Below are 60,948 nucleotides of genomic sequence, written 5' to 3'. Positions count from 1 at the left end.
CATCACTGTGAAAGTTTTTGCCTACCTTATAACACATATATGCATGATTTCATCACTATTAAAGTTTTTTTACTATATTAGAACACATATAAGCATGATTCCATCACTATGAAAATTTTTTCACTACCTTAGAACACATATATGCATGTTTGAATCACTATGAGAGTTTTTTGACAATTTTAGAACACATATTTGCATGATTGAATCATTATGAATTTTTTTCTATCAGCCTTAGAACACATCTGAATTTTGTTAATATCCTTCACTTTATTGCTAGCTAGACTATGTGTACATGTTACTTTGATTGCCTTAGCTTAGGTGCATTGCATATAATTTATTTTATTATATATGTTATTTATCAATACTAACATTTCTTTTCTCTTGTAGGATGCTGGAGATAATCAGCGTAGATGAGCTGAAGGGGCAGATTGAGACAATGAATAAGATAACGCACAAAATCTTGGCGATGATTAGATTCATGTGTTGAACTTGTTGTACCTTCTTGTTGTTTCAAAAGAAACTCTTTATAAATGTTCACTTGTAAATAATTAGAACTTGACGAGGATTATAGTAGATCGATAAATTGTTTGTAGTTGATTTGTATATGTATTTTTTATGTGTACTTTGCTTTTTATTCACAGGATATATAAATTGTATCACGAGATTTTTTTTCTCGATATTTATATTTTAAACAATTTTTTTTTTATTTTTTTTGCGACGGATTAACGATGAATTTTATTCGTTGCTAATTGGTATCAACCTCTAATTTAGTGACGGATCAGGGACGAATATTTAACCATCGCAAAACTGACTCGACTGATGTTGTGCGACGCATTTTAATCCATCGCAATTCTGTCGCTACAATAGCGATAGAATTAACGACGAATTCATATCTGTCGTAAACCCAAATCTCTGCAGATTAACGATGGCCTTGCGACGAATCATAGCATTCACTACTTCATCGTAATTTAGCGACAGAAGTAGCAATAGATATGTTCCATCGTTAATTAGCGACTAGAAATTTACGTTGAAAGTTAGACGTCGCTAATCTGTCACTAAACTCTACAGTGAGGGATTGGTGACGGATTGCGGCCGTCGCTAATCCACAGATTTCTTGTAGTGATCATCTTGTACCTGAAAGAAGATCAGGTAACACTTTGTCTTGAATTCTCTTTGTTTGAGATGTGGTGTTTAGTATGCATATTGCCATGTGATGTCATAGTCAGCTTCTTGTTTAAGCTGGAGTATTTTAAGTCTTTGAATTGAATGAAAGTGTGTGTGATGGCAAGGGTTCTTATTTTTGTAACTTTTGATTCTTATATGCATCACACTGTTTGAGATATAAATGACATATCTTCAAAAAGAGATTTATTCGATGAATTGAGCATTTTGTTGTAGACGTGGCAAATTTGCTTATACCCATTGTTGATGATCTCACGTGTTGAGTCTTGGCCATGACTGCAACTCGAATATTTGGAGGAAAGGAAACTTAAGCACCTTGTGAAGAAGCACTTTGAGTTCATCAGCTACCCTATCTACCTACGGACTGAGAAGACCACATAGAAAGAAGTCTGTGATGACGAGGAGAAGGACAAGAAAGAGGAAGATGGAGATGTAGAGGAAGTTGATGACAAGAATAAGACAAAGAAGAAGGTTAAGGAGGTCTCCCATGAATGGTCCCTTACCAACAAGGGAAAGCCCATCTGGATGAGGAAGCTGAAAGAGATCACCAAGGAAGAGCACTCTTCATTCTACAAGAACTTGACAAACGATTGGTAAGACTACCTTGCAGTCAAGCACTTCATTCTACCAATATAGTGCTAACTCACTATATTGACTATGCAAGAAAGTATGTAATTCTCCAAAAAATTAGATTCGAAAAACAATATTCCAGATCAACGCATTCAAATATATAACACCCTAAAGCCCTAAATCCGTAGGGTAACTAATACTCTTTTATGCTAATAGTGAGCATAACCAACTAAGCAAAAAGCCTACAAATGCAAACTGATGCACACAAAAACCTTACATATGCAAACAAATACACTCTTAGGTTACGGTCTCATGAAAAAAAAAACGTTTTAACATACCTATATATAGAGATGGTCCGGCGGTGGATCAGCAGTGGTCCATTGGGGAGGAGGAAGGAGGATTGGAGGAGGCCGGTGAGATAGCAAAAAGTAGTCTTATGAGAGAGAGAGAGAGAGAGGTCCGGCGTGGAGGAGGATTGGAGGTGGCCTGCGAGATCGCAAAGAGAGAGAGAGGTCCGGCGGTGGTTCGGCGATATATATATATATATATATATATATATATATATATATATATATATATATATATATATATATATATATATATATATATATATATATATATATATATAAGGATCATTAGGCGCTTTTTAAATACAACTCTATAATGATGACATAACTGTCATAGTTATAGAGTAAAACCTTATAAAGGCGAGATTCATATCTCGCTGTTATTGATATATAACAACGAGATTCTGTAGCCATTAAATATTGCCGTTAAAGTGTTTTAACGATAATATTTAACGGCTATATGTTATAAACATATCTTTAACTGACATCCAGGTGTCGTCGTTATAGATGTGCCTTTAACGGCGAGAGTTATATCAAGGGCAAGGCATTCACGACCCGGTCTAGCTCGCCGTTATTGCTTAATCAACACAATACTTACAACCTTGCTTTCCACCATTAATCGATCTAGTTTTCAAAGATCCTCCTTTCCCAGCATAGACCATCTCTTCATCATCTTGAAAGGAGATGATGGACCAGAGCCATTAACCCCCAGGTCTCCTAGATCTCATTTCTGGGTCCTGCCACCAGAGGACGAAGAACATGCATCCCACCGTCACTCATCCTCCCCGTCTCAGATTTCCACATAGGAAAAAACAAGTAGTATAACATCAGAAAAGCCTTTTATATCTCAAATGTTTTGCCATGATGCCACTTACACATCTTTTTTGTAGGCAAGCTGGGGTTAGGCAGACCCCCTACCAGATATCTCTTAAGCCCCATGTGTCAGGGATTCGAACCTGGGCCTTCAGCTAGAGGACCCCGCTTACCACATGGGAGACCACCTCGGTGGTCACTTACACATATTTTGCAATAATGAATATGGGTAAATTAAGAACATAAAACCATAATGGTCTTCTTCAAGGTAAAACGGTCTTGCTCACTTAGCTCATTGGCACAAACCCAAGTCCCCTTTGCCAATAAGGGTGATGGCGTGTTTAATGCACAAATTTTTGTGCAATCATATTGCACCTGATCAGGATTCTTGTACAACTGATAGGGGTCTGCCTAACCTCACCTTTCTCTGTCGAAAAAACTTTTGAAAACTTCATTGTACTGGACCATTCTATCCCACGCATAACCCTTCTCGTTTACCTAAATTTGACTCATTATTCTCCTCTTTTTGGGTTGGAAATTGATGAATAGCAACCAAATTAAATTTTCATTTTTTCTTGCAAGGCCAAGAGAGGACCCTACACCCCAAATCATAGACCTCATGTTGGTAGTCCTCTTATTGGTAAGACGCTTGAGGTCCCCTCCAAGGTGATGGGACATTGCAAGTTCGAAACCCACGGAGGGCATTCTTTGTCACAAGGTCTAAGCTGGGTGTACTCCCCAGTAGGCAGAGGCTCCCTCAGTGGGTTTCGAACTCACAATGTCTCACCTTGGTGATGTTCACAAGTAGGGGGTGTCAAGGGGCAGGTTTGGTTTGGACTCAGGTGGAACCAGACCCAGACCTTGTTTGAGATTATGATACTGGGTCCGAACTCGGGTCTAATCAGGCCCACCATAAGAGAAAGCATACCCAGTTCCTATAAGGATTATATGAACCAAACCATGACCATACACGGTAAAATAATATTTTTTGTCTTTTTTACATTGAAAAATTATGAAACTTAGTCAGAATTTGGGTTGGGCCCAGTCTGGTATAAAATTTCACAAACCATACCCAGCTCCATATATTAATTGAACTCTTCAGGACCGACCCAGATTCGAATAGAACTTCTTATTTTATCACCAAACTTTGCCTCTATAGAGTTTGGTACGGGTCAGATCTGAGTCAAACCAGACCCATTAACACCCTATTCACAAGTGATGAGAGGAATCCCTTGTGGGCTCCTTTTCATAATTTCTTGCCAACCATTGCTAGAAAATGGGTGGGAAACTAATTTTCTCATTTTTTTATCATGATTGTTTTGCAATAAATGATTCCAGAGCACCATACAAATGGTGGGAAAATGATCAGAAAAAGACGCTTCTTAGAAAATCACTAAAGTACGAGAGAAGCTTCGTTTTTCTAGCGGCTATCCAAACATGATTGCCTCGCAGCTTTGGCCAAGAGTGCAATTGTTTAACTTAAAAATTGCAAAAACATATTTGTCATCTAAGCACCATTAAAATATAATTAATAATAAGTAAATTAATTTTCAAAATAAATTAATCAAAATAAAATGTTTAAAAATGCCATCTGGTTAGTTAAACTTGTATTTCACGTCCAAGTTTCTATGTTTCCACAAAATCTCATCTGGTAGTTTTGCTTGACATGTACATATAAATGGACATAATGTGAAGCATTCTACGCATTAAAAAACAAGCATGACCTTCGAAGAATGAGCATGTTTCGAACAGATGTGTTCGGCACAAAATCCATTAAAGGACAGCGCAATGAGATTATTAATGCATGAAAGTTGTCAACATGCGACTCTTATGCTTTTTTAGACTCATGTGGATGGGTTTCACCAAAAATCTACCTTTGTGTTAGGTTGGAGCTTTAAATAGACATTCTACAAATAAGAAAAAGACACAAAAAAAAACTTGTATTCACTTAATCGCAACCTAGGACAACCGAGAATGTGTAAATTCAGTTCTTAATCAGCGACAATCTGCAAAATTATATGATCCCAGAAAAAGAAACAGTCTCATCTTGAAGATACCAAAGCTTTTGTTCTTTACTTCTTTTTTCGTTTATTGGGATCCAAAGATGTGTTAAATTGCCTTAAAACAACTGCATTCTTTGATGGTTCACACATTGACAGGAAGATACACCCCTTTAAAGCTGAATTTCTGTTGATAAATGCAATTTTTATGCAAGCTAAAAAGTATCTCTATAATCCCTTTTTCCTTGGTTCTGATAATAGTACCAAAATACCACCTGACATTGTAGAGTTGACAGATCTATTGGTGGTGTGAAATTCTATTGGGGTTGCTGTTTCACAACTGCAAGTGTTTTAACTCAAATACATTTAACCAAATAGTTCAAATAGGTTCAGAACAATCACTCTTTAACATCAGGACATGGTTCATAATTCAATTGGGGTTGCTGTTTCACAACCGAGTGCTTTAACTCGAATACATTTAATCAAATAGTTCAAATAGGTTCAGAACAATCTCTCTTTAACATCAGGACATGGTTCATAATTCACAAACCAATACACTCCTTCCATCATTAACATAGACTTTGCTAATGTACATAGCAAGTAATAGCAGATTTTACACTTCCTTTTTCAACTACTATTTATTTATCAGCTAGATTCCATGCTGCTATTTTGTTAACTTCCAGTGGAAATGATCAAAACAAAGAATAAAGAAGAATTAGATGCCAACCCAGTGATGCTGTCATACCAGGTCCATTTAGTCTACTCTACTGAGGGCATCAATAATTGCTTTTCTAAATTCATCATTGTGAAGGAGGAAAGACGAAACGTGCCCACCAGTGACCCACCTAACTTCTGAACCTGGCCAAGCTTTTTGAAGTTCCAATACCGAGTGTTTTGGAATGTAACCATCGTCCTGAAAATGAAAGTTTATCACCAAACAAAATAATGTTCCTTTGATGTTTCATAAATGACTCTAATGAGTGTTTCTTCAATAATGATGTTTACACACAAATAATTCAGGTTTCCCAGAGGGCACTAGGCCTGCTTGCCTTCAACTTTAATCATACAATATCATAAAATCCCATTTGCTCTTGAAGCTGATAACTTGCTTACAGAAACCATGACAGTATATGATATTGAATCATGCATATTCAAACATCACATTTTTTTTTGGTTGCAAAAAAGGAAATATTTTTTTTTATCTTGTGTTAACTTAATTGGTACTTTTATCATCATATTACAAGAAATTACATGAATTCTTTATTCCAATGAGAAAATTGATTGCAATCCCTCTCACAAACTAAACTTGCCAACAGAAACTCAGCAAGTTATAATTGTAACTTTGAATGTGAATGTATCTAGAGAGCCTCATGGATATTGAAGAAAAGCCTTATACTCTTAAACAAGTCACCCAATAGTTTTGCCTGTACCCAAAAATTTGAAATACAACAGCAAATTCTACAAAATATGCAGAAAGTTTTAACATCTATTTAGCTAGTTACTTCATATGAAACCAATGACCAAGTTACTAGGCATATAAATTTATTGAGTCACTCAACTTAGTTGAGAACTCTGTATCACATGAAAAGTGTAGATAGTTGTTAAAATGTAAACTGTAATATATATATATATATATATTATTTAATATTATTATATTTTCTTTTATTATTTTCTTTTATTATTTTTCTTTATTTTCTTTTTTTAGCATCTAGTTCAATAGAAACTAGATATTTGATCCAGTCAAGTTCCTGTTGGAACTTGTGCAAATAGCTGTTGGACTGTAGTCCAACAGCTATAATAAATGCTGTTGGACTATAGTCCAACAGCTATAATAATAAATGCTGTTGGACTATAGTCCAACAGCTATATTAAGAGACGTTGGAATCCAACGTCTCTTTTGGAGAGCTCAAAATGAGCTCTCCTCTCTCCCACTTTTTTGTATATATAGGGGTGAACCCCTTCAATGTAAAGAACCATGCTTCTTAAGCATTTTGTACATGAATAAAGTATTATTTATTTTTCAAGTGTTCTTCCTTTTATACCCTTTCAAGGGTCATGCTTGTAGTGTCTCCAATAGACACTTGTTTGTGAGTTATTTGTGCATTTGTTGAAGACCACCGTTTCATTACATGGTATCAAAGCTACGAAATCCTTAGATCTTGAAGTGCTTCCGCCTCGATTTCCGTGCCACATTTACAAAAGGTGTTTCATCACCTTGTTCTTGGCTCAAGAAGATTTGTTTGAAGAAAGGCGAACTTGTGCTACAAAAAATTTTGGTTTTGTATCCTCTCTTATTCCTTTGTCTACTCTTTTTCTTTTCTTTTTATTTTTCTCTCTCTCTCCTCCTATTTATTCTTCTCTTACCCTTGTAAAAGATGAATGACAATGATAAGATCACCATCATTCCTATGAAGCTAAATGATACTAACTATGTAATGTGGGCTTCGATTATGAAGCACTGCATTTGGGGAAAAGGTTTATAGGGTATAGTGGATGGTTCCGATTTGGAACCTAAACTATCTCTTACCAAGAAAGAGGGTGATAAACTATCTCTTATGGGCCATCCTCATATGTCTAAAATTCAATATTTTCCAAGTTTGAAAAAATTTTGTAATTCTGAAAATTTTTCTTGTAAAGACTGCATTCTTGGCAAAATGAAAAGGTTACCATTTCTTAGTAGAACTTTTGTTTCCTCACGACCACTTGAGTTAATACATTCGGATGTTTGGGGCCCCGCACCAGTTATTTCCAAAGGTGGTTATACATATTATGTCATTTTTGTTGATGACTTTTCTAGACATACTTGGATTTATTTTCTTAAACATAAATCTGATGTCTTTGCTAACTTCCAAATATTTCATAAAATGGTTAAAAATAAGTTTCAAAATGATATTTCTGTTTTTCGCACTGATTCAGGGGGAGAATTTCTGTCCAACGAATTCAAAGACTATCTCAATTTACATGGTATTACACATCAAAGATCATGTCCACACACTCCACAACAGAATGGCCTAGCCGAACGCAAACATCGGCACATTATGGAAACTACTAGGACATTGCTAATTGCAAATCAAGTTCCAAAAAGTTTTTGGGCTGAAGCGGTCCTAACTGCCACCTACCTCATTAATAGGATGCCATCTTCCTCATTAAAGAATACAACTCCAATAGAAAAGCTTGTTAATTTAACTCCAGATTATTCTAGATTAAGAGTCTTTGGATGCAAATGTTTTGTTTTCACCAACAGAAATGACAAACTCTCTCCTCGTGCAATCCCATGTGCCTTTTTAGGATATGCTGATAATCAAAAAGGCTACAGGTGTTTCGATTTTCAAAATGACAAATTATGTGTCAAGAAATGTATCTTTTTTGGAAAAAGAAAGCTTCTTTGAATTTGAAAAATCCAAGGATGTCACTGAATACTCGTTTTTAATTGATCCAACTTCAAAATCCAATGAATGTGATGTTGGATGTGACCTTGACAATGATCAAAGTCCTATTGTTGTTGAAAATGATGATAATGAAGAGCAAATCCATAGGGATGTTAGTCTACAATATTCAAGACGTAGAGAGCAAAATCTTCCATGTGCATTACAAAAATACTCTGAAGTCTCACCTAGAAGAACGTCTAGAATCTCTAAACCTCCAGAAAAATTTGTCTTATGAATCTTTTTCACCCACGTATAGGGCCGCCATTACATTAATACAATCATATATTGAACCATCATCCTATTCTCAAGCAAAAAATCATATAGAATGGATAGAAGCCATGAAAATAGAATTGGATGCACTAGAAAAGGCCAATACTTGGACGATACAAGATATTCCTCTGGGTAAGAAACCTATAGGTTGTAGGTGGATATACAAAGTCAAAACCAAAAGTGATGGGACCCTGGAAAGATATAAGGCCCGTTTAGTAGCAAAAGGATATGCTCAAGAGTATGGCATTGATTATGAAGAAACATTTGCTCCTGTGGCCCGTATGACCACTGTTAGAACTTTAATAGCCTTGGCCCCCATTAGAACATGGTCTATCTTTCAATTAGATGTCAAAAATGCTTTCCTGAATGGGAATCTCGTTGAAGAAGTATACATGGAAGCCCCACCTGGTATTAGTATCCCTAAGGGTAAAGCTCTTCGTCTAGAAAAAGCTCTTTATGGTCTTAAACAGGCTCCAAAAGCCTGGTATGACCGATTTAGTCATGTTATGCTTGATATTGGTTTTCAACCTTGTTTAACTGACACTGCTTTGTTTGTTAAGAAATCTGATGCAGGCATCATTATTCTTCTTCTCTATGTGGACGATATGATCATCACCGGAGGCGACAAACAGGGAGTTGCAAATATCAAATCTCTTCTTAAAACTCACTTTGAAATGACTGACTTAGGTTTATTAAGATATTTTTTAGGCATTGAAGTTGCTTATTCCCCTCGGGGGTATTTGATATCTCAATCTAAATTTGCTCTTGATATCGTTTCCAGGTCTGGAATTACAGATGATAAGAAAGTAAACACTCCAGAAGTTGTCAATGTTAAAATGAAAATTGATGATGAAGAACTTATTGATGATCCTACTCCTTATAGACAGCTTGTTGGAGCTCTTTTTTATCTTTCTATTACTAGGCCAGATATAACTCATGCGGTTCATACAGTCAGTCAGTTTCAGCATGCTCCCACCTCCGTGCACATGGGAGCGATTTTGCGTATTATTAGATACTTAAAATTCTCTCTTTCACGAGGACTCTTCTTGTCTGCTTCATCTTCATTAAATTTAATTGCATATACTGATGCTGACTGGGGAGGTGATCCCAATAATAGACACTCAACTACTGGTTTTTGTGTGTTACTAGGTGAAACCTTAATTTCGTGGAGGTGCAAGAAGCAGCAGAAAGTCTCTTTTTCCTCCACCGAAGCTGAATACAGAGCCATGGCAACCACCACTATGGAGGTTGTTTGGCTCAGACGATTGCTAGCGGATATGGGAGCTAAAGCAACGCAAGCTTCAAAGATGTGCTGTGACAACAAAAGTGCGATCTACATTGCAAGCAACCGGACATTCCATGAGCGCACTAAACACATTGAGATGGATTGTCACTATGTCAGAGAGGAATACTTACATGGAACCATTGATCTGCCATATGTTACATCAGAATATCAATTAGCAGACTTCTTCACCAAGCCTCTCGCTGCTCCCAGATTTCACTTCCTCTTAGATAAACTTTCGCTCATTGTACCGTAAGTTTGAGGGGGAGTGTTAAAATGTAAACTGTAATATATATATATATATTATTTAATATTATTATATTTTCTTTTTTTATTATTTTTTTATTTTTCTTTATTTTCTTTTTTTAGCATCTAGTTCAATAGAAACTAGATATTTGATCCTGTTGGAACTTGACTGTGCAAATAGCTGTTGGACTGTAGTCCAACAGCTATAATAAATGTTGTTGGACTATAGTCCAACAACTATAACAATAAATGTTGTTGGACTGTAGTCCAATAGCTATATTAAGAGACGTTGGAATCCAACGTCTCTTTTGGAGAGCTCAAAATGAACTCTCCTCTCTCCCACTTTTTTGTATATATAGGGGTGAACCCCTTCAATGTAAAGAACCATGCTTCTTAAGCATTTTGTACATGAATAAAGTATTATTTATTTTTCAAGTGTTCTTCCTTTTATACCCTTTCAAGGGTCATGCTTGTAGTGTCTCCAATAGACACTTGTTTGTGAGTTATTTGTGCATTTATTGAAGACCACCATTTCATTACAATAGTGTTATATTGTATATATGCATATATATGTAGATAAGTATGTGCCTATGAGACTAGTCAAATAGAGACGTTGGGGCTGGTCCACTGCTCCAATGTCTCTATGAGACTCCCATGTTGTATATAAATAGGGGTGAACCCCCTCTCTCAATGTATGCTTTTTGCATGTGTTTGACATTAATAAAACATTATTTTTTATATATTTTGTGAGCCTCTTGTGTGTACCCCTTTTGTGGGTTTATGAGTAAGCCAATTTGTGGCTCTTTATGTGTACCCTTTGATGATTTAGTGAACCTTGTTGTGGCTCTTTTGTGTGTCCACTTTGGTGATTTGGTGGACTTTGTTGGAAGCTCTCATTTCCTTACACGGTATCAGAGTGAGGTAGTTCCAAGCCTTCGTGTTGAAGTTCGTGGGATCGTGGTTGCACACTTGAAGATTCAAATCTAAGTGTTCGTGTGATAGTTTGGTGGTGCTAAATCGGTGTTGCCTCTACTTCAATTTTGCGTGTGGAGTGAACGTGGTTGCTTCTTTGTTCCTCTCTCACCCTTGTTCCTTTGTAAAATGGATGACAAATAAAGTATCAACATTATGCCCATAAAACTTAATGACTCTAACTATGTAACATGGTCTTCAACAATGAAACGCCATATTTGAGAAAAATGGTTTTGAACACTAGTGGATGGATATGATCCGGAGCCTAAATTAGTCCTCACTAAGGTAGAAAAAGAGAAAAAAGTACCTATGAGAAAAAATAAAAAAATGGAGTATGGGCTATCAATTTGTAAATGGTCTAAGACCGAAATTTGAGTCAACAAAGTTGACTCTCCTTCGTAGAGGGAAACTCCCTTCTTTTGAAGACACAATTGAGGAGTTAAGCATAGAAGAAAATAGGCTTAAAAAGCGGACTACTAAAAGTGATGATGACTCGGTAGTAACCGTATCTAGGCCGAAAAACTATGTTCGTACCTACAAATGGCCACACTATAAAAAGCAAAACAATGAGTATTATGAAAGACAAGGCAATGATTATGAGAAGAAAAAAATTATTTGTTATTACTGTCATGAATTGAGACACGTCAAAACCCATTGTCTTAAGTTAAAAAGGCCATATAAAAAGAAAATTGCCTCGGTTGGTACTCCACAATAGTCAAATGATGTCAAAATCACACAAGACTCATCTATTGGGAACATATCCTTGACACAACTAGTGAAGGCTCTTCAACCTCTCTTCGAAGGAGCATCTTCATGCCATTGTTTCATTGGCTTCTCTGATCCCGGTAAATTTCTTTGGCTTCTTGACTCAGGTGCCTTATTTTAAATGAAACCAAATGGTGATATTTTATCCGAATGTCGTAACTTAAGCGAGTTAATTGTGTTTATTGCTGATGGGACATCTCTTGAGATAAAAGAAATAAAGAATTTTAAAAATATTTCTCGAAGTTAAAAAAAAATTATTCAAAAAATTAAATATATTTCTTAATTGAATTTAAATCTTTCGTCTGTTTCTCAATTATCTAACCATGGATGTAATATTTTCTTCTCCTCTAATGGTTGTTGGGTGCAGGATCGTCAGTTAGAGAAACTGATTGGGGAAAGCCTTAAAGAAGGAGGCTTATACTACATAGACTTTTTGAAAATACCTAAGAATACTTTTTGTTGTAATGTTTAAAAATTAGATTGGGATTTATGGCATAAAAGGGCACGACCATCCTAATGTATCCAAAATTCAGTTTTTTTCAAAAATGAAAAAATTGTGTAATTATGAAATTTTTTTATGTGAATATTGTATTCTTGGTAAAATGAAGAGATTACCATTTCAAGAAAGAACCTTTGTTTCTTCTAGAACGCCTGAGTTAATACATTCAAATGTTTGGGGCCTAGTGCTTGTTATATTTAAAGGTGGATTTGCGTACTATGTAAAAAATTTTGATGATTTTTCTAGACATACTTGGACCCATTTCCTTAAACATAAATCTAAAGTTTTATTGCATTTTCAAATATCTCACAAATTGGTCAAAAATAAATTTAAAAATGATATTTCTATGTTTCACACTGATTCAGGAAGAGAATTTTTATCAAAAGAATTTAAATGACATCACAAATAAAAAAATTTGTCCTTACACTCCACAACAAAATGGTTTGGCTGAAAGAAAGCATAGGCACATCATACAAATAACAAAGACCTTGCTTATCACAAACCGAATACCAAAAGATTTTTGGGTTGAAGTCACATTGAGTGTTGTTTATCTCATCAACAGAATGTCATCCTCTTCTTTACAAAATGTGTCACCAATTGAAAAACTTTCCAACTAATTTCTGATTATTCTAGATTGAGTCTTTGGGTGTTGATGTTTTGTTTTTACTAACAAGAATGATAAACTTTCTCCTTGTGCTATTCTTTGTCTTTTTGGGATATGAAAAGAACAAAAAAGGTTATAAATGCTTTGATTTTAGAAATAAAAAACTATATTTTTAAAGAAATGTCATTCTTAAAAAAATAAAGTTTTTTTTTCAATTTGAAAAATCTAAAAAAAAATATGACTATTAGTTTTTGTTGGATTTAATTTCAAAATCTGATGAGTATAATTTTGATCTTGATAAAGATCATGAGCTTAGAAACGATGTAGTGAGTGAAGAACAATCGTGTGATAATGAGATCAGAGAAGAGCAATTCTATATTTAGGCGTAGTGGTTCTAAACATCCACGTGCACTTGAAAGATATTCTGATAGTGAGAACCAAATAGAAAAATAAACTAGGTCATCTAGAGTCTCAAAACCCCCTGGGAAATTCATGTATTATAACTCTTTTTTACCTAAATACTAAGCCTACATTGCATTAATACATTCTTATATAGAACCCTCGACCTATGCTCAAGCAAAAAAACACTATGAATGGGTAGAATCCATGAGGGTAAAGCTAGAAGCTTTAGAAAGAGCCAATACTTGGACTATTCAAGACATTCTTCAAGGAAAGAAACCTACAGGTTGTATATGGGTATACAAGGTAAAAACTAAGAGTGATGAAACTCTTAAAATATACAAAGTCAGATTAATTGCCAAAGGATATTCTCAAGAATATGACATAGATTATGAAGAAACTTTTGCCCCAATTGCTAAGATGACCACAGTTAGGACCTTAATAACCCTAGCCTCTGTGAAAAGATGACCTATATATCAGATGGACGTTAAGAATGAATTCCTTAACGAGAACTAGGTTGAAGAAGTTTATATGGAAGCGCAACCTAGTATAACTATTTTTAGAGGAAAATCTTTTCGTTTGAATAAAACTCTTTATAGTCTTAAACAAGTACCGAAGGCTTGGTACGATAGGTTTAGTCAAATTATTCTTGATATTATATTTCAATCCTGTCTCACTGACACAATTTTGTTTGTTAAGATTTCTGATACAAATATTATTATTATTCTCCTCTATGTGGATGACATGATAATCACAAGAAGAGACAAATTGGGAATTAAAAACATTAAGAAACTTCTCAAGCAACATTTTAAAATAACTAATTTGGGTTTTTAAAAATATTTTCTTGGAATTGAAGTTGTTTATTCTTCTACAGGTTATCTATTGACTCAATCTAAATTTGCTTTAGATATTATTGTCAGGTCTATAATCTCAAATGATAAGAATCTCAAAGTTGTCAATGCTAAGATGAGACTTAATAATGAAGAACCACTTGAAAATCCGATGACATATAGACAACTTATCGAGGCACTTTCTTATCTTTCAATTACGATACCTGATATAACACATATAGTTTATACAATCAGCCAATTTCATCATGCTCCCACTTCTTTTCACATAGTAGCAGTTTTGCGTATTATTAAATATATTAAGACTTCTATTTATCAAGGTCGTTTCTTATTTGCTTATTCCACATTAAATTTACCTACTTATACTGATGCCGATTGGAGAAATGATCCCAATGGCCACCACTCAATCATATTTTTTTGTGTTTTCTTAGGTGAATCGTTGATCTCATGACAGTGTAAGAAGCAACAAAAGGTCTCTCTCTTTGACTGAAGCAAAATATTGTGCCATGGTTAGAACCACTATGAAAGTGGTCTAACTCAAAAGATTGATAGTTGATATGATAGTTCAAGTTAAATGAGCATCAAGAATGTGTTGTAACAACAAAAGTTCTATCTATATTGCCAGCAACCAGACCTTTCATGAGCATACTAGACATACTGAGATGGACTATCACTATGTATGAGAGGAGTAGACTATCACTATGTATGAGAGGAGTATCTACTTTGTACTATCGATCTGCCTTATGTTACCTCAGAATATCAGTTGGCGAATTTCTCTTAGATTTCACTATTTCTTAGGCATAACCGAAAGTTTGAGGGGGAGTGTTAAATTGTATATAATATATGTATTCTCTCTCTCTATATATATACATACATATATATATATATATATTAATGTAACTATAGGCTAGTTTTTAGTTACATTCTTTTTCTTTTTTTTTGTTATATTTGAACTAGTCAACTTACTGTTGACTAGTCAAATAGAGATGTTGGGGCTGCTCCAACGGCTCTTTGAGACTCCCATGTTATATATAAATAGGGGTGAACGCCTCTCTCAATGTATGCTTCTTGCATGACATTATTTTTTATATATTTTGTGTGCCTCTTTGTGGATTTTGTGAGTGAACCTATTTGTCGCTCTTTGTGTGTTCACTTTGATGATTTGGTGAACATTGTTGTGGCTTTTTTGTGTGTCCAATTTGGTGATTTGGTAGACTTTGTTGAAGGCTCTCATTTCCTTACCGATAGTTTCTGCCCACATCCAAATGCTAGCATTGTATTTCCAACATCATACACCTATGTGTCTATGCACTTGCTTGTGCATTGGACAAAAGGCAATTTCATAAAAGATAAATACGGTCAACTCCGAAAATCTAGAAATCATTTGGTTCTCATTAATGTTTTGACAAGTCATCATTGCCCAAGTCTACTAGAAATATTCAATTTATTTGAAATGTACATGCAAAAAGTAATCACAAATAAATATAACATGTTTCTAATTTTGTTTTATTATTTGAAACTTAATCAACAGCTTTTTTTTGTTCACATTGCACAAAAGGAGTATATCTTAGAAACTTGGCATAAAAATTGGCGAGGTGGACTAAATTGTATAAGTACTTAGCATATGGCACATTCCACACTAAATCAAATGCAATCAGAAGAAACAGAAGATAAGATTATACGCTATTGCTACAATTGGGGACCTCCTCATCCACAAGAGCAAATAAGAAAACTAGAACTGTTGTCAATTATTGCTTATTAAACTTATCAGTCACACTATATAGTTATGAGAGATAACAATAGAGCAATAACTAAGAAAAATTCTACATATGTATCTGAATCTTATTATAAAGAATAGATGAATCAAGTTCATTAGTCGTATGCAAGAAATGCATTTAAATATACTACAGCAATTATCTAATGCCAAGTTGGGATTAATAAGACTACATGTGAGAAGAGAATGTAAATGGGATAAAAAGATCTGCTTGTGTTTCAAACGGGCCTAAAATTTGGGACATTTGTTGTGGCTAATTTCCTTTGCCATCTTATGTTAAGAAATATCTATGAGGTGCTTAACAGAGTTGGTTTGAGAAATCAATGGGCATATTTCCTACTATCTAGCTGTAACAATATTAAGGTTCATTTTTTTGACTAAAGGTAGACAAGGGATACCATTTGGTAATGGCACAATGACACCATTTGCCTCTAAAAATCATAGGTGCAGGTTGTTTTGAACCAATCAGATCTCATAGATGTGTTCAGCATATTCCAAATTCTAGGGATCGGCTCCTTAATCATTTTTTTGACAAAAAAATACATTTTTATGAGCCAAGAAAATACTGTTAGAAAGTGACTTGGAATACATTGGGTTCAATAATGAACCCATACTTATGCACGTGGAGTGCAAATATACCCATTAAAGGGAAACAACATAAGCACATAATGTGCTAACACATAAAACCCATAAAAAGGAAAAAATATGACATAAAGTCATAAGTTGCATATCATTGAAGAATAATGGAGAAGGGGTAAAAACCCCATTACAATGGAGCATAAGCTCCCTCAAGAATACAAAATACAAAGGGGAAATCCCCTATTTATAAGCATGAAAAGGAACCACCTTGGGGGCCCCCAAAGGGGACGTTGGAGAGCCCCCAACGGTCACATTTGTGACCGTTGGGGGCTCCCAACGTCACTTTTGGGAGGCCCCCAATGTGGTACGAAACCCAAAAATATAAAAAACAAAAAATAAAAATAAAACAAAAATTACAATGCATATTCCAATTGGAATATGCGTAAAATGCTAATTTATAAGAATACCCTTGAGGGTATTTTAGGAAGATAAAATATATATATTTATATATATATATATAAATAGAGATATATACATATATATATGTATACGTATCTTTATATATATATATATAAATATATATATGTACATTTAAGGATCAACATATTTTAACACCCCCCCTCAATCTTTGCGGGGAAACGAAAAGATTGAACAAAGGGCAAGACTCCAAGAGGCTCCGGCAAGGATGCAATGGAACTTGAAAAGGCCTTCCTCCTATTGTCTTCAAATTTCCCGAACTATCCAGGGTACTTCTCTTTGTCCTATCTCTAAGATCCTGTGAAATAACAACAAAGAAACAAGTAAAACAAATCTTTGTACTTTTATTCAAATGGAACATTTCTAACTAGCACAGGTTAGAAGAGATGCAAATTATGCAAAAATGACCCTAAAGTTTCAAAATCATATATCATGTTTAAAACAAAATGAGCGGAAGCAAATTATGCAGAAATAAATTGCAAGAATGCATAATGCATTCATAAGGTCCAACGTTGGACAAAAATAACCCCATAATGGGGAATAACAAAATGGTCCACTAAGGGACACCACAATAAGCCTACAAAGAGGCATGATATACATAAACATTATTGAATGAGGGCCCAAAAAGGCCATAAAGAGCATATGCATATACTTATCATGAAATGAATTAATACTCAAAGAACTCATTAATGAACATGCTTCAAACATGTAATGAAGTGCCAAACAAGAGAAACAAAGTCTCCAAGCATACTTTAGGCAAAATAAACCCAAGAGTTCACAAGGTTTTAAAAACATTTATGAAAGACATACTTAATACACATTTTGCATATAAGGGTGGCAAAAACCATAAGCACTTAATATATAGATTAAATGCTAAGAAATCAACTTGATATGCATATCAAAAATATGATTTGCTTGAAAAACACAAGTCATGAATGAAATTTTGCAAATTTCAACAATAGTTTATCCATTACAAACATCTTTTTCATTAGTCCTCCAAAACCCATAAATCAAGTGTATAAGCTACTAGATCAAGAATATAAAGCCATTAAAGGCCAAAGACACACACAAAGGTGTATAAAAAAAAACCTCTTGTCTACATATAATAATACTTGAAATAAGTGCATCTACGACAAGAACAAGAGAATACATGCCAACATGGACTAAAAAGTATCTCTTGTCTTCGTAAAAAATACACTTAAAACCAAGTATGTTCAGCTACTAGAACAAGAGTAATAAGCCAACCATGGGCTAAAACATAATACATCTCTTGTCTACATATGATAGCACTTGAAATGAGTGAAATAAGCCAACCATGGGCATACGTCTTAAGCGACTAGAACAAGGACACAAACGCCAACATAGGCTAAAAATCACACACCATGGTATGAATCAACGTGCCTTGTCTACATATAAAAACACTCAAGACAAGTGTGTTCAGTTACTAGACCAAGAGAGCAAAAGCCAACAAAGGGCTAAAAACACACGAAGGTGTAATAAAATTCTTGTCTACATATGATGACACTTAGATAATGGGCATAAAAGGAAAAGACTTTTGAGGCAATAAACTTGTAATGAAAATAAACCTCGAATAAAACAATACTCCTTTTAAAATGAATTCTCATAACAATAACATGTATGTAAAAAATATCTTCAACAAGATACTATAATCGATAAAATAAAATCCTTGAGAACAAATGTGTGAACATACACACACCAAGAACACTTAGAATACTTGTGCAAAATCACAAGAACACAAAATCATAAATGTGCAAATGCACTCATAAGATTCATAAACAAGAAAAGGTTGGGCAATAATCCCAAAACCCTTGATTTTTAATATACCTTAAAACATTTAAGGTTTTAAAACACCATATGTCTATCACATTTACATAGAAGCATTCATAATATCAATGGCCACAAGAGAAAAAATGAGTGACACACTCATAATTAGAGATCATACAACAAAACATTTTAGAGTCCCAAGGTGCCCATAACTCACCTCAACAACCATCTATAATATGGAAGGTGGACAAACTAAAATGATATAACACGAGGTGCCCATAACTCACCTCAACAAACATCTCTAATATAACAATAATAAGGCCAAATAAAAGATGCATTAAATAACATGTGATGGACAAATATAAATGCCACAAAAAGGCAATAAACACTTAAGGAATCATTTTTCAAAGAAAAGAGGACCGATTAAAAAATTGAATCAAAAGGTCCAATAATCAATAATGTGCTTTATAACAACAATTTTGCATAAACATAAATTATGCTTAATCTTCAAACAAGTCATACCAAAAAGGACTTATTAAGCAATAAACACAACAACTTAAAGAATTCATCAAGACAATCAAGCTTTTAATCAAAGAAATCATAAGAACCGTAATGGTTCACAAAGAAGGCTTTAACACAATACTCAAGGAATGAATATTTAAAACACTTGAAAATTTATAAATTTGGGATTAAATCCCATACAACAATTTTAAAAAAAAACTTTGATTGTGATGAGATATGCGGAAACATTCAAAGTGCTAAAAGCACTTACAATGATTTAAAAAGGACTCAATATCTAAATTCATTATATTTTTCACAAAAATAAATGTGCATAAAGGCTCCATAATGCAAAAATGTCTACGAAGAGACAATACACATGTGAGCACAAAAGGCTTTATAAAAGATGTGCACGAAGGCACTCATACAATACTTGAACAAATACACACTAAGGTGTAAACAAACATGCACTAAGGCATGTATTTCATAAAAAAGGGGGAATGCATACAAGCGCAAATATTTGAGAAACAAATGTGCACAAAACACAAAAATACACAAAAGTGAGCAAGTATGCACTTTATAAAAAGAGCAATGTTTGAAATTCTCAAACTTTAACAATTGCAATTGAGGACAAAGAAAACCATATTATGGCCAATGTAGGCATTTTTTTTTAAAGATATTATTAAGAGGTTTCGAAACCTTATGAAAAATACAAACCAACAAGTTTATAAAGATAAAAAATGAAATCATTTATACCAAAAGGATGCAAAAGATGAACTATGCACTTTATGTAGTGTGAGAAATTCCTTTTTTAAAAAAATCTTTCCTAATGGTTTATCATAAACAATTTTTCAAAAAAGAAACATTGAAAAACTTTTAGGAGTTCTTATAAGTTATCATTAACAAGAACTACTTTAGGATTCAACAAAGATTTTTTAGATGTGAGAGATTTTCATATAAGGATTATATTAAATTTTTCAAAAAATGCACTAAAATTCATAATCAAAAGAGGAACTCAAATCAAATTAGGGTTCATATGAGAGTTAAGAAATCTTAAGAAAAGATCATTACTTTAGCAAGAAATCATATATATAATTTTAAAAATTAACTTATAGGTCAATCATGAGATAGTTATGTAAGAATTATAAATCTCACATAATTGAAGGTAATAAAAAAACATAAATTGCTATTATATGCGATGAGTAGTTCGATAAACACAAATTATATATTTGAACAACAAACGAGTTCACCAAATTTGAGGGAGATAATTTTAAAATATACGAGCACACGAAATGTGAAAAGACATAATTCAACTATCATAACCATTAAACGAACAAACTATATGCAAGAAACATATTTTCAAATGCATAATACTTTAAGAAAAGGGATACATACCGAATAACTTCAAAGCAAAAAGGAAGAGCAATGAATACTTCACCATTTCTTGAGCGACACGCTTTCCGTTGCACCAAAGGACAACCCCATCGTGACCTCGCTCTGATACCATGTTAGAAAGTGACTTGGAATACATTGGGTTCAATAATGAACTCATACTTATGCACGTGGAGTGCAAATATACCCATTAAAGGGAAACAACATAAGCACATAATGTGCTAACACATAAAACCCATAAAAAGGGAAAAATATGACATAAAGTCATAAGTTGCATATCATTGAAGAATAATGGAGAAGGGGTAAAAACCCCATTACAATGGAGCATAAGCTCCCTCAAGAATACAAAATACAAAGGGGAAATCCCCTATTTATAAGCATGAAAAGGAACCACCTTGGGGGCTCCCAAAGGGGACGTTGGAGAGCCCCCAACGGTCACATTTGTGACCGTTGGGGGCTCCCAACGTCACTTTTGGGAGGCCCCCAATGTGGTACGAAACCAAAAAATATAAAAAACAAAAAATAAAAATAAAACAAAAATTACAATGCATATTCCAATTGGAATATGCGTAAAATGCTAATTTACAAGAATACCCTTGAGGGTATTTTAGGAAGATAAAATATATATATTTATATATATATAAATAGAGATATGTATACATATATATATGTATACGTATCTTTATATATATATATAAATATATATATGTACATTTAAGGATCAACATATTTTAACAAATACTACACATTGTAGGCTGTTGATTTTTGAAGCCATATAAAAAGTTGACTGTGTGTCATGATCGGACGATCCAAATGCTGGTTCCCACTAAGCAAAACATGTAGATCACATCTTTAAGGATAGTTTAAAAAAAATAATAATAATAAAAGAGAAGAGGTGCTTGTACATCATGTTGCCATGACAAATGTATTCTTCAAACAAGTACTTATCATTGTAAGAAATCAGTATGGCCTTGCATGCCATTTTGATAATAAGATTTGTCATTATCAATAACAAACTTGTAGCATCTATTTTTCTCAAGTATGATTATGTTAATTTGCATGCAATGATAACTGAAGCCTATGCTTGTTTATACTGATTATAGAATCACACAAGTCACCGTACTGCAAATTGCTAACAAGTAACATGACTTTTGTGAGGCACACTAAGTAATACTCAAGAACTCAAACTATGGATAACTGTAAAACAAAGAGGTGCTAAAGATAGTGCAATGAGAATCACATACAGAATGTAACTTACTGGGCAGGAAGAAGAGATTATGGTTGGGGGAAGACCTTACAATATCCTTATGCAACAAGTATTTATAGCTAGGGTCTCTCATGCACAAGATAATAGCCTTGATGAGGACTTCATAAGTAGGATGCATCTTGGGCGAATAAAATGAAAATGAAACAATTGTTTGTTATGTGATAAAATTGGTATATCTCCATCCTAATATGGGAGATTGCAATAAGATTTTCACAAATTGCAGCAAGAAGACAGTAAACATAGCATGATATAAATGTGGATGTGTAAAATAACAAGGAAACAGGAATGAGCTTGTCTGAGGGCATTAAAGTGTAGCATGTATTAAAAGAAATCAAGTAATGTGATAAAAAATGCATCAACATATTATACAGAAACCCAAGGACAACATAAAAAATGCACAAGGGATACATGTCAAAAGAACTTCAAAAAAGGGGAGATAATTAAAAAGGAGAGATAGTAAGTATCAACATGAAACAATGTAAAGTTGACTTATATTTTAACTTTGGACAGGAATAACCAAAAGAGGTCTGTCAAGATATACGTAGAATTTCCCTATGTTGTTATATTTGTCTTGTATATACCAAAAGTATACTTAGGTGTACTTTAGGTATTTTCTTTCTTTCTTTTGATGTGTATTCTTGTACATTTAATTCGATTTGTATTCATGGTATATTTTAAGTATGCCCTTTATGTATTTTAGGATAAGTATACTCTAGGTATACTTATTAATTAGTAAGTATATTTATGGTATACTTTAGGTTAGATTAGGTTTTTTGGACATTATTAAAATGACTAAATATTTTATTTTTGTTTTTAGTTTTTTGGTCATTTTTTGAATGACCAACTAGCCGTTGGGATTTGTAATGGCTAGTTAGTTTGACTAGTCAAACTAGCCATTAGGATTTGCTTTAATCGCTAGTTTGAATAGTCAAACTAGCTGTCGGGATTTGCTTTAACATAGCCATTAGGACTAACTCTAACAGTTAGTTTGACTAGTCAAACTAGCCGTTATGTCTTCCTCTACATATTGTTCATCCTTTTGTTGTACAGGTGAGAGAGGATATATGTATATATATATAGTGTGTGTGTGTGTGTGTGAGTGTTGTAGTGAAGTTGACTTGTATATTTCTGTGAATATTTCTCATTAATAAAATTTTAATTTTTATGTCTTGTTTTTCCTCATGGCTATGCATGGTTTATTGTATCTAACCAAATGCATTAAGAGAATGCATTTGGATTTCATTTATGTTTGATAAAATTGTTGCTATTCTTTTGTGCGTCTTGTGTCTCGGATTCCGTGCCATTTTATGACAAGGTCTTCCAACCCAAGTAGATAGGAAAAGGACCAATAACGACTGTTGTAGTCGGCGGCAAGGGTTTTCAAGTAAACGAGAGAGAGAGAGAGAGAGAGAATAATAGAAATAGTGTTTTCATATTAGGGTTAATCTCTTCTTAAATAGAGAGTAACCATGAGTCTGAATTACAAAAAGACCCATACCAAATAGACATTAATACGAAAGACCACACGACCTTTATAAACACGTCTCAACACTCCCCCTCAAACTGGAGCATAGATATCATTCATGCTCAGCTTGTCACAACAATGAGAGAAACTAGGCCTCACGAGAGCCTTGGTGAAGACATCAGCAACTTGATCTTCGGAAGATACATGATCTGTGCAAATATAACCAGTCTGAACCAAGTCACGTATGTAGTGGCAGCCAACTTCAATATGTTTAGTCCTTTCATGAAAAACTGGGTTGTTGGCAATATATGTAGCAGCTCTATTGTCACACACCATCAACATAGGTAGGGATACTTTCACTTGAAGGTCGGTCAAAACTGATTTTACCCACATAATCTCAGTTGTGGTCTGAGCCATAGCTCGGTATTCCGATTCAGCACTCGACCTAGCTACAACAGTTTGTTTCTTACTCCTCCAGGCAACGAGATTTCCTCCCATAAAAACACAGAATCCATTTGTTGACTTTTTATCTTCAATAAACCCCACATAATCTGCGTCAGTGTAAGTAACAACGTTCAAGGAAGAATTTTGTTTAAACAACAGTCCTTTACCAGGAGATAAATTTAAGTACCTGAGAACCATCATAGTTGCATCCCAGTGAACTTTGGTAGGTTTATCCATGAACTGACTGATTTTACTCACGGTTAATGAAATATCAGGTCTAGTAATGATCACATAAAACAACTTACCCACCAAGGATCTAAAACTTGCACTATCCACATATTCAGACTTCTCATCGAACATATGAGTTTTGGGATCCATCGAAATGTTGGTTGGCTTCACTCCTAGCATTCCAGTCTCTTTTAATAAATCCAACACATACTTTCTTTGTGACAAAACTAAGCCCTCTTTATTTATTGCAACCTCGATACCCAGAAAATATCGGAGAGAACCAAGATCTTTAGTAACAAAATGTTTCTGAAGATGATCCTTTGTTGCAGAAATATCTTGGGCACTGCTCTCTGTCAATATGATGTCATCGACATATACCACCAATAACAACAATTCCAGCACTAGTTTTCTTGATAAACAAGGAGTGGTCGGAGGTTGACCTGACAAAGCCAAAAACTGACATTACCTCAAATAATTTATGAAACCATGCCCGAGGGCTCTGCTTCAGGCCATAAATAGCCTTCTTCAACCTGCACACCTTCTGACACTCCCCCTGAATCTCAAAGCCTGGGGGTTGTTGCATGTAGTCTGTTTCGTGCAAATCCCCGTACAAAAAGGCATTCTTGACATCCAACTGAAATAAGGGTCATCCATAGTGCACAACGACAGAAAGAACGAGACGAATAGTGCCAAGTCGAGCAACTGAGAAAAAAGTTTCAAAGAAGTCACCACCATAAGTTTGAGTATACCCTTTTGCAACCAACCGAGCTTTGTATCGTTCAATTGACCCATCCGAGTTATATTTAATAGTATATACCCATTTGCAGTCAACAATATCTACATCAGTAGGAGGATCAACCAAGTCCCAAGTACCCCGAGAGCATAAGGCATCCATCTCATCCTGCATAGCCTGCATCCATTTGGGGACGAATAGAGCTTGACTGTGATGAAGCGGAACAGAGGAGGCAGACAGAGACGAAATAAAATTCTTCATAGATGCCCCAAGATTAACTTCTGAAACAAACTGAGAAATAGGATGAAGAGTGCACTGTCTTTTTCCTTTGGGCAGAGCAATGGGAAGATCATCATCAAGAGCAGAAACTTTAGGATGCTCAGAGATGCTTACCTCAAGAGAAGGAGATAATGGGAGCATGAAGCTAGGTGGTAACCTGTGAGTGTATACTATAGGAGGGTTTCGGTAGCGAGACTCACCAAAGGATGGAGCCACAGACTATGGAGAAAACGACTCTAACGGAAAAGGAGGAATCGACAGAGGAAGGACATCGCCATGGCTCTCCTATAACCTTGGAGTAGTACTTGAAAAATATGGAATAGACTCAAAGAAGGTAACGTCCGCACTGACATACTCTTTATGGGATATAGGATCATAGCAACGATATCATTTTTTATTCTTAGGATACCCAAGGAAAACACATTTAATAGACTGTGAAGCGAGTTTATCGCGACCAGGACCCAGCTTATGCACAAAACACGCACATCCAAAAACTTTAGGGGGGATAGGAAAGAGAGGAACCTCTGGATGGAGAATTTGAATTGGGATCTGGTCTTCTACAGAACTTGAAGGCATGCAATTTATAAGAAAACCGACAGTCAAAACTGCATTGCCCCAATATGACGCAGGCATATTGGATTGAATCATTAGGCACAGAGCGACATTAAGGATTTGTCTGTGTTTCCGCTCAGCCACACCATTTTGCTGGGATGTATGGGGACATATAAACTGAGGTTGAATCCCTTTAGCAGAATAGAATTGAAGCAAGTCTTTGGATTTGAACTCAAGAGCATTATCAGTGCGAACAATTTTAACACACATGTCAAATTGAGTCTTTATTTCAGCAATTAAAGATTTAAGAATGACAAGGCCTTGAGATCGTTCTTTTAACATGAACACCCACGATAACCTTGAGAAGTCATCAACAATAACCAAATAATAACGACACTGAGTCCTACTAGGAATCCTACTCGGACCCCATTGTGAACACCCCAAATTTTCCCAAAACCCAAAAATTCCTTCTTTACCCCTGACCTCCGTCTTCTAAGTAATCGGGTCAATTTTTAACCAAAAACTCCATTCATTCCTTGAATTCGTTAGAATTCGGACTCAAAATCTTATCTATGACCCAGTTTTGATCCGAATCGGATCTAAACCCCTTCTTGAGGAAAATTTCAAAAATAAAAACCCGAATTCTCAGAGAACGCTTCCTTTCGTAAATATTTCTCAAAAAGTTCAAAAATCTCTCATTTTCCTTAGTTCTAGAGTTTTATACAAAAAATAAAAAAAAAATTCAAGAAAAGAGCAAAAAAAAATCAAAATCTCAAGAGGATAGGAAAAAAAAAAAAAGAAAGTACAAAAGTTCTTAAAAACCACCTTTTTTTTAAAATCCGTTTTGAAAGAAGCCTCGTTTTGGAAATACTCGAATTGAAGGGTGTCCCTGAAAAAGAGAAAAAAGGAGAGAAAACCCTAAGCCCTCCTCTTTCTGCGAAACCCCCTCTCCCTTTCTCGCGCACTCTCGGCCTCCATTCTCAAAAACCCTCCAGAAGCTTCCCCACCAAACTCTCTCATTTCCTCCATCGCGCACCCTCTCCGTGGCCGCCCATCTCTCCAAACCCATCTTCCTCCTCCACCATCGATGCCTAACGGCCTCCTCTTCTGGAGACCTCTTTTTCCTCTTTAAAAAGGGGCACGAAAGGCCTCTTTTCATCATCCAGCTTCACCCCTTCATCGCTTCACGCATCTTCTGCTTCCCCTTTTTATCTTCTTCTTGCCTTCTCTTTTAAAGAATTCGCCATCTCAGAGCATCAACAATCGGCTTCTGAACCGCGTTTCACCCCACTATTGCCCTTTCCTGCCTCTTTCTTCTTCCCCTCTTCTTCGTTTCACCATTCTTATCGGTGTCAGCTGAAGGAAGTTGATCGAATCATCCCAACAACCAGAGGACGCGCAGAGGAGATCCCTCTCCCTCTTGATCCAACTCAAAGGCTCTCCTCCCTCTTTCAGGATTTCTGCAACCAGCCACAGTAAATACTCTTCTTCCTCTTTTGCTCCTTTGCTTTTTCTTTCCTTTGTTTTGTTTTGGGCCTTCCATTAACGCACCTCGGTGATGTTGAATCGCGCATAGCGATTTCAACCCACCTCGTGCAACAACAATCTGAATGTCTCATATTCCAACACACTTTTCCCTCTTGATTCGTTAGGTTAGCTTTTGCTTTTTAATTGTAAGAGACATTTGATTTCCTTTAGTCGTATTTTATTTTCATTCTTCTTCTCTCTCCTGCTTTTTCCATTTTTTTTCCTTCAATTTGCTTTTTGATTTCTATATTTACATCTGATTTCATATCTCCCCTTTTGATCATCTATTACATTCGATCCCTTGTTTTAATAGCATTAGATCGTTCTTTTTCTTTTCTCAATGCACCCTGTTAGGTACGTTTACTTTTGTGGATTCTCTTATGGATTTGTATTTCGTTTTTGCTACGTTGCATCGTTGTTCCATTGTGTTATTGATTTTCCTTGCATCCCATACTACCTGGTAGAACACTCAGTAATTGCCATCATTTGATTGCCCACAACCAACAATCAAAGAGAGCGTAGCCATTTGAAAATTACCCCCTCTCTGTATCTTCCTTCAAACATTTATGGTGGGACCTTTGTATATCTTGCTTAATTGGTGAGTTAATGTGGGAGCCTTAGCCCCTTTCGCATAAGAAAAGTTGTGGTGCTAAACAAAATCATGACACGAGCCTGCACATGCTGCTATCTCCAAAGCATCAATATCATGAAAGAAAGCTCGGAATGGGAATACCACACATGATCACCAACTTAAGGTTGAAGGAATGATAAGGGCATATAATAAAAGTATGGGTCAGCCAACCTTCAGCCGCACTGAGTTTTACTACAACTGCTGTTTCATATAGGGGCAAATGGATCTTTAATCCTCTTTTCATTATTCAGACTGGGACTAATTCCTTGGCATACTATTCAGCTCCATCAGCATGCTATGTAGATAATTGGTTTTCTTTTGGCTAAGGACAATGGGAGCACTGCAAAAATATATACAACTACTATCTGATAAAAGTTTTCCTCATGGCTGTGAAGAATTTTAATCCTAAGACTGGCGATTCTGCATATATTGTTGGAACAATAGATTTACTTCTTGAGTGTGTGGAATTGTCGTATAGACCAAAAGCTGGAGGCATCAGACTCGGAGGGGATATCCACAATGTACATGGAGACCAATTTCTTGTATAGTTCATTGTCTTCATTACAGAAAGTTCATTTCGTTGATTGCAAGTTAGCTTCCGATCAAACCTGTGCTTCAGATGGTCTATATGCACCTTATCGCATAACAAGCCAAAATTCTTCTGGCAGAGGTCTTTCACTGCCCCACCTTTCACCTTCGCTGTCCAGGTTACATGATGTCTTGATGAATCTAGTACAGACAGGCCCAGCTGAAAGTACTACAGTTGGAGCGAAAGTTCTCAAATCCTCCAATAGCAAGACTACTGGCCATCATGGACGACTATCTGCTGAGAAAATTGAAGATACGCAGGAGAAAGGGAGTACTCAAATGAAATATTTAGAAGTCATCCAGATATTACGTTATATATTTTTTTTAGGCTGGCAGTATAGATTTGCAGGCTGAGGTACTAAATAGGATGCTTAAGATACTTTCTAGTCATATTGATAAATACAAAATATGCTAGCAGTTGTGGATGATGCCTCCTCTCATCCTGAATATGGCAAGGCCTCCCTCTTTCTTGCAAGGAAAGGTTTTGAAGATTTTGGAATATGTTGTGACTGTTGTTATGTCCCTGAACAGGAACTCCTTTCCCTTTGCTGCATGTTGCAGCAAGCTGTAGCAACAGAACTTAAGTATTCAATTCTTTTCCTTTTTGTAAAAACTTTTATCCTTTGATCCTCAGTACAAGAAAATGCTGAGAGAAGTTGGTGTTTCAGAGGTTTTTGGATGATATCAAGCATCATAAGTACCTTTCTGGCATGGAGCCTAATAGATAATGGGGTCTGCTTTCAGGGAAGTTTCAAATATTTGAAGATGAGGGTTAATTTTCCTTAATCCGTTTGAAAATCTCTTGTTTTTTACTACGTGTTGTGACTGCTGAAGTGTGTTATGAACCGATTCAGTTTACATGCGATTATATCATCACAAACATTTTATGATCTTTTAAGCAAATCCAGTTTGGTTTGTGTTGATTATGACGCTGCTGAAGCTTACCCTTGAAATTGTGATTCCACCTTTCTGCATCAATAATGTACCACAAGCAGAAAGTATTCCATATGCTGAAATTATTGAAGCTGGCTCAGCAGGTTATCTTGATTGGTGAAGACCTAGTCTATAACGCAGGTACTTTTGCTGTATTGATCCGGTCGCCATTGCTTTTCACTCCAAAGGTCCAGTTTGAATTACTGAATTTTATGCAAAAGCTTGCTCTGAGTATCTCTTTCAGTCAGGAAGATCTAACCTCCATAGGTTGTGTGGAATTGCTTTCTGGGGACGATCTATCCATTTCTTTTGGATTCATCATCATTACTATCGCATGCTTTGAGAGTTGTGCAGGCACTTGGTACATACAGATTGTCTTCAGCAGAGCTCCAAATCCTGGTTACATACATCCTTCAATCGAAGCATGATAAATTCGGACCACAGCTTCCCTACATTCTCATACAGCCTACCACTCACTGCTGGGTTCCTGTTTTCAACATTTGGATCCAGCAACTCTGGTTCCATGCCCATTCCCCCCCCAAAAGAGAAGATAGACCATCAGGTCATGGTCCTGAGGAGAATACTGTTCCGCCCAAGGAGTAAAATTGGAATAATGGGTGGTTCAATGGGTATGGTTGTTAAGAAGCCAATCAAAACCTCCGTTCTGCAACAAAATCACTATGAACCCAAAGGGGTTCGGATTCCTCCGGTTTGGCATCTAACACTTTCATAATGAAGCTACAAGGAAAATTAGCCTGCGTCCCAGACACAGAAAGAAATTTGATTAGCCCTCATTCTACTGTGGAGCTAGCCGATCAAGTGATGATCATAATTAGAGAGATCTGAGGAAAAGCTGATAAAATTTCAAAGTTATGTTTGTTGTTTCAGTGCACTATATTACCCTGCAATATTCACATCAGCTGACAATTCATCCATAACACTTGGTTGCCTCACACCAACCGGTTCCTTGCTGGTTCTGGTTGCATCAGAGGGAAGTTGCCTCCCATCTATTGTAACAGCGGCCGACCCATTCAATAGTCGCATCACTGCACCTCCTGTAAAACCCCACTTGTTGTTCAGCACTCACTACCTGTAGCTACTGGGATCATCCTGCCAAACGACTGGAAAATCCATTTCCAAATAAGGTTACTCATCTCAGCGACCTGTTTTTTTTTTATGGTAAGTCATACTCTGTCTTTGCATCCTGGTATACAGGTACGTGCTTCTTTATCTTTTGAGTCTAACACATATCTCATCCTCATGTTCTTTTTACCTTTATGAGTATGGATCATTGCAAAGTAGCATACGTATCCCACCTCATGTTTCCACGGCATATCCCCACCTTTCCACTCCCATTTGCACAGTCACCTTTCAAAAGCACTATTTACCTAATGCTTTGATTTCGCAGTAACAGTCATAGCACTAGTTGTAGCTTCATCATAATAGCATATGCATCTTCTGATGTTATATTTATTCATTAAGTTCCTGTTGAGATTTCATATTCTCATTTTTTTTTTCTTTTTCTCTGTCTCATTATGTCAGTTTACGACTCCCTGTCATTGTTAATGGTAATTTTTAACTGTTTGGCCTTAGCTATTAATAGTTCGTTAAATGCAAGTAGGTTGACTTAGTCGATTTAAAATAGTTAGTAATTAGGCATTTAGTATTAGTTCTTTATACTAGTGTTTAATCTTGAGTGCAATAACGTCTGTGTGGGATTAGTAAAAAGTTGTGTATGCCTGTGTGTTAAAAAGTAATCGTGTAGTGCAATTAGTCTAAGTTGTGTTAGTGGTTAGTGTACGTATTAATAGCTAGGACACGTTGGCATCTAAACAGTGGACAAGTCTGTGTTAGTGTTGGTTAACAAAGTGTGTTAATAACAGGTTGTGTTAGTAGTCCGGGTTAGTACAATATGAGTTGGCACATTATAATAACTTTTGTTAGCAGTCTTTGTAGTATACAAGGTCAATTCATTGTTGCGTACGCTGCATATAATAAATGGATAGTAACAGTGAATGTGTGACATTAGTGAATGAACTCGTGTGAGTGATAAATATTGAGAGTTAAGGTATGTTAGCACCTTAGCAGTAAATGTGTGTTAATAGATTTGAGTTAATAGGGCATGAGCTAAAGTTAACAGTCTGTGAGTTAACCTTGTGTGAGTGGTATAATGTGTTAGACAGGAAAACAATATGTAAGTTTGTGTTATCATGTTAGCAATATAAGTTAGAATGGGTCTTAGCACTGCATGAGTCATCCGTCTGTGTCATCAGTCTCTTAGGACAAGCGTGTTAGATTATGAATGTGTGTCAAATGAAGATCGGGTAAATTGCCCTGTGTGGTTAATAATAGCAGTTTATATATGTTAACAGTTTATACGAGTTAGCTTACAAGTTATCATATATTGCTTATTTGGAGCAGAATATCGTATGGTTAGTCTGTGTTTTCAGTATATTAGACAATACGTATACATATAGTTAGCATTATGTTAGTACGGTGTGTTATAACTATTGTTTCACATCTGGGTTCTATATCTGAGTCTTGCAAATAAGTTTAAATTGAGTATTATTGTGTTTTTGCCTGTTGTTAAGAAGTGATAAGATATGTTAATATCCATTCCCTCATAGACAGTTAGGTATCCTCACATACACTCTGGTCTTAATGGAATTTATGAATTTCTCTTTATACTTTGTGTTTTGCTAACCTTGTTTCACCGGAATATATGAAAAGCATTGCTTTATCTTTCTTTTTTAGTTTAAGGATCCTTGATTCTAATTCAATTCAATCCAATGTTGTAATAACCAGATATAATGAGAATTCTTTACATTTCTGGCTTTAGGTAGAATGAATGAGCATCGTAAATATCACTGAATTGCTTGTTTTCATGCATTCTTTTCCTTATTTCTCAAATTCTCACAATGGTGAAACACGAATGGCATGTGCACCATTTTCGTAAGAGGTGATTAATCCTAAGTTGATGATCCACATCAATGGCCATAGTCAGGGTGTGGACAAAACTTAGGATTTTTATCTTTTACGAAATAACATTGGATCCACACTGGATCCGTTTTCAAAATTCATCATATTTTCCTTAAATATCTTTTTCTTTTATTAGAATTTAACTTAAAATTAATTCAAAATATATACCAATTGCCATAGTCAGGGTATATTGAGAGTTAATTTCATTTTAAATTCTATAAAAGCACCAAATGTAATTTATTCTTCACCTGAATTTAAATATAGGTTATTATATAATACATTCAATGACCATAGTCAAGAATGTATTATATCTTCAATCTTATTTTAAATTCATTTGAAGAATGAAATAGCTTTTCAAAATCCAATTTCAAAAATTTAAATTCATTCATCATTTAGGATAGAATTACATCATATTTTCGAAATTTCCTCTTCAAAAACTCCAGGTAATGTAAATACTTTCTTCAAATCTATCTTCAATCCTTATCAAATCCAATTCATTCTTTCAATTTTCAAAATTCTATTTCATTTTTTAAATCTCAAAGTTCAAATCTAACTTTGAGATTTCAAATTCATTTTATATTCAAAATCCAAATCAGATTTCAAAGTTCAATTTGACTTTGAAATTCCAAATTCATTTACATTCAAATACTCCAAATCCAAAGTTCAATTTAACTTTGAGATTCCCTTCATCTTCTAAATTTCAAATTCAAACTTCAAAAATTCAAGTCTAATTTGACTTTGAAATTCATTTGAATATTCAAGATTCAAATTTTAAATTTCATTTTCCAAGTTCGATTCAAAACTTAGAAGTTCTTAAATTCAACAATTTCAAATCCATTTTAGGATCCTGGATTCAACATTCATATCGGATCTCAGACTTCAGATCCAATTCCCCCCTTAGGATCCAGAATCCAACTCTACCTTTGGATCTTAGACTTCAGATCCAATTCCTCTTTAGGATCCAGACTCCAATTTCACTTTGGATCTTAGACTTCAGATCCAATTCCTCTTTAGGATCCAGACTCCAATTTCACTTTGGGTCTTAGACTTCAGATCCAATTCCTCTTTAGGATCCAGAATCCAATTTCACATTGGATCTCAGACTTTAGATCCAAAATCCATCTTAGGATCTAGAGTCCAACTCTACATTTGGATCTCAGATTTCAGATCCACTCCATTTCAGGATCCAGAACCCAAAGTCCATCTTGGATTCTAAATCTCGGATCCCATTCTGTTTAGGGTCCGGAACCCAATTCCAATTCTAGATTTCAATTCTATTTTCGGATCTAATCTGAATTTCTTAAATCCATTTCCATTCTTAAACACCATTTGATTCTCTCAGTCCATTCCAAATTTTCAAAACTTCAAAAATCTAAATTCAATTCTCAAGTATTCATTTCCTTTCCTAAATTCAGGTTCAAATTCAAAGTTCATTTTGACTTTGAAACTTCATTTCCTCTCATTTCAAAGCTTCAAGTCATTCTTTCTCATTTATTCCTCCAACCTTGATTTATTTCAAAGACTTAGAACTTCTCTGATCTATCTCAAAGTTCTAAGTTAGATTCAAACCTTTCTTCACTCCCTCATCAAGTTCATCTCGGAACACTTGGAAATTTTTCAAAACATCTTTCAAAAGAGCATACATCTTTGCATTGCACAAGCATGACTCTCTGTGCATTTAGATCTTTAGGATAAATTCTTAGATAATAGGCAAAGCAAAAGGCATAGATTCGATCCTTGGTTCGATTACCCCTGGTAAAGGCGCCAGGAACGGTCGAACCTCGTACCGACGAGCGAATCCCGTCTCTTCATTTTTCCCGCAAATATTTTTCAAAAACGGAGGCGAGTTAAATTTCTAAATTCCTTTCAAATCAAGGTCAAGTGAAAACCCGCAAAATAGTTCCTCTTATCTCTCTCCTTTCTTTTCTCTTATCTCTTTCTTTTCTATCTTTTATTCTTCTCCCTTCAAAAAGGAGAAAATAAGAGATTGGAAAAGGAAAAGAGAGAATATCAAGAGAGGAAAAATTTTGAGATGATCACACCCATACATCGACATGAAGAAGATCAAACAATCTTTGACTCGACAGACTCTGACTAAAGGGAAAAGCGCTTCGGCAATGTTTTACCAATTGACATGTTTCACACTGAAAAGAAACTGAAGGAGGTATATGAGGAATGACACGACGAAGTTTTGGCACTGGAAGGTGACCCAGATGATGATGCCACAATAGAGGACTTGAGGATGATGTAACAGCAGAATGGACCGAACCCACTGGTTGATGTAGATAATACACGCCACCTTCCTCATAGCCGCCACCAATTCTCTTCCCCGTCAGCAAGTCCTGAAAAGTGCAACCCATAGGATCAAAAATCACCCTACAATTCAGCTCTTTTGCCATTCGACTGACAGATAATAGATTCTATGGAAAAGAAGGAGCATGAAGAACATTTGACAATTGAAGAGTAGGGGAAATAGACATGTTTCCCTGCCCTACAATTGAGGAAGAACTCCCATCAGCAAGAACTACGCCTTTATGATCAGGTACAGGTTTTTAAACTTAAAAAGTTACATGAATTTCCACACAAGTGTCTAGATGCTCCTGAATCAATGATCCACCTACAACCTTGGCCAAATAGGTCATCACCTACCGAGTACGCAACCTTGGCCTCAGGAGAATTCGACGTAGATAGGCATAATGCTAGAAGCTCGTCATATTCGGCCCTGCTAAGAGTAACAATATCAATGAAATAATCTGCATCTGGTTTAGCCACTTGAGCCAAGAGATTAGCGAATGCTTTATAATCTGACGACTCATCGGCTTTCTGCTCCCCTTTTTGTGAATCAGCCATTACCACGACAATTTAATATAAACAATCTTTCACGACAACCAGATATGAGCAGACCAAAATAGTAGTATGCAGGTTCACACACAAAAAAAATAATATTCACGACACTCGGATCTATGATCAAATCTTCAAAAAAATGCAGATCCATGACTATTTGATATAAATATTTCTTCAAGACAACTAGATTTGAACGACCCAAACCAAAATTATGTATGTCCCCGACTAAAATATGGATTTAATCTCTTACCCACTTCACAACTTCAACACAAAACTCATACCTGTATCCGCGACCATTTGATTTTGACCTACACTGATCAGATTTCCACAGATTTTCTCATGTAAAATCTGATTTCAGATTTGGATTTTTAACGCTTGACAGATCCCTGCAACATCTGTTAGATCTGACTCCAAATCTGTGTCACCAGCATCAAGCAAAGAATCAGATCTCCACCTGATCTGATTGTTTCCATGCAAGCTTTCACGACACTTGCAGTAACTTTCCACGCTCACCGCACCACAGTTACGGTCACGACACCAAACAAAGCCATAGTAGAATCCACGAGCGTGATGATCTGATCAAATTTAAGAGACGCTGATCAAATCTGGTTTTCCACACCGATCGACAACTTCCATTGTCTTGTTTAAAACACCACCCACAAACACTTTCATCGACCTAACAGATCTGATTTAGATCACAAAGGGGAAGTTGTGACACGCAACATGAAACCCACAACCACGGCAAGAAGATTATAATCACCCAAAGCTGAACGCAGACTTGAATCATAAAAAAAACTGTGTCATTCAACCTCAGATCGACACCCAGATCTGAACGCATAATTAAAAACTATATCATACCACACCAGATCGACTCCAGGCAGCGACTGCAATCTTGGTTTAATATTTGTTTTTTTTTGTTTGTTTACATACCCGATGACCACGATGCAGAAATCACATGCTTGCATCCATCGACTGGCCTCCACTCTGATGCGTAAACCTAGTTGCTACAGATGAGTTGAGCAACTAGGTAGCTGTGGCCTATTTGAGGAGGAACTTGATCAGATCACACACCCAGATCTGCAACCCTCTTTGATACCATGTTGTAGTCAGCGACAAGGGTTTTCAAGTAAACAAGAGAGAGAGAGAGAGAAGAAGAAGAAGAATAGAAATCGTGTTTTCATATTAGGGTTAATCTCTTCTTAAATAGAGAGTAACCATGAGTCCAAGTTACATAAAGACCCATACCAAATAGACATTAATACGAAAGACCACAAGACCTTTATAAACACGTCTCAACAACGACAATGATTATGAATGGTTATATTACACAATAAACATCAAACAAGTGGAAAAACATGCATATGCATGTCCATAGGTGATCTCATTCAAAGTTAGCATGCATGTAAACATGCATCATAAGAACAGTTGTTGAGATACTATTTCATTGTCCTGCAGAATACCCATTTACATAAATACACTTGTTGGTAGGTTTATTAAATCTATACACATTGTTATAAATTAGCATGTCAGATGACATTAACAAAAAATCTCTTTACAACCAATGATTATAGTAGACAAGAATAAGCAAATCTATAGATTAAGCAAAACGCTTAAGAGGACATGCACATAACAACACAGTGTTAAATTGTAATTCATATATATATATATATATATATATATATATATTTGTAATACTCGCTAGGGGTAAAATAGTCTTTTCACATGTAACACGCATATTCATTTGAATATGCTTTTCTTCTTTTTCTTTTTTTCTTTTTTCTTTTTCTTTTGTTATTATATTATAGGAGGGGTCCACCATAGAGACGTTGGACCCCTCCAACGGTCATATTCCTTAGGTTCCATTTTGTCTATAAATAAGGGGCATTGCCCCGTGTAATTGTCAAGCTTTTTGTAAAGCTCTCTCTCTCAATAATAGATTCTTTTTTTATACCTTTGTGAATTTGTGCTCTTTTGTGAGTGTTATTTTGTGCCTTTGTGCACATATTTTTCGTTGTGAATATAGTGGGTTAATCAAGTCATCTTTGAACTTGATCTTTTTGAAGATATTTTCACATGGTATCAGAGTTAGGTTTATGAGAAGCTAGCGTGTGCGTTGCCGTCATTGTATTTGTTGCCTCGAAAAATATGACTACTAATTTTTCTATTTTGGCATGGAAAGTTCTTGCAAACTTCTCCTTTTGCGTGCTACAAGAATAGCTAAAGAAAAACCCGTTGTGGTGTGTGTTCAATCGTAAAGATTCTTTTCTCTCAAAAAGCTTCTCCATAGCGGAAAAGGATTCACATTTCTCTTTCGGATTCAAACTCAATGGCTCAAACTATCATGTTTGAGCCGGAAATATGAAAGCCTATATCAAGGGAAAAGTGCTATGGGGCTACAATCAAAGGTACGATTTCGAAACCCGAACCTAAAATTACTATAGTTGAAAAAGGAGAAATAAAAGTTCTTAAAGGAGAGGAAAGAGTGAAGGCTTTTGAAGAATACAATAAGAAACATGAAGAATGAGAAATGAAAAATTATAAAATTCTTTCATGATTTTTTTCTACGGTTGGGACTAGGATTAATGCCAATATTTTAAAATTCAAGAAGGCAAATCAAGTTTGAGAATATCTTGAGAGGATGTATACCTCGAGAGATTTATCTCACAAATACTATCTTCAAAAAAGGGATTTAACCCTTCAACAAGGAGAAATGACTATTAGAGAATATTTTGCCGAATTATCATCTATTTGGGATGAACTCACTCTCCTTAAACCAAAGTGAAGTGGAGAAGCCATTGAGCTACAACACAAACAATTAGAAGATCATTTTTTCAATTTCTTGAATGAGCTTAGACCAAATTTGAGCAAATAAGATCTTCTCTTTTGTCTTTTTTCACTTTTCCACCTCTAGAAGATGTTCTCACAAAGGTAAGTGGGGAAGAAACTCGAATAAGAATGAGTAAATCTAATCAAAGTGTTTTAGCTATGCCTTCAACTAAGGATGAAAACGAAGGAGCCTATGCCGTTTCTAAACCGGAAAATAATTTAAAAACCCATAAGCCTCCTCACTTCAACAAATTTCAAAATCAAAATTAAGAAGGGAAGAAGGTGGCCAAAGTGGAAGATGGAACCAAGGAAAGGAGTATGAAAAACTTATGTCATTTTTGTAAAGAACCGGGACATATTAAGCCGGTTTGTCCAAAGTGAAAGAAGAATGTGGCCATGTCTACCATATTTCAACCACACAAGGAGGATAGTCTATCTACTTTCAAGAATGGAGCATTGTCATTGAGTAAAATCATGGAAGCCCTTCAACCTCTCTTCAAATGATCTATTTTCGGTACTGCCATATCAACTTCTTCTTGTCCCGATAAGACTCCTTGACTTTTAGATTCGGGTGCCTCCTTTAATATGACTCCAAATATTTTTGCACTTTTCGAATACACAAAAAATGTATTACCTTCTTTTGTTTCAATCGCAAATGACATTTCTCTTGAAATCAAAGGATTTGAAAACTTTGAAAAACAAGATTCTTTTATCCTCAAAGTTAGATTTATACCAAAATTAAATTTAAACTTACTTTCGGTCTCTCAACTCTCGAACCATGGATGTGATGTTAAGTTTTCATCAAATAAATGTTAGATACAGGCTCGCCAGACCGGGAAGTTGATTGGGGAATGCTCTAGGAAAGAAGATTTATACTACATGGAGTTTCTACTGTCATCAAGCTTTCCTATTTACATTTTGTTAAAGATCTTTGTAAAAATGACTTCACTTGTAATTTTTGTATTTTTTGGAAAAATGAGAAGTTTGACTTTTGAACAAAGATCTATGTTCACAACCAAATCATTTGAACTTGTGCATTCGGATGTATGGGGACCTAACAGAGTTACCAGACGAGGAAGCGGGAGAGGGAAGCGATACGGGAAGCGAGGCACTTTCAAAAATTTAGGAAGCGTGGGACCACTTAGAAGAAAATTCTGAACCGTCTCGAAAGCGAGGGGGAAGCGAAAAAAATGAAAAAATGGGGAAGCAAGGGGGAAGCGTGAGGGAAGTGCGCTTCCCAAAAAAGGGGGATGCTTCCCCTCACGCTTCGAAAGCGCGACGTTTCGCGCTTCCCCTTTTACGTAGGTGCTTCCGGTAACTCTGAGACCGACACCCGTCATATCTAAAGGAGGATTTGCATATTACGTTATTTTTGTTGATGATTACTCTAGATATTGTTGGATATATTTTCTTAAGCATAAACATGAGGTTTTTTCATCTTTTAAGACATTATATTTTGATTAAAAATCAATTTAATGGTAACTTAAAAATTCTTAGAACTGATTCCGAACGTGAATATCTTTCAAATGAATTAAAAAATTATCTTGAAACCAATGAAATTGTCCATAAAAAATCTTATCCCAAAACACTTCAACAAAATGGTCAAACCAAAAGAAAACAAAGACATATAATTAAAACCACCAGAACTTTGCATATTTCTTAAAATATTCCTAAAATATTTTGGGCCGAAGCTACTCTTGTATCCGTTTATCTTATAACTTGTCTTCCTTCAAAAAATTTAAATAAGATCTCACCTTTTGAAATTTTATATAAAAAAACTCGACTACAATAGATTGAGAGCTTTTGGATGCAAATGTTTAGTTCTTATCAACAAAAATGATAAACTCTCCCCAAAAGCCATTCATTGTGCATTTCTTGGATATTCCAAAATACAAAAAGTTTTAGATGTTATGATATTAAAAATGATAAATTATATGTTTTTAGAAACGTAACCTTTTTAGAAAATGTTAGTGGTTTTAAAGAATGTGAACCTCATAGAGATAATGTGGATTACTCTTTTTTGTTTGAGTTGTTATCTAGAAATAATGATATTTTCAGTGATGATGAAATCTTATATAATGCTCTTAGTGACGATGAAAATATAGAAGAGAATAGCAATTCTCCTTATCAATCTTTTAAACAACCTACCAAAGTAGGAACATCTATTGATCCAATCATCTATACATATAGAGATAGAAACACTTTTAGAAGTGCGATTGAGAAATATAGTGAAACTAGTGAGCCTACCTTCACAAATAATCTAAATTCTCGTAGGACCGAAAGAGCTAGAAGAATTCCTTCTAGATTTATATCTTATGAATCTTTTTCACCTAAACATAGAGCATGCCTGAGTGTCATTCATTCATATGTGGAACCTAAGTAGAATGAAGGGAAGTCGTGGATAATGAACTTAGAGCTCTTAGAAAGACTAAAACTTAGGAATTTCATGATCTACTTAGTGGAAAGAAGACAATAGGATGTAGGTGGGTTTTTAAGGTCAACACCAAGAGTGATGGGTCTCTTGAAAGGTATAAAGCCCGTTTAGTTGCCAAAAGATATAGTCAAGAATATGGAATAAACTACGATAAACTTTTGCTCTCGTTGCACGTATGGTTACTGTTAAGAGTCTTATTACTATTGCCTTAATTAAAAAATAAAACATATATCAAATGAATATTAAAAATGCCTTTCTAAATGGTGACCTAAATGAAGAAGTCTATATGGATGTTCCTCCAGGTATGGATGTTCCTAAAGGTAAAGTACTTCGTCTGCGGAAAGCTCTTTATGGCTTGAAACAAGCTCCCAAGGCTTGGTATGATCGGTTTAATAACTTGATGATAGAAAATGCAAGAATCGTGATTTTATTACTATATGTTGATGATATGCTAATTACAGTTGATGATGCTAAAAGAATTAAGAGTATCAAATCTATATTAAAAGAAAATTTTGAAATGTTGGACTTAGGATTTTTCACATATTTTTTAGGCATTGAAGTTGTCTAATCTCATAGGGGTTATTTCTTATCTCAAACTAAATTGACATTTGAGATTATTGACAGGTTAGGAATTACAAACGATAAAGTTTGTGAAACCTCTGAGGTGGTAGGAACAAAGTTAAAGATTGATGATAGGGTTATTCTAAAAGATCTCACTCCATACAGACAACTTGTTGGATCTTTGATGTATCTTAGCATCACTAGACCTGATGTTTCACATGTTGTACATGTTGCAAGTCAATTCCAACATTCTTATACATCAGTTCATATGAGTGCAATTCTTCGAATTATCAGATATATAAAGGGATCCATAAATGAGTATTTTGATCTTCATCTTCTGAGTTAAATCTAATTGCTTAAGCTGACTCTGATTGGGGAGGTAATCAAATAACTATCACTCCACCACTGGTTTTTGTGTGTTCATAAGTGAATCTTTAATTTCTTGAAGATGTCATCTACTGGGCTGAATACCGTGTCATGGTACCTATAACCATGGAGATTGTTTGGATTCGCTAGCGGTTGGAAGATATGGGGGTTCATGTTCAAGAACCCACGAAGTTGTGTTGTAATATCAATTGGCTGACTTTTTTACTAAGGCGCCCTGTTCTCCTAGATTCAATTTTTTTCTTGGAAAACTTTTGGTTATTGCACCGTAAATTTGAGGCGGGGTATTAAATTGTAATTCATATATATATATATATATATATATATATATATATATATATATATATATATATATATATATATATTGTAATACCCACTAAGGGTAAAATAGTCTTTTCACATGTAGCATGCATATTTATTTAAATAAGCTTTTCTTTTTTTTCTTTTTCTTTTTTCTTTTTCTATGGGAGCCCCTCCTTGGGTCCCATTTTGTCTATAAACAAGGGGCATTGCCCCATGTAATTGTCAAGCTTTTTGTAAAGTTCTCTCTCTCAATAATAGATTCTTTTTTTATGCCTTTGTGCATTTGTGCTCTTTTGTGAGTGTTATTTTGTACCTTTGTGCACATATTTTCCATTGTGAATATAATGGGTTAATCAAGTCAATATTCGAACTTGATCTTATTGAAGATATTTTCACACACAGATCATACAATTAAGTGAAATCTAAACTATTAACCCAACTGTAATTCACTCCTAATGGTTGAATTTGCTAGATCATGTTGTAAAGTTATCCAACAATAGGAACTTACAGTGGCAGCAACAAAAATAACTGCTTGAGGGTTCTTGGGGACAGGAAAGCGTGTGACATCCGTTAGCGACAGTACTGAACGCATCCGCTCTCGCACTTGCTCATCAGTCATTTCAGCTTGGCGAACTGCATCTTTTCTAAGTGCCTCCCAGGCTGTACCATGCTTCAAAATTCCCTCACAGAAGGCAACGGCTGCTGAATGTGGGGCCAGAAATGGTAGAACAGCTATTGGAGTTGGGTGCAGTGATCCAACCATTGCAGCATGCACTCCCCCTGGCATGGAGTGAAAGCACTAATAACCTGTCAATAAAATATACACGGAATATTGGGGAATGATGGACACCATAGCATGAACTTCTCTCCAAATGAGCATAGTTCCATATTAGATATCAATAATAACAATAATCCAAAAGGTGATGATCATTAAGGTCTACTACAATACATCAGGTATGGTTTTTTCTAGTTTAAAAATTTATTCCTTTTGATTGAGAAATGTCTGCATTTTTTAGCATAAAATACTCACCATCTACATATTTAATGTTCCAAAAAAATTAAGCTATTTAATGACCATATATCCAGCTCATCTTTTAAATATACATATAAAGAAAGATTCTTTGAATACCCAGGAAACTCCAAGAATCCATAAAATTTTCAGAAAAATCAGATCTTTTACAGTTTTAGAAATCAATATCATTACAAGTTCTGAGCAGCAAATAAATTTTAAGTGTTTCATGAAGGTTGTGAACAATTTGTCAGTATGCCATGATCCTGGATCGTTCATGCTGATAAAAAAGGAAGTTAACAGGAGAACCAAGAATGACATGTCCATTAGCTTCAATCCCATACCCATACTGAGACCACAAACACCTGTCTTGCCATATCCAGCCTTGGTCTCCAACCAGTATAGTAAACTGAGTGCTTCCTCAATTGTGACTTTTCCTAATAATAGCAAGTCACTTACACACAAGAGCTTTGCACCATGTTGCAATCTTGGACGCCGCTGTCCATAGAAAGGGCTGCAGCACATTCAGCTTGAATTTCATAATTTATAAAGCACATAACATAGCTGTAAAGCTAGTAAATAGATGTCAACAAAAAGAGCAAGAGGTAGTGTTTGACATGCCAGAAATCACACATGAATAACTAACCTTTCAAGCACCATTGTTGCAATATTTTCTTTCAATAATGGACCTCCTAGACGTAACCTTCTCTCAAATGTATGGTCACCCGTGCCTAACATGGAGATTGAAATTATTATGATAAAAAAAAATATAATTCTCTAAATATAGAATAGAATAACATGATATCAATATCTTGCAGCTTAACAACTTTACATGAACTTTTGCATAAGAAATCCTCATTTATCAGTTCCTTTGAGAGTCAACTACAACAACCACAGAAGCTCAAGAAACTAAATATAGCAGTCCAGTTTCAAAAATTTCTCCCTAGCAGTGTTTCAAAAGGAAACCAGTGCCCGTGAAACTATGCACATGAAAACTTAAGAAACCAATTATAGGAGCTTAATGCTATCCACATTGTTCCCTTTTTCCTCCTCATCTCTAATTTCATCTGCATCAGTATGTTAAATTGAATCTGGATATTCCAAATTCAAAATCTCTAGGTCCTAGATCATAATAGATTCAAGAATACAAGAAGTTGAGTAGAAATATGCATCTGATACATCAAGAGGTCCACTTGGATTAAGTACCATTGAAAGAAAATAACTTTTCTTGATAGGTGTGTGAAAAGCATAATCCTCAGGTTGTAAGGAGAAGAAAAAACTTCTCATTTCATACTTCGCCTTAGGAGTGCTAAAAGGAGAATGAGATGGCCATACAGGAATTTACTGTGTAAAATTTTAATAATTTCTTATTGTGAAAACATCAATAGTTAACATCTTGTGCTATTCTGTATCCACAGCTTTATGTTTCTTATCCTTTTGCTGGCAATATATACATATGCACACAGCGTGTTTATTTTATGAACTTAGGCGTACAATCATGGGCAATAACATCTGAACAGACATGCCTCAAATTCTAGTCACCTATCAAATTGATAGAAGTGGACTAACCATAGTTTAAAAACTCGTCAGGTCAACCCGCTGACTCGGTTGACCCAGCCTGGATCACCCAATCACTGGGTCAAAAACGAGTACAAACTCGTTTTGAACAAAACCCGGCCGAGTCATAGACGAGTCAACCAAGTCATGGGGCGAGTCAGCTGAGTCATGGACGAGTCAGCCGAGTCATGCATATGTATATATTCGTATATAATATATTATATATATAATTACATATATTATATGAAATATAATATAAATATTATGTATATTATATATAAAAATATGATTATACATATATTAATAAAATTATACATTAAATATATTATAAAAATATCATATAATGTATTTTTGTAGAGTTCACAAGATGGCTTTAAAGCTCTTTTATTAATAATATGAAAAGAGAGAACATGACTTTTGCAGAGTTCACAAGATGAACATTTTTTATTCTCTAAAAAGGAACATAAACTAGACTCTGAAAGAAGACCATCAGAGACAAGACTTTCAACGAAACCCCGACTACAATGTCCCAAGCGACTGTGCCAGATATCTGACTTATTACAATGAGATGAATTAAAAACTTCCAATGGAATAAAAGACAAAGACTCTGAAGACGAAGACACTGAAGAATGCTTGGACGACTTCAACTGGAGAACTGAAACTGAGGGAATCTCCTTGAAGACATACATGTTTTCTCGTCGCTCTCCCTTAGCGAACGTCTCTTTCGTTCGTAGATCCTTAACATAAACAGAAGAGAGAGTAAATTCGACTAAAGAATTCATATCGTCAACAAGTTTAGCTACAGAGACAATGTTCTTTTTAATATTAGGAGCAAGAAGAACATTGGACAAGTGAAGTGTGAACTTTGACATAGGAATATGTGCACTGCCGGTATGGCTAATGGAGTGATAAGTTCCATCTCCCGTAACTATACTACTTTTTCTAGATAAGGCAATAAGTGAGATAACTTATCCGCATTACCCGTGACATGTGTTGCAGCACCGGAATCAATGTACCATTCTCTTTGTTCATTTTGCTTGATTGTCATCTATGATAATGTTGATAGCAAAAGTTGTTGCACATCTGTAGATGGCGCTTTCGTGTCCACAGTAGTAGCTGACTTATTCTTAATTTTGTTTATTTTCCCCTTGTTCTGCAGATTAAACCAACAATCAACTTTCACGTGTCCTCTTTTTGTTACATAAGAAGCAAGTGAGCACTCTCCTCTGATTCCCTACATTAAAACCACTTGAAAAATTAGGTGTAGGTAAGATACCACATCTTCCCTGCCCAAAACGTTCGCGGCCTCGGCCTCCTTGATGCCCTCTATTTCCTGAGAGAGTGTTGACGTAATATAAGCAACCAAAGACTAATCACGTTTCCTCCAAACTGTATACTCTGGATTCTTAACAGATTTAGTAATTGTGTCACCCTGCTCATCCTTGGTTTCCTGCAAAATAAGACGTGGTGGTACAGGAACAAAACCATCCAAATGTTCATCCAGATCCTAACTCCATATAAACGGAAGTATTTGTCTCTTCCAGGTCAAGAAATTAAAATGAGTAAGTTTTTCCGTAACGAGCTGATTCAAGAAATTTGCAGAGGGACAGGATGACGAGGAGTAATCCATATCAATGGGACAACGAGTAAGCAAACAATACGAATAAAGAGAAACAAACTGATTTGAGATTACTTAATCAATCAATAGAGCTTCAATAAAACATGTACCTGTGCTATCAATGCCTTGAAAGGAAACCCTCTTTTTTTTTTTTGAATTGACGTGCATATTGTAAACTGTTATAATCTGCCTATAGACGTTGCACAAAAAACACTAATTTGAAAGAATTGAGATTGACGTGCAGATTGTAAACCCCTTTTAAATTGAGATTGACGTGCAGAAGGAAAGAAAAAGAAAAACTGATATGCACGTCTGACAGCAATAAGAAAGAATGAAAAGAAAAACTGATATGCACGTCCAATAATATGGAAACAAAAGTTTCATAACCACAGAAAGAACCTGATATGCACGTCTGACAGCAATAAGAAAGAATGAAAAGAGAAACTGATATGCACGTCCAACAATATGGAAACAAAAGTTTCACAACCACAAAAAGAAAATGAATCAGAGAGGAAGAAGCTGCAGTCGTTTTGTTTTACTAACAGCAGTCGTTGATGTTAAGGAAAGCTACAGATGGTGAAGAGTACTATGAAGAAGAAGGAGATGCAGACGTTAATGATGCAATCGTTAATGATGAGGAGTACTATGAAGAAGAAGAATGAACGAGCATTAGAGTTCAAAGGAAAGAGGAAGAGTAAACAAAGAGACGAATCAAAACCTGCTTCTTCAGATCTCGCTAGAATCAAAACCTCCTTTTTCAGATCTCGCTGAACACGCTTCTGGTAGGGTTCCGCAACCAAGCTCTGATACCATGTGAAAAATCGTGAGGGATCTGTTCAGCCTGCACAGGAAACAGAAAGCAGAGAAAAGGGAGAGAGAGGGACATACACAATGGCTGGGGCGGCTAATGTGTTTCGCACCACCGAGCCCTAATCTCTTATCATTAAAAGGCTTTTACAAATGGAGACTAAAATATTACACCATAACACTTATATTACATAAGTGTCATTAATGAGAAAAACGTCAACTGCATAATTAAAAGAATAGACATACATACGGATCTGGATCCAGATCCAGATCCATGTGCATGTTCTATTTTAACAGAAACCATGTCCTTGGGAAAAGGATCAACAGGAAGCAAAGAAAATGACATTCGATTTAAGGATGTGGTTTTTTATTGCATTGGGGCAGATATAGGAGAGAAACCAGCAAAAAATTGAAGGGAAATCCAAAAGGACCAAAACTCTCTACCCTATGTAGTGCTTCTCTTGGCACAAGGTTAACATATGGGCTGAATTCAAGTGGTCAGGATAGATAAAAATCGGGCAGGGTCTTTTGGAATGGGGACTAATTTCTCAACCCATCCATCACCTTAATGTTTCTCAATTCCACATTTTTCTGTAGTGGCACTAAAAATGATCATGCCCTAAGATTTGTCAAGAATAACAATGCACATCTATAAATCATCTTGGTAAAGGCACAGGTATAAACAGTTTTAAAAACCAATTTGGCAAAATTGCATCATATTATACAATATTTATCCAAAAAAAAATATTACATCACACCACACCATGCCCCTTTGCATTAAAAACAGGGTGCTTCATGCCATCTTGTGTACATGGTCCTATATAATATACCACATCATATGCTACAGGTCATTTCATACAAAAGAAGAAAGCTGACCATATTGAGTATTTATTGATGATTTTTTTGTTCATTTTTTAAGCAAATTTGGCCGGTTTTTTATGCTTAGACTCTATTTGTATACCAAGACCCCCAAAACTAAATATCACATGCACTTCTAGGATGTTGGCCATTGTCTAACTTTCAGATCTTTTAGATATTGGAAAAGCTTAATAAATACCCTTATTTGCCCATGAGAATCTAACCATCTTTCCTATTATTTCAAGCACTGGGCCAATCATTGTTCCAAAGGATTCATAACCAATATGTTGCAAGAGAATTCAAACTAAATGGGAAATTGAAAACATGACAGAATTTTCATGTATACACATCCTTGCTTTGAACCAGAAACCAAATGTCGACAAATGGCATTAACCACAAATCTGATTAAAAGAAAAACAACATAGGAGGAGACTATGTCTCAAAAAAGAAGATGATTTCAGGATTGGAAACTCCAGCAACATAACATGGCTCACCTGCAAGATGTACCACACATGACATCTTATGCGGAGGCACGCACTTGGGAGTGAGGAAAGCCACCCTCGCATTGTAGCTCTCAGGAGGCAATGCCCCAATCACCTGCTTATCACATGGGGTCTTGAACACACCTTCTCTGAGACAAGCTGTCTTTGTCTCCCACACCGTTCTCCACACCGGATCGACCAAGCCAGGAGGCCATCTCTGGCCAGACACCCCTTGAAGGAATTGTTTGATCATGCCTTCTAGCATATCCAGATTGCTCCCACCCCATCCCCTCGAGAAGAATGGTGGTGTCAACTTCGTCCTATGAACAAAAGCGCCGTAGATGTGATCCAACACATAGTGAAGGACGCCCAGATTCACAGTAACCATCTCTCTTAGAACTACCCACAACCCCAAACATCAAAAACTCAACGGAGAGCGAGTTTTCTGAGTGATTTCTATGGGAGATATCAACACCTACAATTCCAAACACCAAAAACCTCAATGGGGAGCAAGTTTCTGAGTGATTTCTAACAGAGATCAGTGATCACAATACCCACAATCCCAAACACCAAAAAATTCAATGGGAAGCAAGTTTTCTGAGCGATTTCTAAAAGAGATCTCAATAACCACAATCCCAAACACCAAAACACTCAATGGGAAGAAAGTTTTCAGATTGATTTCTAACATATAAATCAATACCCATGATTCCAAACACCAAAAAACTCGATGGGGCGCAAGTTTTCTGAGTGATTTTCACTCAGAGATCTCAATGCCCACAATACCAAACACCAGAAAAAGTAAACAAGAAGCAAATTTATTGAGTGATTTCTCAAAGAGATCTCAATACTCACAATCCTGAAGCACCAAAAACTCAATGAAGGAAAGTCCTCTGAGAGATCTTATAGCACAAAATCCCGAAAATCAGATAAGTCCAATGCGAAGCCTTCTGCTTCTTTTAACAGAGATCCCAATGAATTGATGGGGAAACCAATGAACCCAACCTCCAAAATGCACATATCTAGAGATGGCAACAACGAGGAGAGCGAACAAAGCCACTGTCTGCAACGCATTATTGTGCCACACCAACCAGCCTCCCCTCTGTTTCCTTCGCCATCTTCAAACCCGGGTGGGAAGAAAAAACTGTGGGACAGCCGATAGGAACACGGATTGTGGTTTTTCGGAAGGATTATAGGTCCCACCTAAAAATGGGGCCCGCTGAAGGACAGGATTGGTGCACCTTCATAACCTGCGATGTTGCGAATTGGATAGAGATTAGGCTTCTGGGCCCGCTAAATCCGAATGGCTGTATTTCCTGCAATAATCTGTCGAAGTGGGGTTTGTCATTTCTTATAACTATTCCTCCCATTTAGGGCTGGTAAATTAACAGAGCAGCTCGTGACTGGAACTGAAAATGAGCGTTTTTGCTCATGCGGACATCATGGCCGTCTGTTTGCATTTTGGATGAATGCCACGTGGTTTTGTTGACTTTTGATCTTTTTAAAATGCAAATCGGATGGCCACGATGTCAGCAGGATCAAAAACGCTCATTTTCAGCATGACCTTTGTGATCGGTTAGTATAGCTTAAATGAGTTGACCCTGAACATAGGGTGTTTGACTCAAGAAAACGTTTATTTTTTTCGAACCTTGGTGGCTTATGCCATCAAAGCCCTCTTGAAGGTCTTGGTGCTGGTGTGGTTGTTCCTCAATTGGTAGTGCAGTTAAGAAGAGGAAGATGGTCATCAAGGAGGAAGAGCTCTCTATGGTTTCAGTTTTTAGCTTTTGAGGTATCTGCAGTCTAATTATAAGTGTATTTATGATACTAAGGAGCATGAGAGGTTTTGGATAAACTGAAATCCATTTTCAGAAAATTATTTTTGAGAAAAAATATTTTTTTTTGTAATTATGAATATAAATCCATGATGTGAGTAATGATTATGTATTTTAGCATGTTGAATATGTTTATGCATTGATTGAAATATGTTTTGATAGATTAGACATCTCGTTAAAGGTTTTCATAAACCCAAAATCATTTTTGAGAATCGGTTTTGAGGAAAAACATATTTTTTCATATAAAAATATTGGATTTATTATTTGAATCAATGTATGAATAAGATCTTTATGTTTATCATATGCTTGGATGTATACATACCTGTGTATGATATGTTTATATTGAATCAAAATCACGAAATGTAGGGTTATAGTGTTTACTTTATGAAAAACATAGAATTAGTTGTGTTTCTTTAAAATACATTTTGTCATGTTATTTATATTCCGACTAGTCAAAAAGAAATTCATGGTTTTTCAAAAAGGTGAATCTAAAAATTCTTAAAACTTAGAGGAATGTTTTAGACATGTAGGATCAGTCCTAAAAAAAATTTGGCTTCGTTTGTGATCTGAATTTAGAGATATAATCTCTGCAATTCAACATAGATTTTTTGTCATGACGAAAATTCTGTGAAAGATAAACATTTTTGCTGATTTTATTTCTCAAACATTGTTTGATGTTTGTGATCAATATTTTTATGTGTGTTAGTTTATAAATAGAAGAACACACAATAAAAATCATGTGTACTAATTTATTATGATTTAAGAATTAAAAATCATAAAAGTTGGTTCCAAAACTTAAAATTTTTTGAACCTAGTCTGTCCAAGAATAGGAACATATTGTAGCATATGCTTTACTAATATTCTTGAATGAGAATATGATATGCAATATGGTGAAATGACTTATAGCATGAGGTTATAAGATGCAATATGATATGGTATTTATCATGTTGATTTATGTGTTGTTATATGCTATGAGACATGATACGTACATAGGGAATGGTCATGTTTGAGCTTATGGTTTCAGGAACTAATTTAGTACTTTGAGAGTACAAAATTGATATGTTACATATTCTTATGTATAATGTGTTGTAAGTCATAGAGAGACATATATGCACATGTTGATGGATGAATTTGTGGTTCAAGAAACCAATGAGGTACCATGTGTACGCGGTTGTATGTACATGAGACAATGTGATATCATTGTACTGTAAGGCATGTAAAACATGCATGCACACAAGATCATTTATGTGTGAGCAAGGGGTTGTTGAGAACCCATAAGGTGTTGAAAGTGCAACAAATTGTGAATAAATTGCATTGACCTATGGCCTTAATAAAGATAACCTCTTTGGTGGATTCTGGGTATACTTTTAAAGTTTATGTTACCGGATATCTTAGACCTGGGTATACCTCTGAAGGGATGTATGTTATCAGTGATCCTTAGTATACCTTGGAGAGGGTAGGTAGTATAAAACTCTGTTGAACCTTCTTGTATTTTTAGAGTAGTGACATCTCACTTGGTCCTCAGTTCTTAGACTTAGGAGCTTGTACTACCAATGTGTCATAGGTGGTAGATCCTACGACTGCAATAGTAGTAGAAGATGCATCTTGAATTATTTTGTGCCACCAGGGGAGCATCTCTCGACGGTTATGGACCACACCCAATAGGTTTTGACTCAGTCAGACACTCAAAAAATCTAAAATACATATCATAATAAATACCCAAGTGATCTCGTATGTGTTGTGGTATGCCCTTCAAGTGCCCAACATGGTTGATAAGCAAGAGAAACAATGCATTAGTTGAGTATGTTTACTTTTCAATTATGCAATTTTTATATTTATTTTGAAAGAATGTAATTTGATGATGTTGATGTTAAAGCAATGATATGTTATGTTAATATGCTACATGAGTTTAACTGTTGTAATTATCCATGTGAATGCATTATGATTGCTAAATTGCCGTGTGTATGCCCTAAAAGAATATTTGATTACATGTCTGTTTAGTTTTGTATATGCATGTTTTATACTGAGACTCATTGAAGTCTGACCCTCTATTTTACCAATATTCAGGTAATGAGTAGGATGCTGGAGCGATAATGAAATGCTGCATAGGGTGCCCATGACCAAATTCTTAGATCTTGGATATTTTTTAGAACAATTTATAAATTGTTTTAATTTGTATATAATTTGATTATGTTTCCCAATTAATTTGATTAAATGCATGAGTGTTATTGCTATTCAGACTTTTGAGTGATAATCAAATTATGAGTTGGAGCTGGACCCAAGTCCAATACGAGAATTGGATCCAGACCCATGTTGAGTTGTCATATCTGTGACCCACCTAAAATTTTTAACCAATTGTTTTTTGTTGTGTTTTCAGTATTTATTTGATAAAGGGTTCTTATCCTTAGTTTCTTCTTTCTCAAACTGAGTTCTACTTGGCTAATATACGCTCACGCTTGTATTCAGGCGGACTACCTAGAGCTTAGTCTGGATAGAGCAATACTATAAATAAGGTTTTGCATAAAAAAATTCTTGTATTTTCAGGTTATAAACTTTGGGGCATTAAACTCACTATTTTAAATGCATTGCATAAGACAACCCTAACAACTCATCAGCAAATTCAAAATCAATTTGCATAGGAGTCATCAACATAGATGAGACATAGATTATTAGAGATAATTACATGATAGAAGAAAAGAATGAAAAAAGAAATGTAGGTATAAATGTTTTTAAAAAACAAAATTAATATTATAGAGGAAGCTTATGCCAAGTATATAAGAAATCTAAACATTCTACTTAGCAAACAACTCAATCATTAAAAAAAAATGTTGAAGCTTTTCAAGCCATACGTCAATCATTAGCACATCCAGCATTTGTAGAGAAATATTTATACCAAGATTATGAGACCGCTCATCATCTAACATCAAAATTGTTAGACTTAATTTTTCACTTAAATTATAAAAGGGCAAATATGGTAATTGTTATAAGTGGAAGACATTTGCAAATATGATGCAATTGTTCTTTATAATTAAATTTATAGCCAAAACTTTATATTCAAATTAAAAATATTCCATATGTTCTTTACATACATTACATGTAAATTACTTTTTGTGTACAAATTTGCTAAGAATAACCATATAGTATTGTAGTTTTAATCTTTATATTGTTGTATGAACCATCTAATGTTGAGAAAACTTGTGCCCTAAGGCCTTAATTGAGATGAACCATGTCAAATATCATTGAGTAAAGGTAGCAATAATAAATCTTAAACAAGTAGAAATTACTAATAGGAGAAAGGACTTCAGTTAGAAGACTTAGACACCTTTTACTTTGAGTAGTTTATCATGTTATGGTTGAATTTGGTCTTTCATTTACTCACATCTCTATGACAAAAATATGTGATATATGTTTTAATGGCGTGAATCACAATATTTCTTTTTTCTAGATATCAACTCAAGTTACTAGATGGTGGATCCTATATATTCAAATATATGAGCTGAAACTATAACCTTTTCATACAATATACATTCATATTATATTGTTATCATCTACATGTACTCTAAGTACATATAAATTGATTTGCTTTCATATATCATACATATTAAGTTCTTTTTAAACTTTTAAAAAATGTGTTGAGAACTTATTTAAACATAAAATCAAATATTTATAGTCTAATTGGAGAGGAGAATGTAGATCAAACCCAAAATTTTTAATCATGTGGAGTAAGATGTTGCCCAACACACCCACACACCTATGACCAAAAACAATTGTGTTGGAAATGAGTATGCCACTAATGCTTTAAACTTCAGGTTTGTTTAAATGATAATGTTTTGCTTTTACACAACAATTTTTTCTTGTTAAGCATATGTGATCTCTGGTAATTCAACATAGAATTTCAATGAAAAAGTTATTCATGAGAAAGCATGATGATAAGGTTCTAAAAATACTTGCTTGTGCTTTCTATCCATGTTTTTAATTGTATAACTCTTACAAACATGAGCATTGGCCAGTACAATGCATTTTTGTTGGTCATAGCCCACACATAATAATTATTATTGCCTAGTGCTAAATTTGACATGGAAACTAATAAATTTTGGGCATATTATTTTTTATTAAACAACTTTTTCTTTTGCAAGTACATGCATCTTCCGAGAACTACTATAGTCACATCTAATTTTTCATATACTTCACAACTGCTACATTTTCAATATCATTCCTCTTGCAACAACCTTCTTTAATAGTGCTGCCTTCAAATTTCAATTTTATTTCTAATTGGCTTATTTATAACAATATACCATCTTAGGTTATATTGTTGTCTTCATCTAAACCAATTTTGTTTATATCCTCCAACTATTTCTTATTACTAGTACACCAAACCTATTATATTTTGAGCTGCTGTCATACCTTGTCTCGTGATTACACCAACCTCACTACCTTTTACCTTTGGTACCTACATTGGAATCATTATAAAAAAACATAATAGTTATATTTCAGGCCTTATATCTTTGTCTATTTATATACATATTATGTTTATAGATTGTTAGGATGGTGCAAAAATTTAAAAAATCAGTATTTTCATAAACAACCCTACTTTTATGGACTTGTCTCATTGCCATGAATACGAAGCCACAACATTCACTACTAATCCAAAATGGCAAGCAACAATAGTCAAAGAATCGAATGCACTCGATCATTGGTCAAAGCATCCTTTTCTCAAAATTTGATTGGCTACAAATGATTTTTTTTTAAATCAAAAGATGGGTGAATGTCAGTTATAACGTATCTCATATCACAAAAAGATACCACCAATACAATGAGGTTGATTGCTGTTTAGACTTTCAGTTTAGTTGTTAAATGAACTACTGTTCAAATTGACATTTCTATCACAGTGGTTAATGGATAATCTATTGGACAATTAAATGTTTATAGTGCCTTGCTACACATTGATAAGGATGAGCATGTTTATATATAAAAGCCATTTGGCTTATAAATCTCTAATTTGTAATTCATATTTGTAAAATATGCAAAGGCCTTCATGACTTCAAACATGCCCCTTGAGCTTGGTTCCACTGAATTAGCATGTTTTTTATCCAACTTAGTTTGCTACATCTAAATCTGATTTATCATTATTTAAACACCATGACCATAATGTCATTATTGCAATTGGATCCTCATCTTTCTCAAATCCAAGAATTGCTACTAAACTTAAGTATGAGTACATACCTAATTAAGGACTTGGATCTATTACATTACTTAAGATTGAAGTTGTCTCTATACCTTATATAATATGCCTCAATCAACTTAAATGTAGTCTAAATCTTCTTCAATGCACACCATTCGAGGTATTCCAATTAGTGCACCCATGACATCAAACTCTGAATTTTTACAGCATGAGTGGAACCTTTTTTAGATCTTATTTTATATTGTAGTGGTATTGGCACTCTATAATGTGTTACACACACATCTAGATTTATCCTTTGATGTGAATAAGGTTTATTAGTTTACACATTGACCAACCACCATCCATTGGTTTGTTGTCGAATGAATCTTTCACTATTTAAAGTATACTATACCATTTTTTAGTGTCCAATCCAACTCAAGATTTATGTTAATTTAGCTAGATTTAGCACATGCCTTTTTGTGATCCAATCCACTAATGGAATCCATAATAGGTTCTTACAGGGTATGAAAGGAAGATGAGAATGATTTTTGGTCTAAATTATCTCAAAAATCACAAGGATCTGACAAAAGTATAAGAGGGAAGGAAGAGGCAAGCTCATTGGTACTACTAAAATTGGCTTGCTAAGAAATAGACCTAGAGGAGAGTGGTTTATCAGTAGACAGGTTAAGGTTAAGCTCTAGGTGAGAGAAAATGGGTTAAGAACTTGGTGGGATTTTAGATATGATGGGGCTAAGGGAGAATATGTAAGTGCTTGGGATGGGCAAAAGGTTGGTTTAGAGAGAGAGAGAGATGATTAATGAGGTTAAGGTCTAATTTATGAGCGATTTGGTCCAAGTTATATTGGGGTTGGAGAGAGATGGGCGGCAACCAAAAGTTCATAGTTAGGGATGTAAATGGTTCAGTTTAGGGTCAGATGTAGCTAATACCAAATATGACTAATTGGATATTGGCTAATAAGACACGAATTTGAATTCAGACGCAGAGAAAAGCTAATATCCAATCTGAAAAAAAATGTAATCGAATTCAGATATCCATTGGAATCAGTCGTGAAATCTTTATACCAAATTCAAATATGATTACTTATCAGATTAAGTTTTCGTGAATTCAACTAATCAGGATCAGAATTGAGTCAGACATCGGATATATCCAATCTATTGACATCCCTATTCACAGTGGCTTTCAGTTAGTACAATATGAAGGGAACAGGATGGTATATAGGGAGGGAGTTATGGGGTAGACAAGGGTAACAGGGAATGCAACTATCGTGAAAGATAGGGGTTTGGAAACCCTCAACTGCTTCAACAGCAATTGGTCATTGGTCCAAGAACGCACCAATGCAAAGGGGTTACAACTCACGACTGCACCATACCAACACATGCACATGACATGCCTAAGACACGTGCTTGGAACTCTAAAAGCACCATTAACCCTAGCATGGGTCATATAGATATGGATCATGAGGTCCAATCTATACATATGATGCAACCCAAATCCATAAGGTCATGGATCGGGTCCTTGGTTAAGGGTTGAGCTTGTCCAATCCAGTCCTTTAACTGAATGGGTATGAATCTTGCTACGTTATGACCCACTTCCAATGTTATTCCTAATTTCTACTTCTACTACTAGCTAACCTTAAAACCTGATTACAGTAATAACGGATCCCTGATCCATTTAATAAAATATGACCCAAACCCCATACAAAACCCAGATCCCCTTGCAATAAAAACTATAATGTGATCTAGATTTTTTGGACATGTGATTTGAATCACATTAGGTTTTGGATCCATATCCTATATATAGTTCATCTAGCTACCAAAACTTGTTTTAACGAAAAATCTCATATATATAAATTTGATATATGATTTGTTGCTGTTTTATAATTTATTTTTATGCCATGTTTTATATGCATCTTTTTGTATGAAAAACAATTTGAGTCATTTATTTATTTTTTTAATGAAACATAGTCGTTTTAGGTGATGGTGACCATGGCATGACATGACATGAAGAAAAACATATTGATCTCTCACTAGGTTCACGGTCAATAACCTTTGTGGTGTTTGATTTTCCTCCAAGCCCTGCTAATTATTCTGTTACAAATGAACAAATTGTTTGCATGCTCTATTGAGTTTTTCCAATTGAAGATAATCCAAATACAACTTAAGATTTAGAATGGCCAAACATGCGAAATCACTCAACAAGATTTGGGCACTTGCACACTTGCTGCATTAGCATGAAGAAATAATTAAGCCATCCCATTGCATTTTGTCTTGGAGTACATTATTTTCAGACACCTTACATGCACCTATATTCCTAATAGAAAATTAGAAGTGAACTCTTAAATTAAATTATGTTGTTTGACATGTAATTAACTGTCTATATATTTTTTTGTATAGAAGGAAGTGATTGAATTAGTTTCATGAGGTTACCAATAGAGCTACAATTCAGAGAAAAATACAATTAATTAAAAAACAAGTTTCTCAAAAAATGCCAAGATTATTGTTACCAAAAAACAATGTTATTTTAACACACACACACGTCTTTAATTATGAAATGGAAAGCTATTTTCAATAATTATCCAAGTCATTTTGGAGAAGAGGCAGGGCTTACAATGCTTGATAACTTGGTATATGTTTCATGTGTAATATGCTCATGAAGACCAAGCGCATGTCTACTGAAAAGAAAGGGATAAGTTGTGCGATTGCATTGTGCTACACAGGACAAGAAAGAGGATAATCCTTTATATGGACAAATAGATGCATCAAAAAATGCATTAAATACACATCATTAGTGTTTATAATAAGTACTCCACCATATTCTCATTTTAATTTAGTGTTAACTCCTAATGGGTCTTGGTGTGTTAGTTTGTTTTTAAATGACTATGAATTTCTCATTAGTTGTAGTTTCTTTCTACTAACATGTGGCAGTTGCATTCCTTTAACACTTGAATAATCTTTAATAGGCCCTCACAAACACAAGAGATGTTAAAGCACATTAAGCTGTCTAAGAACTGATCCTTAGTGATAATATAACGAATATGAAAAGATAATGTCTTGGTGAGAATGCCAACCAACTGATCCTTAGTAGAAATATAACGAATATGAAAAAGATATTTTTTTTATGTGATCACAAAGAAAATGAAAATCAATCTCAGCATATTTCATTCTTATATTTAGATTGATGATAAGTGGCATGAATTTTATCACACCCCAAAATTAGGGTTTGAGTTAAAGCAATGATAAGCTTTAAGAAGAGATCGAATACCAATAATTTTAATTGAAGTATCAGCAATGGCACGATATTTTACTTTAGTGAAAGGGCGTGCAACCATATGTTGCATGTGAAATTTTGAAAAAAATTAAATTAGTGTAAAAAAAGTGTATATTTATAGAACAATAATAATATGAATAACTTACATATTCTGTATTAGAGTATGTAGATGCGAGTAAATTGACAACCATGAAAGAGAATACCATGAGGTATGTAATGTTTTATGTTACGAACCAGCCATAACAAACTGGAACCCATTCTCAGGATCCAGCTTGTTGGACTGATGTTTAGATCTAGAAGACCTAGCTTAGAGCTTGAATAACAATTCATGAGGTTCATTTTGAATATTAATTTGGTCTCAAATTCAGATCAACTATGATGAGGCCCGTGTTGATCTGTTTGCACCAGTACCAAAAGTGAACATGGAGGATTTGTAGATCGTCCAATTCATAGACTGATGATTGGTTGTATTGGACCTTTTGTTTTCCACCTCAGTCATTTGCAAGCTCATTGGTGTAAAAACCGTAGGCCCCTGCTCACTAGGAATGCTAATGAATTGGATTGTATCCGATATCCCACTGATTTCGATTTAGTTTAGTTGGATTTGGTAAGATAAAACCATATCCGACTATAACTGGATGCATACATAGTTTTAGTTTTTTTGCTACCGTATGTGAGAAATATCTGGATTTGACAGATAACTGAATTCATTAATATGTAAAAAAAGTGGATCTACTATTTTTTACCATTCCAATCCCAATCCAAATTGGAATCCATTTAGCCTATATGTTATTGGCCACATCTGATCTGAATCCAAACTGTTTACCTCCCTAAATACACCCAACGCTTGGTCTTGTGGCAACAGACATTCACCTGTGGGGTTTGAACTGGTGATGTCCTCCTTTCAACTTGGTGAGCCTTCGTGAGCGGTTGTATAGGAAATGTTGTCAGTATCGGTATTGGCCATGAATCGTTTACCGATACTCAAGTGAATCGTTCTGTATCAGTCAAATAATACAACAACTACGCCTTCATCCCAAAACAATTTGGGTTGGCGATATGAACCAAAAAAGAAAATCATTCTGGGTCTTCCACATGAATTCTTCTCTTCCAATCATTTCTATCCAATGCCATGTCCTCGGTGAGTTTCAAAGCATAATGTGACACCTGTTAAAGCCATTAAAATAATATTAAAAAAACATTTTTTAGTATTTTTTACATTTATTAAAAACTAGTGGATTCAGGGGGTGAAGCGTGTCTATTTTCTGCCGATAGGATACTGGTCTGATACTGATAACATTGATTGGAATATAAAAGTGACAAACAAGAAAAGGAAATTAAATGGGTGGGAAAGGGGAAGGCATAAATTGCTATTCTAAAGGGTCAATTTGACTTTTTATTAACAACTATAATTGCAAAATCAAGATTTGATAAAAAAAGAACCGTTCCCCAAGGAACTAATTATAAATACTGTTTCGGTTAACCATAAAAAAATGAGGTATGCATTTGAATTATAACAATTTTTGGATATGAATTCCAATAGTAAAATAATGAGTACGAACTTGTAAACATCCCTAAAATCAAAGGTAAAATTTCTAAACCTATAAATGAAACAGGAAAAAAGGATTCATGTCTATATTGAGAATAGATCTAGATCCAGATCCAGATTTTAGAAAAGAAAAAAACCAAAATTTTTACTGCTTAGCGTTCCTCATCCAGCATTCACCAGGTGTGACAGAAAGCTGTGAACCATCTCATGGACTATGAAAACGAAGGAATGGCTATTTGTAGAAGCCAATTTCTCGAGAGCATTACACATTATTGATGTATTTGGCGTTCATAGAAACCAGAAATGCCATGGATGAAACGAGTGCTGGTACAGGTGCACGGCGTTATCCTCAGCCAATCGATGTCTACGATGAGCCCAGGCCGTCAAGTCAACGGTGAGCAGGACCCTGAACCCAAATGAGAGATAGAAGACACCTTGGTTGCTCTTATCAAGCAACCATGCCTCAATTTCCAGTAGCCTTCGTTTAGTGTCTTATGTCAAACCGGGTCACACTTAAGGTTGGACCCAATCTGAAGTATCCAACATGATAATCCAAGTCTATTTGACTGCAGTTTTTATAGACCAGGACAAAGGGTCACTTCTGAGAAAGCCTTTCATAAGTTCATTTAATTTCTAGTTGAACTTCCATGAAGAGTAGTTTTATTAACTGTGACGCTGAGTTTGCATGTCTAATATTTTTCTTTCTTTTTTTTTTTTTTTTTGTGTGTGTGTGTGAGAGAGAGAGAGAGGTGGGCCGGGTTTATACCAGGTACACGACCCAACCGGAACACTAATTTCTGGGTATGGGCATAAAAATGCCAATCAGAATATTATTAGGGTCGACCCCAACCTGACCCTAGTAATTTGTGGGCCGAGTTTGGGCTATGATTTCGATGGATTTCTGACTTGACCTGGTTTTTTTGCTGGATATTCGACCTGATCCGAGTGTTTTATAAGCATATTTTGTAAAAATAAGCTTATGAAATTATACAAATCTGGGTTTTGGGATTTCATTTTCTTGACCTGGCAAAACCCAGATTGAACCCTGGGTTCGGATACATCCTGATGGGCTAGATACCCGT

At 35.1% G+C, this 60,948-nt stretch overlaps 1 protein-coding gene across 2 annotated transcripts; it reads right to left on the bottom strand.

Annotated features, from left to right (window-relative positions):
* Window positions 1-5,259: 5,259 nt before the first annotated feature.
* On the bottom strand, window positions 5,260-49,128 carry LOC149830360 (alpha/beta hydrolase family protein). 2 transcript variants are annotated; one of them, XM_090016466.1, is made up of 6 exons: window positions 48,892-49,128; window positions 48,052-48,514; window positions 43,364-43,448; window positions 43,177-43,231; window positions 42,217-42,507; window positions 5,260-5,825 (listed from the first exon to the last, which is right to left on the bottom strand). In XM_090016466.1, exons 2-6 carry the CDS (start codon window positions 48,425-48,427, stop codon window positions 5,667-5,669), a joined length of 966 nt encoding a protein of 321 aa, XP_089872592.1. In that variant the 5' UTR covers window positions 48,428-48,514; window positions 48,892-49,128; the 3' UTR covers window positions 5,260-5,666. The 2 variants fall into 2 exon arrangements, with proteins under 2 accessions (XP_089872592.1, XP_089872594.1); XM_090016468.1 differs by lacking the exon at window positions 48,892-49,128 and having other exon boundaries at window positions 42,217-42,488; window positions 43,062-43,231; window positions 48,052-48,450.
* Between the last annotated feature and the right edge of the window lie 11,820 nt (window positions 49,129-60,948).

This window comes from Nuphar pumila, chromosome 8 (assembly GCF_984573655.1).
Source record: "Nuphar pumila chromosome 8, dmNupPumi1.hap1.1, whole genome shotgun sequence".
NCBI lineage: Eukaryota > Viridiplantae > Streptophyta > Magnoliopsida > Nymphaeales > Nymphaeaceae > Nuphar > Nuphar pumila.
The sequence above is the reverse complement of the archived record's forward strand: the minus strand, read 5'-3'. Positions and strand labels throughout refer to the sequence as shown.

Bases quoted from the DNA above. Each gene is read 5' to 3' on its own strand.
- LOC149830360 (XM_090016468.1), bottom strand. From the start codon at position 48,427: ATGGTTACTGTGAATCTGGGCGTCCTTCACTATGTGTTGGATCACATC. The intron at 43,449-48,051 runs GTGAGCCATGTT...TCTCCATGTTAG, and splicing joins ATGTGTGGTACATCTTGCAG to GCACGGGTGACCATACATTT. The intron at 43,232-43,363 runs GTTAGTTATTCA...AATGTGCTGCAG, and splicing joins GCAACAATGGTGCTTGAAAG to CCCTTTCTATGGACAGCGGC.